Source organism: Muntiacus reevesi, chromosome 3 (assembly GCF_963930625.1).
Source record: "Muntiacus reevesi chromosome 3, mMunRee1.1, whole genome shotgun sequence".
In the NCBI taxonomy this organism is placed as follows: domain Eukaryota; kingdom Metazoa; phylum Chordata; class Mammalia; order Artiodactyla; family Cervidae; genus Muntiacus; species Muntiacus reevesi.
The window spans coordinates 112,153,642-112,225,730 of record NC_089251.1 but is presented as its reverse complement, the minus strand read 5'-3'; the positions used below and the strand labels follow the sequence as shown (position 1 = coordinate 112,225,730).

At 41.1% G+C, this 72,089-nt stretch overlaps 2 protein-coding genes across 3 annotated transcripts in view; both read right to left on the bottom strand.

The window, feature by feature from the left end:
- The window catches only part of STX12 (syntaxin 12), a 31,301-nt gene extending 5,363 nt beyond the window's left edge, over positions 1-25,938 (bottom strand). Inside the window, exons 1-6 of the mRNA XM_065930180.1 lie at positions 25,707-25,938; positions 14,209-14,278; positions 12,432-12,531; positions 6,589-6,726; positions 4,372-4,415; positions 2,660-2,765 (exon numbers count right to left, since the gene is read on the bottom strand). Coding sequence (XP_065786252.1) covers positions 2,660-2,765; positions 4,372-4,415; positions 6,589-6,726; positions 12,432-12,531; positions 14,209-14,278; positions 25,707-25,824 — 576 coding nt within the window. The 5' untranslated portion in view covers positions 25,825-25,938. The remainder of the gene's footprint in view (positions 1-2,659; positions 2,766-4,371; positions 4,416-6,588; positions 6,727-12,431; positions 12,532-14,208; positions 14,279-25,706) is intronic.
- Positions 25,939-40,405: 14,467 nt separating this feature from the next.
- FAM76A (family with sequence similarity 76 member A) lies at positions 40,406-68,741 on the bottom strand. Of its 2 annotated transcripts, XM_065930178.1 has the most exons (9): positions 68,583-68,741; positions 67,232-67,296; positions 64,708-64,762; positions 64,025-64,177; positions 59,496-59,653; positions 53,391-53,477; positions 46,139-46,274; positions 43,183-43,284; positions 40,406-42,651 (listed from the first exon to the last, which is right to left on the bottom strand). In XM_065930178.1, exons 1-9 carry the CDS (start codon positions 68,661-68,663, stop codon positions 42,565-42,567), a joined length of 924 nt encoding a protein of 307 aa, XP_065786250.1. In that variant the 5' UTR covers positions 68,664-68,741; the 3' UTR covers positions 40,406-42,564. The 2 variants fall into 2 exon arrangements, with proteins under 2 accessions (XP_065786250.1, XP_065786251.1); XM_065930179.1 differs by lacking the exon at positions 53,391-53,477.
- Positions 68,742-72,089: the final 3,348 nt, after the last annotated feature.

Here is a 72,089-nt window from a genome sequence, read left to right as displayed (position 1 = left end):
CTAGTTGCCAGGGGAACCAACCTGTTTAGTTGGTTGGAACCTTCAGCCCCAGTTCTGACCTCTGGGGAGGGGAAGAGGGCTCAAGGTTAGATCAATCACCAAAGGCCAATTATAATCAATCATGCTCATGTAACCAGAAGATCAGAGAGTTTCTTGGTTAGTGAACACATGGAAATATGGGGAGTGAAGTGGGCCTGGAAGCCATGCATGAGTGCAAGCTCAGTCACTTCAGTCGTGCCTGACTCTTTGTGACCCTATGGACTGTAGCCCACCAGGCTCCTCTGTGCATGGGATTCTCCAGGCAAGAATACTAGAGTGGGTTGCCATGTCCTCCTCCAGGGGATCTTCCCGACCCAGGGATTGAACCCGTGTCTCCTGAATCTCCTACACTGCAGGCAGATTCTTTGCCGCTGAGCCACTGGGGAAGCCCCATGGAAGCCATGTACCCTGGCCATATACTTTGCCCTATGCATCTCTTCCGTCTGGCTCTTCCTGAGCTGTATCCTTTTATAATAAACCAGTAAATGAGTAAACAGTTTTCTTGAGTTCTGTGAGCTGCTCCAGCTAATTAATCAAACCCAAGGAGGGGGTCGTGAGAACTTCCATTTCCAACCTGTTGGTCAGAAGCACAGGTGATAACCTGGATTTGTGACTGGCACCTGAAGTTGCTGAAAGGGGGTCAGTCTTGTGGGATTGAACCGTCAATCTGTGGGATCTGAGGCTAACTCCAGGAAGACAGTATTAGAACTAAGTTGCACTGGAGCACATCCTGATAATGTGGCAGAATTGCTTGATGTGGGGGAAAAAACACATATTTGGTGACCACAGTGTGAGAAGTATAGAGTGGGAGTAGAAGAGAAACACAGGAGTGTGTTGCTGCACTGTTAGAACAGGGTTTGCATGCTAGATGCAGGAAATGACTGGATACGAAAAAGCAACGGCTAAGGAATTAGACCTTGATTCTGTTGAATGTGATGTGCGCATTACACTCCTCTCCTCAGCTCCACACATCTCTAACTCTCAGTTAGACAGGATTTCTCATGTTAAAGAATCAATTAGATGATTAGTAGCAATAGATGAAAAAGAAAACACACGACATCTCTGAAGTCAAACTTCGGGCTTTCCCCAATGGCTCAGCTGGTAAAGAATCCACCTGTAATGCAGGAAACACAGGAGATATGTGTTCGATCCCTGGGTTGGGAAGATCCCCTGGAGTAGGAAATGACAGCCCACTCCAGTATTCTTGCTTGGAGAATCCCTGACAGAGGCGTCTGGCACGTCCATGGCATTGCAAAGAGTCAGACATGACTAAGTACGAGCACAAGGATGAACTGTTTCATCAAAAAAGAGAGGGCAACAACAAAATTCTGTAAAGCAATTATCCTCCAATTAAAAAAATAAATTAAAAAAAGAAGTATCAAGGAAAAAAAAACAGAGGACTCTAGGGCAGTGTGTCTCAACCTTGACTGTACTTTGTAATCACCTGGGAAGTTTATAAGATAAAAAATGGCCCCACCCAGGGCTTCCTGTGGATGTTTGTCCATTTTTAACCTATAAAAATTTAAGAAAATCACACACAATTCAAACTAGTAATTGATGGGTGGATGAGAAGAGCTGGGGCATTAAAAAAAAAATCTCCAAGTGATTCTAAAAGTACAGTCAAGGTTCACAACCACTGCCATAGATGAAGGTCAAGGAGGAGGTCAAAGTTTCTCCTCTCTACAACCTCCTCCCCTCACTGCCCCCAAGATGGCAGTCTTCCATCTCCATGGAGAAAAGTACTCAGGTTTAAGGATATTTTACTGGTCATTATGCAAAAAATTAAAGTTGGAAACTCAGGTAAGAAAGGCCTTGAGACCTCTCTCTCAACACTCACCTCAAAAATTGTTCCTGTTTCTCTGACTCACTGATGAGATACCCACAATTTGGGATCGGACTTTCGGATGCACAAAAATGGAGCAAACCTTTTGGCCTGTCTTTATTCTGGGTTATTCAGACTAAGCAAAGGACTCTCCATAGAGCCCCACCGAACCTAGAGACTGGCACTGAGGTTTGGGACAATGTCTTAATAAAATATTTGCTGGCCTTGCTCTGTTCTCTGTGGGTATTCTCATGCAGACCATGTAAAATATGGTGACTGAGGAGGGGGTCCAGATATCCTCATGCACCATGACCAATACCATCCTAGTGAAGTGTGAAAGTTGCTCAGTCTTGTCCGACTCTTTGTGACCCTGAATTCTCTTTGTGGTCTGAATTCTCCAGGCCAGAATACTAGAATGGGTAGCCGTTCCCTTCTTCTTCAGGGGATCTTCCCAACCCAGGGATTGAACCCAGGTCTCCCACATTGCAGACGGATTCTTTACCAGCTGAGCCACCAGTGAAGCCCAAGAATACTGGAATGGGTAGCCTATCCCTTCTCCAGGGGATCTTCCCAACCCAGGCATCAAACCAGGGTCTCCTGGATTGCAGGTGGATTCTTTACCAGCTGAGGTCCCAGGGAATCCTGATACGATCATAAAAGTAGTTCATATTCACCATGATTACACTGAGACAGAATATGCAAACCATACAACTCATTTCATCCTTTCTCATAATTACTGAGAGAAAAACCAGATTGCAGATACACTGAGTCAAACAAAAAACATGACCTGGCCCTCACCTCCAGCTGCCGAATTGCCGTCTCCCTCTCCTTAATAAGCTCCAGGTCCTGTTCGGTGATGGCCACCTCATCCTCCTGTCTCTGCATCTGGTTCCACTCCTCATGGCTGCAGAGAGACAAGCACATGGGCTGATTCCTCCCCGCAAAGGTGGTCATAAGACATATCATCTCTGCTGTCAGCAGAGCCTGTCCAAAGACAGTACCAGGCCTCCAACTCCTCTGGTAATAGTACAAGTTTCCTGGGGATCACATTTTTCACATCCAGAGGCAAAGAATGGGTAACACCAAGAAAACCAGGTCTCAGCTTTCATGGGCAAAACCAAGAGGAGGCAGAATCACAAGGGATGGGGCTCCTTGCTGATTCCATTCAGGAGTACACTCTATAATCTTGCTAGACAAGAAGTGGGCAGAGATGTTAAATCTCTGGCCCATTCTCTCCCACGGCACTCTCATAGTGCAAGTTGTGCTGGTATCTCAGGTACTAAATGGGTAGAGAAGAGCAGGTTAAGTGATCTGTCAATGCTTCACCAATTAGTCTGACAGAATCACATCTCCCAGTTTTCAAGACTCTCTTCGAGGCTGTTAAATGTCTCTTAATAGAAAACCAAAGTAAAAAAGCTAATGAAATGTTACAACTCTTCTTTTCTGGTACCATATTTAGAAGAAAGGCGTATGACATACGAGACATGCACTTTGAAAATTCAGTATGAAGTGCCTTTCCAGTAGTACACATAAATCACATGTCATCTCCACAATACTTAGAGAATTTTCTCCATGTTCTGGAGATACAAAGCTGAGAGAGAGAGCACTCCAGGCCTCTGAGGTGCTCATAGTATAGTGGTGGCAAGACAGATGCATACCTGTGACAAAAAGTACTTTATGTTCTGAACTAATACCATCAATACATTTCTATGGAATTAGTTAATATGGTTTGGAGGAGAAAGATGTTTTGTAGATACAAATCGTTTGCTTTTTCTAGGGTTGCCTCCATTTTAGGGATGAGTAAACAGAAACCCAGGAACTTTGAAGAACTTAAATCTGAATTACAGGTAAAATTTCAACCCTCCTAATTTGTAGGTTTTGGGGTTTCTATTTATTCCTCTTGAGCCAAACCCTCTCCTCAACACACAGACATCAGAGATTTCTTGAAAGTTTTTTATTCACTTTGAAATTATCCCTTTCATAATTCAAAGATCATGGAAAAGCCCACTGTTTTGACTTTTTTAATTTGATGGATTATAAATTACCTACCCCAGGGCTCTTGAGAGTCCCTTGGACTGCAAGGAGATCAAACCAGTCAATCTTAAAGGAAATCAGTCCTGAATATTCATTGGAAGGACTGATGTTGAAGCTGAAGCTCTAATACTTTGGCCATCTGATGCGAAGAACTGATTCACTGGAAAAGACCCTGATGCTGGGAAAGACTGAAGGCAGGAGAAGGGGACGACAGAGGATGAGATGGTTGGATGGCATCATCAACTCGATGGACATGAGTTTGAGCAAGCTCCTCGAGTTGGTGATGGACAGGGAAGCCAGGTGTGCTACAGTCCATCGGGTTGCAAAGAGTCAGACACGACTGAGTAACTGAACTGAACTGATCCCAGGGGTTCCTTTATTTTTCCTCCTTTTTTTCTCACTGATTTTTAAAATTAAAAGTAAGTATAAAGTATAAAATCCCATCTCAACTATCTACCTTAGAATAATTCCTTTACCTGTCAAAGGAGACGAGCTGTTCCTCTCTCTGCCTCTCCTCCGCCTAGAAGGTAGATGGCATTATTGCTGTTGTTATTCACAAACATGTCACAGACACAGACACAGACACACACAGACACACACACACACACACACACACACACACACACAATGGCCTCCTTTAGCCACAGTATAAAGAAGCAACATGCTTTGGCTCTGATAGGATCTATAAGATGACACAGGGCTCTGGCAATCTGTCTTGACTAGGAAATGGGTGTAAAGTGGTCAAAAGCCAATCTGCATTCCACTTTGGATTCAGAATCAAAACCATACTAAGTAGGATGGAGAGAACATGGTAGGAGAAAGGAATAAAAATTAATAACAATGACAACTTATTTTAAAATTTGGAGAGAGGTGGATTAAGGGAAAGAATTGAAAAAGTGCAAGCAAACAAATTTTCAGAACTTGTAAAGATTTTTTTTTTTTAATAGACCTTTAAAGCATATCAGGTTCTAAAGTGACAAACTGACTTCAAAAATCAGTCTAACGATACATTACTTTTGTAATTTAACAACTAAGAAAAAAAGTTAAAAGAGCAATCTATTAAAAAAAAAAACCTTCCGTTTTTTGTGATCACAGTAATCAAAAAGTTAAGCAAAATAAAGAAAATTTCAAAATTCTACCCACCTAGAGGAATACAGTGGGTTTTTTAAAATTATTATTAGTTTTCACTCTTTCCCCTGATCAAGAAACGAAACACGGCTAGTGTCCTAGAGCCTACCTCTGTGCCCTTCTCCAATAACAACCACCTCCCTCTCCTCCATAGTAACCATTATCCTGACTTTTTGGCCACCATTTTCTTGTATTTTTAAAATATTTATACATATCAATATTTAATATTTTATCTGATTTTGAATTTTACATGAATGGAATTCTACTGTTTGTATTCTTTCATGCTTTGACTGGATCACGTTAGATTATGCCAGATCCATCCCTCATGCTAAATATAACTATGGTTCATTTTCTCTGTTGTAATATATTATAGTACCACCACGTATTTATCTCTTCTACTGTTAACTGACATTGGAATGTTTCTGATTTTTGACTATTACAAATAATGTTGCTATGAACACTCCTGTACATATATCCTGGTACAAACACACAAGAGTTCTCTGGGGTAGAACAGCTGGGTCATAAGGTGTGAGTGTGTTCTGAAGTTACAGCCAAAATGTTTTCCAGTGGTTGTTCCAACTCATACCACCACTGGTCAGGTAGGAAAGTTCCTGCTGCATTACATCCTTTGCGTACCCTGGGCTGTTCATTACACTGCAAAAATTATTTGCCAGTATTCTTTGGGGGCTAGGATAAAGGTGTCTGAACAGAGACAATTTGTATTTGCTTTTGTCTGGCACGAAGGTACTCGACCAGACCAGGACTACTGGAAGCTTCAGGCTTTTGGGCCATTCGGGTAGTATGAATTTGGGCAGCAAGTCTGCCTGAAGGTTACTTTGTGGTACAATTTACTGTCGGGATTTCCCCTTCCTCCTGCCACCCTCAGTGCTAATGCAATTTTTCAGCAGTCTGCTAGGGGAGAAGAGGGCTTACTTTTCTTTTTTTTTAGGGCCCAGCTTAATTTGAGCAGCATCTTCTTTTACAACATTCACCTTGCATGGACACATTACTTTGACTTCATGCCATAAAGACATCAAAACTGAATTCACGTTTGCTCTCAGTAAATGTACTCAGTGGAAAAGCAGTTTTTTTCGGCGCTCTGCTTATCTCTATGGGTTCACACTTTCTCTTAGGCTTTGATCTTAATATTTTGATGGCTCTTCGATATTTTTGAGACATTGGGTTGTTAAAATCTAGTATTTTAATTCTTTTCAAAGAGAAGGCTAGTCCAAATAACCTAGCCTGCTACATTCTAGGAAATGGATTTATCCTTTCTTTTTAAAAAGTTTTTAACATAAGATCAATATGACAATGAGAAAGAAAAAAGAAAATTACACGTAATTCTACCTGTCATTTTTGTAAATCATTGTGCATATTCCTTCCCAGTCTTTGACCACATGTACACTTTTTTAACAAAGGTCATACCAATCTGACATTTTCACAGCAGCTAATGTCCATGTTTGTTATTTGGAGGAATAGTAAGCAAAGACAAATGGTCAAAAAAAAATTTAAACTTAGGAAAGAACACCCTGAAATGTGCAGAGGTCTTTTGGAAACAAACTCACAGAAAGACGAGACCCAGCTCTTGCTCGGGCAATGGTCTCCTTCTCCTTTTCAGACACCCTTCTCTGCACGGCCTGGAAGCTGTTCAAGGCTGCAGAGAAGTCATTCATGAGACGTTCCTTCTGAAGTTTCTGCTGGCGCTGGGAAATTAAACAAGAACTTAAAATTTCATATTAACCCAGAATCATTTCGTTTTAATTCCCTTTAAAAGCGAAAGTATACCCCCTAAAAATTCCCAACTAGGAAAAGAACTGTGAAATAGGCTCTTCCTTAAATGAACGAACTTGCTCTTTTCTAACTCAAATCTCTGGTTAATACTATAGGCCAAGTCAGAGTTTTCCTTCTTTCATTCTGACAAACCTGTGAACTGGGTGTCTTTTACCTTGTAAGGGAATCTCAGAGGGAACCACAGTTCAGAATTTTGGTTTCCAGGAGAATCTAAAAGCAGAATAAACACCTATGGATTTAGACTGGACTCAAACAGAGACTGTTTCCTTGCTAACATGTTAAAAACTGTATTCATCTATAGTTAGTTCACAGCTTACCTGAACACCATAGAATCATTTGCCTTCACACTGTACTGAGATTCAAAATCTTTGAGAACCTAAAAGCTTATTCTGCAGAGTTACAGGCCATGTTTACTTGGCTTACTGATACTATGTCTCAAAAAGCACATACTGAGAGCACTTGCTATCATCAATCAATCGGTACTACAGGTTATACAGAGGCAAGTATAATCAGTAAGAATCCAAGTGGTCAAGGCCTCAAGAGGTGGTGGACACTAAGGGAAGAGTAAGGCATGAATAGCAGCGAGAAGGGGAAAGGCAAAGCCATGCAAGGTAACTGTGAGCAAAGGCACGGTGGCAGAAATTTGCAGAGGATTTACAAAAAGGTAGTTTGGCTGGAACCAAAGGTTTTTTTCATGAGAATAGCTAAAAGATAAAGTTGAAAAAATAGGGAAGGAGCTGGCCACTGCAGGGTTTATTTTTCTTTTTTAAAGATTTGCTTACTTGGCCACACCAGGTCTTAGTGGCACACACAGGATTTTTGATCTTCATTGCGTCATGTAGGGCTTCCCAGGTGGCGCTAGTGATAAAGAACTTGCTTGCCAATGCAGGAGACTAAGAGACGTGGGTTCCACTCCTAGCCTGGAAGATCCCCTGGAGTAGGGCACGGCAATCCACTCCAGTATTCTTGCCTGGAGAATCCCATGAACAGAGAAGCCTGCCAGACTAGTTCATAGGGTTGCAAAGAGTCAGATATGATGGGAGCGACTTAGCACGGATGCACTCAGGCATGCAGGTTCTTTAGTTGTGGCCTGGGGGGTTTTAGTTGTAGAGTGTGAACTTGGGCCCCCTGCATTGGGAGGGCGGAGTCTTGGCCACTGGACCACTAGGGAAGTCCCCACAGCAGGTTTTATTTTATTTTTTAAATTTATTTTTGGCTGTCTAAGTCTTTGTTGCTTCACGCCGGCCTTCTCTAGAGCAGGGGTTACACTTTGTTGCAGTGCAAAGGCTTCTCAATGCAGTGACTTCTCTTATTGCGGACCACCAGCTTTAGAGCTCAGGCTTAGTAGTTGTGGCTCACAGACTTAGTTGCTCTGTGGCATGCAGGATCTTCCCAGGTGAGGGACTGAACCCATGTCCTCTGCCTTGGCAGGCGGATTCTTAAACACTGGACCACCAAGGAAGTCCACCCACTGCAGGTTTTAAATGCCAAGCTAATGAGTTTGGGATTCAACCTCTAAATAACCAACAGCAATGAAGATTTCTATGAAGGGAACATGATGTATACAAAATGATAACTTAGAAAAATGAGTCCATGATGGTGAACACAATGGAATGGAAAAATGAAATAAGTCAAAAAGATGACCACAATAATCAAGATTTAAGGTTAGGAAGACATGGTATCAGTAATGAGAACATAAAGAAATAAGTCTAAAAAACATTATGCGACTGGCTGTGGGGAAAGGAGGATAATTTCAAAGGATGACTCACATTTCACACCTGGGAGAGAGATGGTAACACTGAAAGCAAATTTAGATGAGGGACTTTTTATCCTGAAATTTTAATTTTTACATAAAAATTAAATAATAGAGGGGGGAAAAAAACATCATTCCCCAATCTCACTACCCAAAAATATTATCTTTGAAGTATATTGTTAGGTAGCTAGAATAGGGAAAAAGAGTCCAAAATGGCGGTGGCTAAAAGACCTGGAAGGGAAAGCCCGCGAAAATAGAACAAAGGAAGGTCTGAGGACCGGAGTGAGAACCTCAGGTAAAACAAACAACGCTCCTGCCTAAGCCCAATTTACATAAGGCAGGCCAAGGGACAGAGAAACGTATAAAAAGAGGAGCCAAAGCCCTCTTCTCCCTTTTTGCTCCCTCTCTCTCCCGCGCGATGGGGGCGCTCTTCTCTTCGCGTCTTTGGACCGATGTGCCCTCACACTTCGAAAATGGATTTTCCTGCTATTATCTAAATAAACAGAGCTGTAACACTGATTTATTTAAGAGCTATAACACGGTCTGTCCTCCGAGAGCTGTGACCCGCCAGGGGGCTTTAATGTCCGTCACTCCAAATTTTTGTGACGAGACAAAGAACCGAGGAGCATACACTCGCATGACAATATTATAAACATTTTCCATGTTAACATACTCGTCACAATTTGGTCTTTGCTACATAATACTCCACTAAGTTGATCTAGTAAATTTTACATAAGCATCCCTTTTAGATTGTTCTATTTTTAACTATTATAAATAAACAAAGCTAAAGTAAGCCCTATTGTAACAGCTAATATTTACAGAGTTCTTATCACATATCATATTGTTATAACTACTTTATATAATAACTCATTTAATCCATATATCTACCTATACTATTGAAGTACCTATTTGACAGATCTGGAAAATGAGGCACAGAGAGGTTAAGCAGTTCGCCTGGGATCACATAATAAATGGCAGGGGCAGAATTTAAATCCAGGAAACCTGGCTCCAGAGTGCACAGCTGGCTTTTTTTTCCTTAGAACTTAGAAACATTTGCATGAGTGGAAATATTAGGTCAAAAGGCACAAACATTTTTTTATGACAATAAGTACTGTCAGTCAGCTTAGTGAGGGTTTTGGGTGAAACAGGAGGGGTTCATTAGCATATCAAAGAGGAGATGTCAGAGCAGGAATTAGCAATATGGGCCAAGTACTTAGAGGTGCAGGGCAAGGGACTGAAAAAGATTTGGGGACCACGGTCATAAAAGTCACAGGAAGCTCATAAAAGTAGAAAAAGACTCCTGGGGGAGAAAGCATAAAATAACAAAATTACAGGATCACTGGTAGCGCCTTGGGGCACACCCACTTCTAAGAAGACACACAGTCAGAGAAAGACGCTGAGACTCAACCTGGGGTAAGAGACAAAAGGCCAGAAAGGGGTCACCAGAGTTGGGAAACGTGAAAACTATTTTGTCATCTTTACTATGGAAATCATGGGAAGAAAAAGGAAGTTTCAGTAAAGACAGGATGAACAGGAGGATCAAATAAAACAAAGAGAAATGAATAAAAACTCAAAAAAAGCCCACTGGATTTGGCAATTAGAAGATCACTGATAATAGTGCATAAGTATGAAAGAAACGTGAAAATAGGATGTATGGTTTGATAGTCCAGTAGCAAAAAGATGAGTGACAGGGCTAAGATTAATTAGATAAAGAAACAGTTGAAAAGGAAAAGAATATTCAGCACAATAGGAGGAAGGGAATCCAGGATTTATATTTCACCAGAGATAATACCTCTGTGGATTTATTTCATGTTCTTAATGATCCAAACTTTGCCAACAAACGTCCATCTAGTCAAGGCTATGGTTTTTCCACTAGTCATGTATGGATGTGAAGTTGGACTATAAAGAAAGCTGAGTGCAGAAGAATTGATGCTTTTGAACTATGGTGTTGGAGAAGACTCTTGAGAGTCCTGTGGACTGCAAGGAGATCCAACCAGTCAATCCTAAAGGAAATCAGTCCTGAATATTCATTAGAAGGACTAATGTTGAAGCTGAAACTCCAATACTTTGGCCACCTGATGCAAAGAGCTGACTCATTTGAAAAGACCCTGAAACTGGAAAAGATAGAAGGCGGGAGAAGGGGACGACAGAGGATGAGACGGTTGGATGGCATCACTGACTCAATGAACATGAGTTTGAGTAAACTCCAGGAGTTGGTGACAGACAGGGAGGCCAGGCATGCTGCAGTCCATGGGGTCGCAAAGAGTTGGATATGACTGAGCAACTGAACTGAACTGAATGATTCAAGATAATGGAAGGAAACAAGAAGATACATAATCCAAAAATAATTTCTATTTGATTTTGAAATACATTAGATTTTTTAAGTAGATTGAACTTTCTATTTTGCTTAGGCTACTATTTAACACTTTGCTGTTGCTCAGTCGCTCAGTTATGTCCAACTCTTTGAGACCCCCGTGGACTGCAGCACATTCTGTTGACATATCAGACTAAGAGATTCCCTTTTTTTACTGCTAAAACTATCTACAAGTGTGTATTCCCCATGTGCACAGCTGGGAGGAGGAAAGGGGTGATTTGGGAACAATTTGAAAGAATGAATGGCAAGGGGAACTTGTCCAGTATGAGAAACAGCCAACACAAATAGCACACAGAGGCAGAATCAAAGGATGATTATGTTAAGGTTACTACTTTGTAGCAGGATGACAAAGTACCTAGTTTTGGTTCTTTTCTTTTGGGAAAGAGGATGCCAAAAATCCAAAGATTGAACACATACTTCATTAAACGCCTTGCCAGGAATGAGTTAAACTGATGATTTTCAAACTTTTTGATGGAGATCCAGAATAAGAATGTGACATCTTGACCTAGCATCATATACACACATATGTGTGAAACAAAAGTTTCATGTAACTGTATTTCCCTCAATTACATGGTTACACACTCTGATATTTCTATTCTGTTTCATTTCTTTTAAATGGTGATCACATCACACTAAAATTATTTTATGTTCCAACAGTTACAATTCATAGACAATCCAGGAAGGGGAGTGGTAGGCTTCATCTTTAGAGCCATCAGAGACAAAATATCATCATTTAAAAATTCACTAATAAAAAACAACGTAAGTTAAGTGCCCCCATGAATGGTATAGAAACTAAAGCAAAATAAAAATCTCAATAGTCTAAGATAGAGAAGATTTTTGTCCTGGAAGAGACAGGATGTAAGGCAGACCATGAACAGTAGGTTAAAAAGCCAAGTTACTATGGAGGGGACACATCTGACTTTAAGAACAAGTGAAGTAAAGGCATGGCATATCAAGGGAACAATGAATTCCAGCAGAAACTGTGTCTTTAAAGGATTTAAATGGTCACTGAAGAAAATGACTTGAGTAGAGAAATCTATTTCTCAGAGCATTTCCTTAACTGGAAACCTACAAATGACTTGATATGACATGAAAGTGACTGCAAAGTGAAAAAGACGTTTGCTTGAAATTTCTAGATACTGGATACAAGCCAACCAGAATCAAGCCAGAAAGCATAAAGCTGCTAGTCAAATCCCAACAAGATGCAAACACTGAGATTCTTCTTCAGTTAAAGCCATTTTACTAATATATTAATATATTACTGCTAATTATCACAGCAGCTACCCATATTGAGTACCTGCTAATACCTTGCAAGATCTGGTACATGCATTCTTTCTGTTGTCACAATAGACACTTATCCATTTTATGGATAAGGAAACTGAGGTTCAGTGTGAAGGTCAAGTTTGTTTCACATACCGCCTCTTCAAAAAAAAAAACCCAGCATTTTTCTTATTCAAAATAAACAAATCAAAACCCCAGAAAATACCAACCTGTTCTGAAGTAGATAAAGGAAGGGGCAAGGACCCCAGTTCCTTCAGTAATTCATTTGTTTCCTTGGCAAGCTGATTTGTAGAGTGTTGTAACTGTTGCCTAAGAGAGAAAAGATATGTTTTAGGATATTCTCATTTCTTGAGAGCTGTTAACATCAGTCTGTTCTCAGAGTGTCTCATGATGCAGGGAATGAAAGGGCACCTGAAGGAATGGGTTCCCAGATGCTCAGGTTCACAACAAAATTCCCAAAGTACCACCCAGTCAAACTCACTTCAAGTTGTCTTCACGCTAATGAGTAGAAAGAACCTACCTCAATGAAAACTGCTGATTAGGTATTTTAATTCTTTGGGGAGAAAAGAAAAGCATTCTCAGCAGTTCTGATAGAAATACAAGAACAGCTGCCCCCACACCTCAATCTAATAGTTTTAACATGTTGAACTCTCCAAAAATTCTCACAGTGATTTGCCCAAGAGTTCTGCATGGTTACTGTCTGTCACAGTCCACCGACTAGTGACAGAATCCACGCACTGGGGGTTGGATGAAAGGTGCATTAGAAGCACAGATTCCACCCGAGGGAACAACCTCCAAAGATCAACTCCCACGTTTGTGCTTAAAGCTGGTGCTTTTTCAGCTTTATCTTTGGCTCCCTACCTATGCTTTATGCTAGACTTTCTGGCTCTTTCCTCCAAAACAAAGAAGCCTTATATTGTGTAAAAAAAAAAAAAAAAAATGGAAGGAGCAGAGGGGGAAGGAAATTAAAGAGGGGAAAATGTGTGGGATTGAAAGGTACTAGAAATATAAAAAAGATTCCTTTCAGTCATGGTTTCTTCTACCATCTGGCCATTTCTGCAAAGGTTTTAAGGGAGGACAGAGAAACCACACTACTAATTACTAATATTTTTTCACTGCAAAGGGATCTCCAAGATAGAAGGGGAAAAAAAAAGCAAAAACAAACAACAACAACAAAAAATGAGAGTCAAAACCAAGAGGGAGTAAAAAAAACAAAAAACAAAAATGGGATTTCCTGGTGGTTCAGTGGTTCCCCTTCCACCGAAGAGGAAACTGGATCAATACCTGCTTGGTGAACTAAGATCCAACTAGCCATAAGGTACAGCAAAAAAAATAACAAAACAAAACAAAAAAGCCCCCCAAAAGAGTCAATCTGAAGCCTGAGCATCACAGACAGTACTAACATACCCACAGTTACCTCACGTCTCCCTCAAAAAAGCTCTCAAAGTACTAACAATAAGTCATTCTCTCACTTCCCAATGTCTAGGACAGGAAACAAAAATATTGTTAAAGATGAAAACTAGAACTTCTAACAGCAGAGGCGGAGTCAAGAAGGACGTAATAAAAAGAATCTATTCCACTATTCTCTCCTCAGGTCATTCCAATACACTTTTCTAATATTATATACAGTTGGAAATCCAACAGATTAGATGAGCACTGTAGATCATCAGGAGGCCTGTGCCAACAACGAAACTCATGTAGGCAGAATGCAGAGTGGCAGGGATTCCTCCTCTACTTCCCTAAATTGTTCTGCTAAGCTGTCCAAGGGAGGAAGAAAAGCAGAGTCCAAGGACTCTGAGAGGCAGGGGAGATCACAACCCATTAATGTATTTTGTTGCTCCTCTTCTAGATCCATCTATGACCTCATGTCCCACTGCCTCTCATGCTGAATCACAGGCCTGAAACCTAAGCCGCCAAGCAGCAAGAGCATTAAGTGTGTCCCCAAAAGGCCCTCACAAATCCCAACCTTGTTAGGAAGCTACTCACAGATTTTCCTGTAGCTTGCTTGAATCCTGCTTAGTTCCTAGTTGGCTCATCAAGTTCTTTATCTGAGCGGCTGGGGAGAGGAGAAAAACAAATTTATTAAAAAGAAAAATACATTCATCACAAGCACCCTGGGGAGGGGGGAAGGGATAAATTGGGAGACTGAGATTGATGTATACATACTACTATATATAAAGTAGATACCTAATAAGGACCTATTGTATAGCACAGGGAACTCTACTCAATACTCTGCAATGGTCTATAAGGGAAAAGAAACTAAAAAAGATACTGTGTGTGTGTGTGTGTGTATATATATATATATATATGATTCACTGTGCTGTACACCTAAAACTAACACAACATTGTAAATCAATTATACTTCAATAAAAATTTTTTTAAAAAACAAGCACCCTAATTCTCAGATCACTGGTCTCTCCCCATATCCTGAATAAGTATGTACAACTAATAGAAAGCATGCTATGATCAAGACCCTGGTCTTGATCTTCTATTCTCTTCTAAATCTACCTGTGAGATCTACCTTTCTCCTAGAGAGTAAATATGCCACTAAGCAGAAGATGGTGGTTCTGTTCTTCACTCCCGAAGAACTTTCACATTCTGCCAGATTTCCAGTGGCACTGGTTAAAATGTTTCTCTCTTTTGGAATGGCCTTGATACCAAGTGTCAATTCACAACAATAAAAATTTAAATTCATGAATACAAAATAATTTTCTACAGCAAACATTTCTGGAAAGACAATGTACATTTATTATTGATAGTAAGTTACCACTAATTGAGCACTTCTATGTGCCAAGTACTATATTAGGAGCTTTGTATACACAATCTTATTCATTTTCAGAGCAACAGTCTGAAGTGAATGTATCTTCATTTTGCAGATGAGGAAATAGATTTAGAGAAGTTAAATATCTTATGTAAGTGCACACACAAAAAGAAGTAGGGCAAAACATTCAACTCCAGGGACATCATACTCCAATGCCTATGTTCCTTTAATTATGCTGTCTGTAGAAAAATAGTACATTGCTTTGTTCAGATTACTCTACCAAGACACTGTACTAAGATTAGGAATGGTCATATTTGAATCCTAGATGTTTAAGCCCCAAGCCCTGGACTAGGAAAGCAGAGTTCTGGAGGAACTGATAGTCTATCAATAAGCAGAAACAGACTGCCTGGGAATCTGAACACCCTTGTCACTCACTGACTTCTACAACAGGAATAGAGCCCCTGATTTCCTATGTCCTACTTTCTATTCTCTTTATCTGTTGGCAGAGAAGATAGGGGAGATTCATTCATTCATTCACTTATAGAGCTTGAAATTTTATTGTATGACTTTTTTGTTTGTTTGCATGCTTGCATTTTAAAAGCATTCACTGTCTTCTATAGGGCTTCCCAGATCACTGTGCCATCATGGATGTTGCAAAGCAAAAGTTTCCACAGTCTAGAATATACATGTATGTAACACTTCAAATCATGATTTTATCTTATTTTAAGACCATCTTTTAAGCAAAAATATAACTCCAATTTTATAACAGAAATATAAATGATTAAAGTGCTTAAATGATTAAAAATGATTAAAATTTACATGATTAAAAAGTTGCCTTTTGACAAACTTTCCTAAAATATAACTATTCTATTAAATGAGGGTTTTTTAGCTTAATGGTTCCATAGGAAAATGTAAAGCACTATAAAAGATTGCATTCTGCTAAAAAAGCATTATGTAAGATATAAATAACCATTTTTCATCACTAAGATGTATAATGTCCTTCTTACCTAAGTCTAATGGGAATTAGAATCAAAGCTATCAACTGACTGGCCAAACAAATAATTTAAGAAAGAGGACAGACATTAGCATCTACAGAGTGTTCACCATGTGCCAGACACTGGGCTATGTACTTGATGTGGTGTAATAAAAAGTATATTTGGTCTTTGTCCTCAGTTCCTGGCAAAGAGTTCCTAAAAGCCTTGGAATTTCCTGAGTGATAGGAGTGTCTTTCGTTATTCATAAAGGGTTCCTTTGGAGCATACAGAGCTTACCTATTGAGGTGACCTAAGCCCTGATAGCCTCAGGGTGGGTAGGGTTTGTCACCAGAAAGACCAAGTAATTAGTAGGTTGGAAATTTCAGTTCCACCCACCAACCTCTGAGAAGGGAAACTAGGGGTAGGGAGAGGAAGTACAGATTAAACTCTATAAATTCTTGAACTAGATTTGATGAGCTTCCAGATTGGTGGGCTCCCCAGGTAGTTCAGTGGTAAAGAACCCACCTGCCAATGCAGGAGACTCGGGAGACACGGGTCGGATCCCTGGGTCAAGAAGATCCCCTGGAGGAGGGCATGCCAACCCACTCCAGTATTCTTGCCTGGGAAATCCCATGGACAGAGGAGCCTGGCACAGTCCATGGGGTCGCAAAGAATCAGACACGACTGAGTGACCACACACACACACAAGCACAGACTGGTGACCACATGCAGATGCAGGGAGGGTGTCAGTGCCCAGAGAGAGCATGGAAATTCTGAGCTCTTCCTACATACCTTATTCTAGGAATCTCTTCTATCTGGCTGCTCCTGAATTATATCCTTTCATAATAAACCAGCAAGTGAATGTTTTCCTGAGCTACATGAGCTGGACTAGCAAACTAGCTGAACCTGAAGAGGGGCTCATGGGAACACCTCGAATACAGCTCACCGAGCAGAAGAACAGGTAAGAACCCAGACTTACAATTGGCATCTGAAGGGGGTGGGGTTGGGGGAGCCTTGTGGGACTAAGCCCCTAATTTGTGGAATCTGATGCTAACTCCAGGTAGTGTCAGAATTGAATTATATTGTAGGACACCCAACTTAAGTCCAGAGAAACTGACCACTGGCGTGCGGTAAACCCACACATCTGGTGTCAAAGTATTGAGAGTGGAGGAAATATCAGAAAAGTGCTTTTCCTTCGCTCCTGATAAGCATTATCTCACTGTTGTTGCTGTGCTAGTTGCTCAGTCGTGTCCAACTCTTTGTGACCCCACGGACCGTAGCCCCCTAGGTTCCTCTGTCCATGGGATTCTCCAGGTAAGAATACTGGAGTGGGTTACCATTCCCCTCTCCAGGGGATCTTCCCAACCCAGGGACTGAATCCCGGTCTCTCATATTGCAGGCAGATTCTTTACCGGCTGTCCCACCAGGGAAGCCCCTTATCTTATTAGGTAAGCATTATTACAGGTGGGGACACAGCTCACGCTGTTACAAAACTCACTCCTTCACTCGGAATACCTATTCTCCAGTTATGTGCTCCGGAAGATATTGCTCTCAAGAAGCTTTCATTTTTAGGAGAAGAGATAATAAGCATGTATCAGGTAGTGATAAGTGCTATAAAGAAAAATAAAATCAGGTATGGGCTGGAATAACAGGGTAGGGAGAGGGGACTAGTTTATACAGGGTAGTCAGAGATGACCTGATAAGGTGACACAGAGCAGAGACCTAAAGGAAGTGAAAGATCAAATCCTGAAGAATATCTGGGGGAAAAGCTTTCTAGCAGAGAACATGAAGCACAAAGTGCCCAAGGCGAGCGCACTTGTGATGGAGAAACAGGGGGCCAGTGTGACTAGAGAGAGATGACAGAGAGGGGAGCCAGGACACACAGGACCCTGTAAACTAGAGCAAGGCCTTCGCATTTTAATGAAACGGGACGCCACCAGTGGTTTTAAGCAGTGTCATAAAAACCAGAATTCAAATCCAGGGCTAATTCCAATAACTATATTTTTTTATGTCACATTAGATTCTCTCACAGGCAGGCAGACCTTTAAAGGAAATACACAGAATATAGTGACTTAGGGCAGGCTTCCATTTGCCAGTGTTGCACTTTGCCCCACCCTGCTTATCTGACAGCTCCCTAACTTAACAGCTCTCTCTCCTCCAGATAGGCTGATGCCCTTGCTCTAACCTGCTCCCTTCCCTAAGGCCCTGCCACCTTTGGGAACGTTCCTTTGTACTTACTGGAGCCCAGCAGAGTGCCAGCACCCAGGGAGCAGTCAGCAATTGCTGATTAATTGAGTTAGCCTCAGTTTTATGTCATACCACTTTCAAGGCAGAAGATATGAACGAACATGAGCTAGGAATAATGAGATCTAAACTCTAAGCCAAACAGGACCACTAACTACACGTACGGCACAGATAAGTCATTTCATGTTGCTGGGTCTCTTTCATCAATTGTATATGATATTCAGGTTTAACTAACACATATTGAGTACCTATTGTCTGTCACAGTACTTACTATTTGTGTGGGTGGGGCTTTTTTCCTCATTCAATTATTACGACTACATAAGGACTAAATGACCTCTAAGTACTCCCACCACTGCTCAATGATAAAAGTCAACAATAATGAAGAAGCTCTAGTCCCAGAATGATGCTGTGTAACCAAGCAGTTTTTTTGCAAGCCACAGTTTGGCTGAGAGAGACTCTGCCTCTCTGTACAAATGGGACTGGACTGACTATACGCCTCTGGAGAGGAGGGACCACATTCTAACTCATTTTTGTGTTTGCATAACCACACATGCATACACACTCCTCCAGAAAATAACTGGTTACAGGGTGACACATAAAGGTAAATGTTACTAGTATGTAGCATGAATGTTACAGTTCAAGGAAACAGATCTCATCTTATTGACTCTCTTTACATATAGCATTCTCTTTAGAAACTCTAGAGATTTCAAAATTTCAAGCTGTTAATCACTAATCAAAATGTATTAAATGCCCTAGACAGCAAAGGGGATTTTACAGACTATGGGGGAAAAGTCAATTTAAAATCAGCTGTTCTTGGTTTATCCTCAGCCGAGAACGTTTTTTACCTAGTCTTTTCTGACTTCTTTTGTTTGCTGAGATATGTAAATTGGGATGGGGGGATTGGGGTGGGGGGATGGAGGAGGACTTTATAGCGTCGCTTGTTAGCTAAGCACCAGAATGAATCCAAGCTTTCATCAATTCTATTCAAATTCCTGAATATTGATATTTTCCTAAAAGTTTCCATCAAGATGTCCCAAAACTCAAATGATAAGGACAGTAGCCTCTTTGTTTACTGGAAGTAGAATTCTCTGTATACTGCCCTCCATAACCAACATCAGGGTTTATTTGAAAATAGTGACTCAATGACCCATCTGTTTCACAACCAAGAACTGTATCACTTGAGACTTCCCTGATGGTCAGGTGGTTAAGAAACCACCTGCCAATGCAGGGGACATGGGTTTGATCCCTGGTCCGGGAAGATCCCACACAGTGGGGAACAACTCAGCCTGTGAGCCACAACTATTGAGCCTGAGAGCCTGGAACCTGTGCTCTACAACAAGAGAAGCCACCGCAACGAGAAGCCCACACACCACAGCTAGGTAATAGCCCCGGCTTGCTACAGCTAGAGAAAGTTCACACACAGCAACAAAGACCCAGCCCAGCTATAAAAATAAACAAATAATTCTTTTTTAAAAAAGAAAAGAACTGTATCCCTTAAACCTAAATCACAAAAAGAAATAGTTACATACGCACTTATTTTCCCTTGAATGCACTTAAGATGTTAAAAAGTAAAGTGATACTTTTTGGAATAATTTTTATCAAAATGGGTTAAATCTGAAAGAGTTTTCTGGTCAGCTTGGTTAGCCTTTTCTAAGCATTCTAGTAAATAAAAGTTTTACTTTTAGATTGATTTGTTACATTTTGGATGAAAATCACTGGGTATCTATTCTCTATGAAATGCTACATAATCTGGAAACCAGATGACTAGGCCAAATGTAAACAAAAGTTCTTCAGTTCTGTGTAAGCAATTTTGTTATTTTTAAAGCTAGGCCTCAATTTCTCCTATCACTGACCTCTCATGTTTAAAAGCATGTCCTGGCTAAAACTTTTATAAGACTACGAAGCAAACCAATTTATTGCACATTACAGCTAACATCCACACTAGGACCTACTCTAAACTGAACACTCTTCATGGACTTCTGGCTGATACCAGCTTTTAGCAGAATCTGAATCTCCAAATGAACCTTAGTCCATATCAAAGTCTAGACACATTGAAGGCAACCACCATAAAGGTAAGCAAGCAAACATATATTCTAAGAAAGAATCGTGTTTACATAAAATGAGAACATGATAGCTTATGTTATGACATAAATCATATGACAATGAAGTCATCTCAGTGTCTCACTCTGAAAATTAGGTTTGCAATGTTTTTGCAAAGCTACAATGAAAATGACCTGACTTTTTAGCTACTATAATAGGAAAGCTCTAAACGAAACTGAACATGAACACTGAATATCAAAGGTGTAATCTTCTATTTACCATACCCATGACAGAACACACAGTGGGTTAAGAACACAGACTCTGAATTAAGACTGCCTGTGTGTTATTCCCAGTTCCACACTTCCTAGTAAAAGGCTCCACTCCTTTGTGCCTCAGTTTCCTCACCTAAAAAATAGGAATAACAAGAGACTCCTCATGTGGTTGTTGTGAGGCTGACATTAAGATAATATGAAGCTAAATTCAGAACAGTGTCTGGCACTTAAAAGAACTCAATCAAGCATAGCTATTATTATCAAACTCGAGACCAAGAAAAATGTACTTAGCGATGATAAAAATCAATTAAGTACATACTGAATGCCAACTATTAATACATATCCACTTCGGTGCCAGGCCCTGTAGCTAAAGAGAGCTGTACAAAGCATGGTCGCTAGCCTCACAAAACTAACAGTGATCTCTCATATGGAATAACAAGGTCAAAAAGCATGAATTAATTACAGAATACAGAATAAAGTAAGTGCTAAGCTTGCGAATTCAAAAAGGAAAACAAAATGACAGTTAATATTTCTTAAACAATGTTGCAGGCCTGCTTCAAGCACTTTACATAAATTTCCTCATTTAATTCTCAGGATCCTATGAAGTAAAGACTGTTATTAACTCCATCTTATAGATGAGGAAACTGAAACAGAGAAGTACAGCAATATGCTTACATAGCTAGTTAGAAGCAGAACTAAGATTCAAACCCAGACAGTCTGACTCCTGAGTCCGCTCACTTAACTACTAAACTATAGTGGAGCAGGGGACTCAACCATTAATATTACCATTTATGGAATGTCTACCATGTGCCGGGCACTATACTAGGCACTTTCAAATATCCCATTTTACCAATAGCATTCATTTTACTGATGGGGTAACAGACAGAAAGGGGAACTGCTCCAGGCTAATGGTACAACACAGAGGAGCAAGAACTCTGTCACAGATCTGCTGAGCCTAACTCCCAGGCTCCTGTTGACTTCATTCTTTGAAAAGCAAGGGAAAGCTTAGTTACAAGGGGGCAGGATTTAAGCACAACTCAAAGGATTTGTATAATTTAGGTGGCTTGCAAGGTAGGAAACAATTGAAGAAAGGAGGAATAGAAAGAGCAAAAACTTGCTGCAAAAACAAGTGTTTAGGGATGTTAAGAAGAATAGCCTGCCTGGAGCAAAGGGTGATGAGTAGGAGAAAACATGGCTAATTTGGATTAAGATGACAAAGACACTGGAAGCAAAGTGGAATGCTAAGACCTGATGCAGCAGACAACAGCCAGCTACTGTAGGCTCTTGAGGAGGTAAGAGGGATTTTAGACACACTGCTGACAGCATTACTGAATGAACTAGAAAGGGAACAGAAACACTAGACTGTGCAGCTGGATACAGATGTTGAGATCATGAAGACTTCACAAAGAGGGCAATGAAATAAACAGCAAAGGGACAATAGGGAAACAATTTTGAAAGAACAGCCCACAGGATTTCACACAACAGTCAATTTCAAAAGTTTAGCTGCTTTTAATTTTTTAGTAAACAAAATCATATCAAAATTAGCAACATTAAAGAACAGACATGCTGTTCTTTCATCTCTTCAGAGATAACTTGGAGCCTGTTAGGTTATTTCCCTCTATCTGCCTAGACCCTTCGTTTCACAACAGGCGGAGTCAAGCATTTTTCTTCTGTTGCCCACACATACTGATAACAACCGTTTGTGCCAGGCAGTCAACCTTAGCTGTACCTATAACAACCCACACAGTGGCCTGCCGTATTTCAGCCTCACAGGCTCAGCAATTCCAAACCCACAAATGCAGCTAAAAAGTTGAGAAAAAAGAATAAGCTGTTCTCTCATATTTTCAATAAGTACAGGTCCTTGCAAGACTATATGGATGTGGGCATATATCTGGGGCGGGGTGGAGGGGGGAGTGTCACATCTAGACTGTATACTTAGGTATACTGGTCAAGTTTGGGGGATGGGTACCAGTCTGATAACTGGGTAGAAGCAATGTCACCCTACCAATTTCCATTTCCCAGAGCCTCACTAAACAATCCCAAAGGGAAAATTCCAACTCACACTGCCAAGGGTCGTAAGATGCAGTAGGAACCACACAGCACACGGTAAATGAGGCAGGAAGAGTTCCAAAATGGTGGAAAAATCTCATTCATTCAAATCTACTAAATACAATTTACTGAGCACCAAAACCCTAAATAATGTGAGCCCTGGCTATCTCCACGGCCTCTTTTCCTACTACGCTTCCTTCTCTAACTGCAGTCCAGACACATTAGTCTCCCTGCCATTTTTGAAGCCACTGAGGTCTTTGCTCTTGCAATTTCCTCTGCCTAGAATGCCTTCCCTCAGTTACTCACATGGCTCTCTCCCTCACTTCATTCAGATGTCTACTCAGAGAGGCCCTCCTTGACCATCTGGTGTAAGATAAATAGCGCTTTTTCCTCTAGTTACTTTGTGTCTCCTTATCCTGCTTTATTTTTTCTCAGTAGCACTTATTATTTCTCCATATTAGTTATATATGTGTATGTATGCATATGTATGTATATACACACATTCATACACGTATACATATATACACACACGCACTATCAGGGCAGGGTTTTGTCTATCTTGCTCATCACTCCATCCCCAGTTAATAGCAGGTCCTCAAAGAATATTTATTTAACAGCGAATGAGTGAATCTATCATATGGATAGATCTGAGGTAAGTACTAGAAATATAAAGATAAATAAGTCAGGTCTCATTTCTTTAAAGGAACTAACAATTTAGCAGGAGAGGTAGACAAACCACAAGAGGAGAAAGGTCCACAGCTCAGGTATTCCCCATAGCATCTTATGAAGAGTAAAAAAAAAAGTCACTTCTAACTTGCTGAAGTGTTAACTGCTACAAAACTGTAATATTAGTTAAAAACTATAAAAAGGCTAAATGTTGGTCATAAGAGACAGATATGGTTTCAAATTTCTTAGCCTGTTTCCTAACCCATAAAAAGAAATAATACTGGTCATTACTTCACAGGGTTGTTACAAAATCAAGTTAGATGATGCCTGTAAAGCACTTACATCGCCTCGAACACAGTATGCACCAAAAATGTTAGCTATTAATGTTATTAATGGCTGAATCCAACTATTACTTGAGCCTGATGCTTAACCAAGAGTTAAATCTTATGAATTCTATTGCCAAAGACACCTCTCCTATCCTTTCTTTCTTTTCATTTTCAGTTCCTAACTGGCTGATTCCAGCCTCTCCCTTTCAACTAGATTTACACATTTCTACAGAATTAAATTCAAACCCATTAGGTTAGCACTTAAGGCCCTTCATATCTGGGTCCCAACTTAACCTTTCCAAGCCTACTTTGCACTACATTCTAGAATCCACCACGTTAGTCAAATTAAACCACTCTACTTTTCTATACACAGCAGATGCTTTCCCCCTACCATGCCTTGCTCATTTAATTCCATCTTTAAAATGCCCATCTCTTATTTATTGTAAAAAGTTCAAATCCGTTCCACCATCTTTCCAGCCAGACCTAACTCAAATGCCATAATGCCTTCCCTGGTCCCTCCCAAATGAAAAAGATGTCTCTCCTGAATACCTATAATTTTATTTTATCTCTTCTATAGCACCAAACTCTTTCAGTTGCCATGTACGCCACGGCTCCCTGCCGGTTCTTACACACAGTACATGCATGATACTCAAATAAATGCATACAGAATGAACATTTCACAAATAGACATTAAAATTAGATTTGGTCTCAACAATAAATCTTTGGCTTTGAATCAGAATTTTCTGATCTAGCCTGTATTACAGTTACCTCACAAAAGGAAACTGGAACACAAAGTACTATACTTCCTAACTAGTGGTCATATATTTTTAAAATATTTTTATTTTTTGGCTGCATCATGCAGCATATGGGATCTTAGTTCCCCAACCAGGATTGAACCCGTGCTCCATGCAGTGGAAGCATGGAGTCTTAACTTCCCTGGACCACCAGGAAAGTCCCACCAGTGGTCATATAAATTTTTGTTTCAAATTTCTGGATTTCACAGATCACATAGTCTTCTTTCCACTTCCAAGGTGCCAAGACTCAAATGATTTCCATCAGAAATTTTCCCTCTCTCAAATTCTACGTTACATATTAAATTTAAAAGTTAAGTGGTATTTTTTTCTTTAAAATATAGAACATAATTGTGATTCAGGACCAATTAGTTCTACCTATTAACAGGGTACAGCCAAGCTCACAAAAACACAATAATAAACAACACGGATGATGATACCATTCCTTCCAAGTATTTGCTGCTGCTGGTGACCTCCTGTTTATAAGGCTCTGAGCTGATTTTCAGGCACAAGATTTAACACATTCATCTACAGTCTCATTTAGACCCTAACAGTGGGGAGGCAGTTTTAAGACAAGCAAAGACATTCCGAAATCCACCACCAGCTCTACCATGTCTTACTTGCTATGTGACTGTGGCCATGTCCCTGAGCTTCTGTGTATCATGCTTGTTGAAAAGAGTAACTAGACGGGGAAGGAAAACAAAAGACTCATCAGCTTGAAATCCAAAAACACGCAAATCTTCTGCTACAAAAGACAAAATACTGTAAACTGAAGTGTCTTTGGTGAATTCTCTTTATTAAAGCAGAAGTCATCAGACCCCTTGAATACAAGTCATTGTAACTGACTTCCAAACATTACAGGAAGAACTGCATTAAAGTCACCAAAACACATGCATTCTCCAGTCTGCTTAATTGAAAGCAGCTGACTTTCAAGAAGCTGAACAGAATGTAAAGTCTAAACCGGTAAACAACTCCCGATCCAAACTGGTCAAAGAGAAGTGGGTGGAGGGAAGCAGATGACAGGAAAAACTCGGCTGACCGCTGCATCAGGTCGACTCACTCACTGCTCTGGAGCAGACAAACACACCCTCCCACCCTGGGGCTGTCAGGACGGCTGTCTTAGCCCCAAAACACCTTAAGGGCAGAACTCCTGAGAAGAAACTCGAGCTTCAGTTGAGGCTCCGGACCCTCAGAGTGCCTGGGCCTGGCAGATTCGCGGATGGCAGCCCACCGTATCCAGAGCGGAGCGCCCGAGACGGCCTCAGGTGTGGCTTTGGCCGTAGCCCCGGCTGGACTCCGCGGTCCCGGCAGCCTCGTCAGGACGGCCCCCGCCCCCCAGGCGCCGCGGTACCCCGGCTCACTGGCTTGGCTGATCCGCTGGATGTTGCCGCTGCACGTCTGGATGATGCTGTTGAAGTCCCGAAGCGGGGGCCCCGAGGCCCCCGGGTTCCGGTACATGTCTAAGGGACCGTAGGACATGACGAGGAGCAGACACCGACTCGCCCTGCACCGCGCTCCTACCGGAAACAGCCGCCAGACCCGACCCGCAGGCTGACAGGGAAACCGGGAAGAGAAAGGGCGGGGACGGGATGAAGCTGCGTGCGCACCAGCCCCGCCCCCTCGCGGCGCGCTCGCGTCCGCCCCGGTTCGACCCGCCCCGCATTTGCGCAGGCGCCGGTGGACCTGGTGGCTGAAAGGTAGCTTAGAGACGCGACGCCCTGGAGCTTGCGAGGCGGAGCGATGACGTCATGCCGTTGGGACTTGGATGGGAGAATGTGGGGTGGCGGAGTTGTTTATTGTCAGGGCGCGGCGACAGAAGGCAAGAATTTTTCGATTAGCATAAAATTGTACCAGATGATCTCAGCTCTAACATCCTATCCTGTTCTATTCTGAGAACCCAGGCCCAAATATGGAGAATTCGACAACCTTGAAACCCAGATCCGTAACCGAACTCCTGAGATGCCTCACTCTGTTTTCATCCCCTAGGGCTTTGGGAGGATTTTTGAAGCACTTTTATGGTTTACAAATCACTTTCATTTCTCCCTCCACCCCTTTTCTAGTCTGAGTGCTTAGTCGCTCAATCGTGTCCGACTCTTTGCGACCCTATGGACTGTAGCCCGCCAGGTTCCTCTGTCTATTGAAGTTTCCGGCAGAAATATTGGAGTGGGTTGCCATTTCCTTCTCCAGGGGATCTTTCCCCACACAGGGATCGAACCAGCGTCTCTTGTGTTTCCTGCATTGGCAGGCGGATACTTGATCAGTGCGCCACCTGGGAAGCCTAACAATAAAATAATAATGAAAAGATTTTTTAAGCACGTATTAGGTGTGACACCCCACCCCCCCCCCACACACACACACACACTGCAGTTCAGTTGTTCATAAGCTGTTTCACGCCAAGGGACGATGTCCTAACTATTCTTACCTTCAGACTAGATAACGGACAATCGATTTTTAAATGTTGAAGTAAAGTAACAATAATACTTTTGGCCACCTCATGCGAAGAGTTGACTCATTGGAAAAGACCCTGATGCTGGGAGGGATTGGAGGCAGGAGGAGAAGGGGACGACAGAGGATGAGATGGCTGGATGGCATCACCGACTTGATGGGCATGAGTTTGAGTAAACTCCGGGAGTTGGTGATGGACAGGGAGGCCTGGCGTGCTGCGATTCATGGGGTCGCAAAGAATCGGACACGACTGAGCGACTGAACTGAACTGAGCTGAAAGTAACAACAGAACAAGCATCATCATCTTCCCTATTTCAGGTGAGAAAGTTAATGCCACAGAGGTTAATTTGCTTTTCTGAGATTTGATTGCAAAACCCAAGCACTAAGCTAATCGTATTGTCAGCTTGCTATGTCCTTAAAATGCATTCTCATATTACCAAATTCATTCTCCATCTAAATCCCCTCCAAATAGCTTCTTCATCTATATCCCAAACTAGAATTTCTTGGAGAACTAGATTCTCAAATTTTTAAATCATTCCCTTAAGTAACTTGTAACGTATGACCTCAGTGTTTCCATAGAAGACTGCATTTTGTGAGCTTATGGTAAATGGAAAGACAAGGGTAGATTTTGCTTTGGGAGGAGATCAAGATAGATAGAAGTGAGGGGAAACTGGCAGTGTTTGTTTTCCATTTTCTCCACCCCACTTCACCCCAGTCTGCTTTGCGATCTCTGGGGAATGACCAAGAGAGGAAGCTGCTTGCCTGTGTGGGAGTGGGCCCTTAATGGGTGAATGAGCCTGCATTCAGCCTTAGAGCTTTTATAAGCAAATCTGTCTCTATTTTTTGTTGAAGCATTTATAAGAGCATTTTTTTTTCTCTTTAGAGAAGGACAGATGACATTTGGGGGCTCTCATTCTGGTTTTTAAAACCATTTTTTTGTTTGTTTGTTTTAGAATCCTTAGTTTCATATATTTGCCGGCTAAGTCGCTTCAGTTTTGTCTGATTCTTTGCAACCCTGTGTCTCTTCTGTCTCCTGCATTGGCAGATGGGTTCTTTACCACTAGCACCAACTGGGAAGTCCATAATTTTATATATCTTGCTGACAAAGGTCCATATAGTCAAAGCTATGGTTTTTCCAGTAGTCAGATGTGGATGTGAAAGTTAGACCACAAAGAAGGCTGAGCTAAAGAACTGATGGTTTTGAGTTGTGGTGCTGGAGAAGACTCTTTAAAGTCCCATGGACAGCAAGGAGATCAAACCAGGCACTCCTAAAGGAAATCAACCCTGAATATTCATTGGAAGGACTGATGCTGAAGCTGAGGCTCCAATACTTTGGCCACCTGACATGAAGAGCCAACTCATTGGAAAAGACCCTGATGCTGGGAAAGACTGAGGGCAAGAGAAGGGGATGACAGAGGATGAGATGGTTGGATGGCATCACCTACTCAATGAACATGAGTTTGAGCAAACTCCAGGAGATAGTGAAGGACAGGGAAGCCTAGTGTGCTGCAGTCCGTGGGATCACAGAGTTGGACATGACTTAGCACCTAAACGACAACGGTAGTATTGTATGGGCTCCCCAGGTGGCACTAGTGGTAAAGAACCCTCCTGCCAATGCAGGAGACCTAAGAGATGCCGGTTCGATCCCTGGGTGGGGAAGATCCCCTGGAGGATGGCATGGCAACCCACTCCAGTATTCTTGCCTGGAGAATCCCATGGACAGAGGAGCCTGGCGAGCTACAGCCCATAGGGTCACAAAAAGTTGGACATGACTGAAGCGACTTAGCACACAGCACACATAGCAGAGTAAATCAGTATTCTTGCCTGGGAGATTCCGTAGACGGAGGAGCCTGGCTGGCTACAGTCCATGACAAGAGTTGTACATGACTTAGCAACTGAAACACCACCATAGTGAATCATGTACATTGTACTTTTTACCTAGAAAGTAGTCTTGGGAATGTTTTCATTTACATTTGACTGTTTAATGAAGTGAAGTTCAGTAAAGATTTTCATCCTGGTTTGAAGTGGTGGTTGTTATTGTTGGTTTTTCTCCAACTAAAATAAAAAGTGGTTTTCCATCTGTGCCGTGGCTATCTTGTACTGTCATTTGTAGAAATATATTTGTGCCTTGCAAATACTAGATGTCAAATGAGTATATATTGAACTTATACATGAATAATAAATAATAATTTCTTAAATGCCTATTAAGGCAGTGTGAACACATTTTACAAAGTTATTGGTAATTCCTAAGATGAAACCCATCTGACAGAGACCACCTATGGTCTGACAGATTTATTAACTTAATGCTACAAAAGGGACTACAAACTAGAGGAATTGTGGGGCGTCTCACCAAGCACAGGGAGAGAGAATTATTCTAGAATTTTGAAGGATGGACTGTAGGTAAAATTTAAAAGAAGCAGCGTTTTTGATAGCCTCAAAACATACCAGGCTATGTGTAAAGGGATTATCATCGGGCCTGAGCTAACAAGAGGACTCAGAATCCTGTTTCCTTGGAAACTAACAACGTGAAGATAAATGTGGAATGCTGTATCTAGAAACCCCTTATCTGAAGCTCTGCACCTGGATTGGAAATTGAGGCTGCTTCTCCGTGTCAAAGTCACTCAGATGCTCCAGGCAAGGGTGGAATATTCCGGTCTTACTGATATTTCAAATAGCAAATTTTCTGAAAAAGCACTGCTTTTAGAAAATGAGATTTCTCAGCATTATGTCTTTTTTGCTAATTGACAAAAACAGTTTTTCTTGGTTTGAACCCATCAAGGTGAGATTAGCTCCTTGGTAACAGATGAAGAAACTGGTGTTCTCTAGAGGTCTGGATGCTTGCCCACCGTCATGCAGCTATTAAATTACAGAGCCATGATTCATGCATATTCTATGACCCAGTAATTCTACTAACTATATACTCAACAGGTGTGCATCCATATGTGTTCCAAAAACCAAGTATAAGGAAGTTCATACCAGCATTTTTTTATGACTAAGCAGAATTCATCTGTATTAATTTTTATTGTGTTATTATTAACATACAATAGAATGCACAGATATGTTCATTTCAATGAATTTTGACATTTGTATATACCCACATACTGTGTTAGTTGCTCAGTCATGTCCAACTTTTTGTGACCCCGTGGGCTGTAACCTGCCAGGCTCCTCTGTTCATGGAAATTTCCAGGCAAGAATAATGAGTGGGTTGCCATTTCCTTCTCCAGGGAATCTTCCCAACCCAGGGATCAAACCGGTGTCTCCTGCATTGCAGGCAGATTCTTTTCCATCTGAGCCACCAGCCACCAGGGAAGCCCATACACCCACATAACCACCACCCAAACTGAGAAATGCAACATTTTCATTGTTATCAAAGAAAGTTTCTTCAAACTGTGGTCTTTTTTTTTCGGAGGTGGAGGGGCTACACTGTTGCTGCACTTGGGCTTTCTCTAGCTGTGGTGATCAGGAGCTGTTCTCTAGTTGAGATGCTTGGGCTTCTCAATGTGGTGTTTTCTCTTGTTGCAGAGCATGGGCTCTAGGGCACATGCACTTCAGTCATTAGTTAGGGTTGGGGACTCAGTAGTTGTGGTACATGGGTTTGCCCCTGGGCATGTGGGATTTTAGCTCCTGGACCAGGAGACCAGGGACTGAACCTGTGTCCCTCGTATTGGCAGGTGGATTCTTAAACACTGGGCCACCGGGGAAGTCCCATCTGTGTTCCATTCTAATCAATTTCCCTCATTCCCAGAAATCACTTTCTGATTATTATCATTGCAGATTGGTTTTGTCTATTCTCAGGCTTCATCAAGAAGGGGTCATACTTTATGTTTTTGTTTTTTGATCATACTTTATGTATTCTTTAGTGTTGGCTTATTTCAATTAATATGCTTCTGAGATATTTCCATGATGTTGCATATGTCAGTGGGTTAATCTTTTTTATTGCTAGTAGTATTTTATCACATGATTTTACTACAATTTGATTATCCATTCCCTTATTGATGAACACTGGAGTTGTTTCCAGTTCAAAGCTATTATGAAGAAGGCCAGAGAAGCATTTATTTTTTTTAGATCTATTTCTTTTTTATTTTTTAAATTGTGAAAATATGATAACACATTTACAGGAGAGTTGGAAAATACATAACAAGGTTACATATAGTTCTATTTATATTACAGTTATTTTTTAAGTAGATAAATTAAATTTTTGGTTGGAGCTTCAATATCAAATTCTCAAAAATTAATAGAATGAATATACAGAGAAGTCGAAGGATATAGTAGACCTGAAAAGTACTATGAACCAATTCAACATAATTAAGATTTATACGATTTTCATGCAATGATAGGATACAAATTTTATTCAAGTTCTCATACATTATAAACTAGGAGACACTGGAACATATCTAGGGACATAAAACAAGGTGCAAAAATTTCATGGTCAAAAAGCATTGAAATCATATGGAATCTGTTCTCTTATCACTGTGGAATTATGTTAGAAATCAATATCAAAAGACACTTGAAAATAATTTTCAAGTGCGATGTGACATTTATCAAGAGAGATCTTTGACTTAGCCTTGGAAAGCCTCACTAAAGTTAGAAGACTGAAAAAATGCAGAGGGTGATTGCAGAGAAGAGAGCATTTTAAAGGAGATATTAATATCAAAATGAGAAATTAATATCAAAGATACTTTTAAAATCTCATGTATTTGGAAATTAAATGTCCATTTTTAAATGATGGCTGTATCTAAGTCATAACAAGGAAAATTAGAAAATATTTGCAAAGAATAAAAATGAAGAAAGAATTTACCAGTTTGTTGCACACAGCTGAAGCTGCTCAATACAATTAAATACAATGTGGAGTCTTGAATAAGATATGAAAACAAATAATGCACACTAGCATAAAATTTTGTGAAATTTGAACAAAATCAATACTGTAGTTAATAATACTATTCAGTTCAGTCGCTCAGTCGTCTCTCACTCTGAAACCCCATGAACCGCAGCACTCCAGGCCTCCCTGTCCATCACCAACTCCCGGAGTCCACCCAAACCTATGTCTATTGTGTCGGTGATGCCATCCAACCTTCTTATCCTCTGTCTTCTCCTCCTGCCTTCAATCTTTCCCAGCATCAGGGTCTTTTCCAATGAGTCAACTCTTCACATCAGGTGGCCAAAGTATTGGAGCTTCAGCTTCAGCATCAGTCCTTCCAATGAACACCCAGCACTGATCTCCTTTAGGATGGACTGACTGGTTGGATCTCCTTGCAGTCCAAGGGATTCTCAAGGGTCTTCTCCAACACCACAGTTCAAAAGCATCAATTCTTCCATGCTCAGCTTTCTTTATAGTCCAACTCTCACATTCATACATGACCACTGGAAAAACCATAGCCTTGACTAGACGGACCTTTGTTGGCAAAGTAATGTCTCTGCTTTTTAATATGCTGTCTAGGTTGGTCATAACTTTCCTTCCAAGGAGTAAGCATCTTTTAATTTCATGACTGTAATCACCATATGCAGTGATTTTGGAGCCCAGAAAAATAAAGTCAGCCACTGTTTCCACTGTTTCCGCATCTATTTTCCATGAAGTGATGGGACCTGATGCCATGATCTTAGTTTTCTGAATGTTGAGCTTTAAGCCAACTTTTTCACTCTCCTCTTTCAATTTCATCAAGAGGCTCTTTAGTTCTTCTTCACTTTCTGCCATATCATCTGCATATGTCATCTGCATATCTGGGGTTATTGCTATTTCTCCCAGGAATCTTGATTCCAGCTTGTGCTTCCTCCAGCCTAGCGTTTCTCATGATGTACTCTGCACATAAGTTAAATAAGTAGGGTGGCAATATACAACCTTGATGTACTCCTTTTCCTATTTGGAACCAGTCTGTTGTTCCATGTCTAGTTCTAACTGTTGCTTCCTGACCTGCAAATAATACTGTATCACATGTTAATTTCCTTTTTTTTTTTTTTTTAACAACATAGTATTTCTTTATATTCTCAGAACTGGATTAGAAGTTTCAAGTTTAAATCCTCATTCAAAAAATTTTTTTAAAAAATCACTAAGATACCCCCCGGCTCGGGATGCCTTCCTTCCCCATGGCGGGACACCTCGCTTCTGACTTCGCCTTCTCGCCCCCACCGGGCAGTGGAGGTGATGGGCTGGGAGGGTCAGAGCCGGTAAGTTAAAAAAAAAAAATCACTAAGATAATAAATTTTCTAGACTTTAAGCAGTAATACTAGATGCCAAAATACATGAAACTATATCAAAGTTTTAAGTGAGTATAAATTAGAAATCTGATATTTCTATTCGTAGTATGTCAAACAAGTGGAATCAAATGGCAAAAATTCATGTTTTCTAGAATATATATATTATACATGACTATATATGTATACATATTATACATACTAGTTATGTGTATATTATATACATGCATACAAAAGTTTTTCTACTACACTTAGTAAAATCTTGGGAAAGAACAACAGTGACAAAAAAAGAGGCGCAGAAATTGGAAAACATAAACTAAATGAAATGGGAGCACTGAATATGAAATAGGAAAAGTGAAACAACCAGATAAAAACAAAAGACCATTATACAGTCCAGTTGTTTTTAAACGTGGTTGTTCACTAGAAACACGTCTGGAGCTTTGGAGGAAAAAAGCAATACCTGAGCATTTGTATTTCTCAAATAATTCCAAGATAATTCTGATATGCATCTGGATTTTTAAAAGTAATTACAGGTTTTCCTATTAAATGGTAGTGTTAATGATATAGAATTCTATTATTTTCTGTTGCAGAGCAGCATTTATGTCTACAAGTTCCATACTGGAAACAACCTAAATGTCCATCAGCAATAGGGTGGATAAATTGTAGTATCACAGAGCATGAAAATTACTGGCCTATTACTATGTGAACAACATGCATGATTTCGTCCAAACATAATGTCTGGCAAAAGAAGCAGACCAAAATGAGTACATTCTGTATTATCATCCTCTGCTGTTCCCAACTTGTTTTGCCTTCAATCTTTCCCAGCATCAAGGTCTTTTCCAATGAGTTGGCTCTTTGCATTATATGGCCAAAGTATTGGAGCTTCAGCTTCAGCATCAGTCCTTCCAATGAATATCCAGGGTTGATTTCCTTTAGGATTGACTGATTTGATCTCCTTGCAATCCAAGGGACTGTCAAGAGTCTTCTCCAGCACCACAGTTCAAAAACACCTATTCTTTGGGGCTCAGCCTTCTTTTATTGGACCATAAGGAACAATGAAGGACAGGAAAACCTGGCATGCTCCAATTCATGGGGTCACAAAGAGTTGTATACAACTTAGCGATTGAACAACAACAGCTTTCTTTATGGTCCAACTCTCACATCCATAATGAATACTGGAAAAACCATAACTTTGACTATTGAACATTTGTCAGCAAAGTAATGTCTCTGCTTTCTAATATGCTCTCTAGGTTTGTCATAGTTTTCCTCCCAAGGAGCAAGTGTCTTTTAATTTTGTGACTGCAGGCACCATCTGCAGTGATTTTGGAGCCCAAGAAAATAATATCTGTCATTGTTTCCACTTTTTCCCTTTCTATTTGCCTTGAAGTGATGGGACCACATATCGATGCACTCAATATGCCAGCAAATTTGGAAAACTCAGCAGTGACCACAGGACTGGAAAAGGTCAGTTTTCATTCCAATCCCAAAGAAAGGCAATGCCAAAGAATGCTCAAACTACCACACAATTGCACTCATCTCACATGCTAGTAAAGTAATGCTCAAAATTCTCCAAGCCAGGCTTCAGCAATATTGGAGCTGTGAACTTCCAGATGTTCAAGCTGCTTTTAGAAAAGGCAGAGGAACCAGAGATCAAATTGCCAACATCCGCTGGATCATCGAAAAAGCAAGAGAGTTCCAGAAAATTATCTATTTCTGCTTTATTGACTAGGCCAAAGCCTTTGTCTGTGTGGATCACAATAAACTGTGGAAAATTTTGAAAGAGATGGGAATACCAGACCACCTGACCTGCCTCTTGAGAAATCTGTATGCAGGTCAGGAAGTCACAGTTAGAACTGAATATGGAACAACAGACTGGTTCCAAATAGGAAAAGGAGCACGTCAAGGCTGTATATTGTCACCCTACTTATTTAACTTATGTGCAGAGTACATCATGGGAAATGCTAGGCTGGAGGAAGTTCAAGCTGGAATCAAGATTCCTGGGAGAAATAGCAATAACCCCAGATATGCAGATGACACCACCCGTATGGCAGAAAGTGAAGAAGAACTAAAGAGCCTCTTGATGAAATTGAAAGAGGAGAGTGAAAAAGTTGGCTTAAAGCTCAACATTCAGAAAACTAAGATCATGGCATCAGGTCCCATCACTTCATGGAAAATAGATGCGGAAACAGTGGAAACAGTGGCTGACTTTATTTTTCTGGGCTCCAAAATCACTGCATATGGTGATTACAGTCATGAAATTAAAAGATGCTTACTCCTTGGAAGGAAAGTTATGACCAACCTAGACAGCATATTAAAAAGCAGAGACATTACTTTGCCAACAAAGGTCCGTCTAGTCAAGGCTATGGTTTTTCCAGTGGTCATGTATGAATGTGAGAGTTGGACTATAAAGAAAGCTGAGCATGGAAGAATTGATGCTTTTGAACTGTGGTGTTGGAGAAGACCCTTGAGAATCCCTTGGACTGCAAGGAGATCCAACCAGTCAGTCCATCCTAAAGGAGATCAGTGCTGGGTGTTCATTGGAAGGACTGATGCTGAAGCTGAAGCTCCAATACTTTGGCCACCTGATGTGAAGAGTTGACTCATTGGAAAAGACCCTGATGCTGGGAAAGATTGAAGGCAGGAGGAGAAGACAGAGGATAAGAAGGTTGGATGGCATCACCGACTCAATGGACATGGCTTTGGGTGGACTTCGGGAGTTGGTGATGGACAGGGAGGCCTGGAGTGCTGCGGTTCATGGGGTCGCAAAGAGTCAGAGACGACTGAGCAACTGAACTGAACTGAACTGATGGAACCAGACTCCATGATCTTAGTTTTTTGTTGAGTTTCAAGCCAGCTTTTTCACTCTCCTCTTTCACCCTCATCAAGAGGCTCTTTAGTTCCTGCTGTTAGAGTCATATCCTCTGCATAACTGATGTTGATGATATTTCTCCCAGCAATCTTGATTCCAGTTTGTGATTCTTCCAGTGCAGCATTTTGCATGATGTACTCTGCATATAAGTTAAATAAGCAGGATGACAATATACAGCCTTGTCGTACTCCTTTCCCAATTTGAACCAGTCAGTTGTTCCATGTCCTATTCTAACTGTTGCTTCTTGACCTGCCTACAGGTTTTTCAAGAGACGCAAGGTGATCTGTTACTCCCATCTCTAATAATTTTCCACCATTTGTTGTGATCCACACAGTCAAAAGCTTTAACACAGTCAATAAACCAGATGGTTTTCTGAAACTCCTTTGCTTTCTACATGATCCAACAAATGTTAGCAGTTTGATCACACAACTTCAGGCGTGTATGTACTAAGTCGTTTCAGTCATGTTCAACTCTTCATGACCCTATGGACTGTAACCCACCAGGCTCCTCTCTCCATGGGATTCTCCAGGCAAGAATACTGGAGTGGGTTGCCATGTCCTCCTCCAGGGGATCTTCCCGACCCAGAGATTGAACCTGGATCTCCTGCATTGTAGGTGAATTCCTTACCCACTGAGTCACCTGGGAAGCCCTCACAGCTCGTACATCCATCAAAATCCTTTGATCTTTACATTAAGAAGGGTAAATTTTACTATATGTAAATTATATCTTATTAAAGTTAAAAATGGCACTCTAAACATCAATGAAACGAAGTTGCACACATGAGGTGGGTAATATGGAGTTGGGAAAAAAAGACATATTAATTTTAGTTTTCGTGAACGTTCTGGTGACCTAAAAGTGATCTTGGAACCAAGTAACTTTGGAAACAAAGAACAAGTGAACATACGTGTTCATTCTATTTTGTCACTGTTGTTTTCCCTCTCAAGAAACAGAAAATATAGATTCTGTGGGAGTCTTGCATAATAATAACTTACCAAATCTAGTGCATACTATGTGTCAAGCACTGTTCTAGAGACTTCTCAGTTAAGTTCAGTCACTCAGTTGTGTCTGACTCTGCAACCCCATGGACTGCAGCCCACCAGGCTTCCCTGTCCATCTCCAACTCCCAGAGCTTGCTCAAACTCATGTCCATTGAGTTGATGTTGCAATCCAACTATCTCATCCTCTGGTGTCCCCTTCTCCTCCTGCCTTTAATCTTTCCCAGTATGGGGGTCTTTTCCAATGAGTCAGTTCTTCACATCAGGTAGCCAAAGTATTGGAGCTTCAGCTTCAGCATCAGTCCTTCCAATGAATATTCAGGACTCATTTCCTTTAAGATTGACTGGTTGGATCTCCTTGCAGTGCAAGGGACTCTGAAGAGTCTTCTCCAACACCACAGTTCAAAAGTATCAGTTCTTCGGCACTCAGCTTTCTTTATGGTTCTACATAGATTATTTAATGTATGTAGGATCATGCATACATTGTGTAGGAGACTTCCATATTCATTATTTAATCCTCATAGCAACCCTAAGTAGAGACAGAACTCAAACACAGGCAGCCCAACTTCAGAGCCAACCACAGCCTGACACAGTCTCACTCTTCGAGCAGAGTTGATAATCGGCTTCAGTGCCAGTCTGACAAGCACTAGCAGGCTGAGTAGTTATTGGTTCCAGTCATAGTAAGAAATATGAACTCCTTCCCCCCAAAAGCCAATTTTCATTCCTGCCTTCAAAACCCAGAGATTCACATAGTTGTTAGTCTTATAGATCAAAGGTCAGTGTAGTAGCCAGCCTCCCAGATGGACCCCAGTGTTCTGCCTGCTGATTTGAACGCACCTGGGTAGTCTCATTCCACATTGAACAGTGTCAGTAATTTGTCCTCTGTAACCAGTAGGGTATTGTAGAAATGTTGAGGTGTGACAGTCAAAGATAGGCCATGAGAGACATTGCAGCTTCTGCCTTGCTGTCTTGAATTTGGTTTGGTTCTAAAATCCATTCCCCGTGTGGCAGTTTATATTTTTAAAAATTGCCACCACAGTATTTTCCATCCTACATGCTCTTCTACTTTGTCACCCTCTCATCAGGAGAAGGGATCTATGTCTCCTCCCCTTGAGTCTGGGTGGACTTCTGCTTTGACTAATAAAATGCTCCAGAAGTGAGGCACTGTGACCTTAGAGGACAGGTCAGAAGATGAAACACAGCTTCAAATTTGTTCATTGGATCGCTTGTGCGATGGAATCTTGAGCCACCATGGAAGAAGTCTGATTACCTAAAGGCCACCATGCTGGGGAAGGCCAAGCTACATATGGAGGGGCCCGTTACATAGGTGCTTCAGTCAGCATTACTAGACTTTATCATCTCAGTCCAGGCACTAGATACACAAATAAACAGAGTCTTCAGAGAGATGATTCCAGCTCCAATAAGTGTCTTTCAGCTTTTCAATCTGCCCAGCTGAGGACCCAGAAATTATACAACAAAGACTAGTCATCCCCACTGTGCCCTGTCCAAATTCTTGATCAGCTGGGTCTGTGGGCATATTAAAATGGGTGTTTTAAAAAACTAAATTTTGGGAAGTTCTCTGGTGGTCCAGTGGTTAGGACTCACTGCTCTCATTGCCATGGCCCAGGTTCAATCCCTGGTCAGAAAAAAAAGACCCACTAAATTTTGGGGTAATTTGTTGTGTAGGAATAATAACCGCAACACTACATACAGCTCCTGACAGTTTGGGCTTTCCCAAAAATGGCCCCTCCTCCAAGAATCTAGATGACAGTTATCTGAGGATCGTTACACTGCAGGTAACATATGGTCTTAAACTGCAAAGGATGGGACCAAAAGTCTGCTAAGTTACTTTAAGGTCTTTTGTTGAAGAGCTTCACTTTGACTTCACTTTCACTTTCCTGAAGAACTAGATGATGTCTTTCTGTTTATATTCTTCCCCTCTAGTGGTTTTTAAGGTTGAGTAAATAAGTAAATTAAAAAGCAGAGACACCACTTTGCCGACAAAGGCACGACAAAGGCACGTATAGTCAAAGCTGTGGTTTTTCCAGTAGTCATGTATGGATGTGAGAGTTAGACCATGAAGAAGGCTGAGTGCCAAAGAATTGATGCTTTCAAACTGTGGTGCTGGAGAAGACTCTTGAGAGTCCCTTGGACAGCAAGGAGATCCAACCAGTCCATTCTAAAGGAAATCAACCCTGAATATTCATTGGAAGGACTGATGTAAAGCTGAGGCTCCAATACTTTGGCCACCATGAGATGATTGGTTGGCATCACCAATTCAGTGAACATGAGTTTGAGCAAACTCCAGGAGACAGTGAAGGACAGGGAAGCCTAGTGTGCTGCAGTCCGTGGGGTCGCAGCGTCAGACACAACTTAGCATTTAAACAACAAATGCGTAAATTAAGAGAATTCACACAATAAAGATGATCATAAACATAGTCTACTGTCTTAGTCTGTTTGGACTTCTAGAACAAAATATCACAGACTGGGTAGCTTATTAAACAACAGAAATTTATTTTTTACATTTTTAGTGGCTAGGACGTCCCAGATCAAGAGGCCAGCTTGGTTGCACTCTAGTGAGGACCCTCTTCTGGATTCATTACAGGCACCTTCTGGTTCTCTCCTCGTATGGTAAAAGGGGCAAGGGATATCTTTGATGCCTCCATTATAAGGACACTAAGCCCATTCACGAGGGCAGAACCAAAGTATCTCTCAAAGGCCCCACCTTCTAATACTACCGTCTCTAGGCTCAAATTCAACATATGAATTTGGCAGGGTGCATGTGTCAGTCACTCAGTCCTGAGCCTTTGCGACACCAAAGACTGTAGTCTGCCAGGTTCATCTGTTCATGGGATTGTTCAGGCAAGATTACTGGAGTGGGTAGCCATTCCCTTCCCCAGAGGATCTTACCCACTCAGGGATCAAACCTGGGTCTCTGCATTGCAAGCAGATTCTTTACCATCTGAGCCACTGCGGAAGCCCCTGGCAAGGAGGGAGAGCAGTAATAAATGTTCAGAGCACCTATAAAATATGCTGTCACTGAGCCTACAGAAGAGAATGACCAGGATGTGACCATGATGTCTGAAAGGCACTTACTAATTTAGAAACCTACTAGTGCCAGGGTTTCAAACCAACACATTCCTGTCCTTGAGATGGCATATCAAAAACCTTTCATTCATAACTGTATGAAGCTTCATCCCATATTAACTGTGAATAATACTGGTAAATACCAAATCAAGGAATAATGGCATTGTCCAATATTCTATTAAATGGGGGCCTCATGAGGAGAGTAAGTTCGTCAATTGTCTTCCTGGCTGTATCCTCACTGCCCACCAGTGCTTATAAAGCAAGCAATTGAACTGAATAAATACAATCACAGAAGAAAGAAATTAGCTTATTATCTGATGGACATAAAAACTCCCTATTAGCGCTGTTAGGATTTTAATTGTTTAAAGTCTACAAGCAAGACAAATTGACTCTTTTCTAGGTTGAAGGGGATTATGGGATATGTCTATTGGTGAACCAGCAAGAAATAAATGAAAAAAAACAAACAAACCAATAATTATACTTGAGTCAATATGAATTTTTATTAACACACATTTTTCAAAGTCTGTACAAACCAAAACATTCCTGTTTTAAAATGTCCATTATTACAAACATACAAATAAACAAAAGGTGTTACCAAAAGTTAGCTACTCAATTTTATGGTAAAACAGTATCATGATTTTTAAAAACCAAAATTTCAAGACTGAGGTTTCTTCCTTCTCTTTTTGGAACTCGTGGAAAGTTAGAAAATGTATGGATTTGCTTTATATTAAATGCCAAGACCTTAAAAAAAGATTTAGTATAAAACTAAGTATGTTTTTACATTGTCACTTCAGGTAACAGAATTTCTCAAGTCTTTAAAATTAAAAAAAAAAAAACCATGACTGCAACTTTTTTCACAATCTTTTCCCCATAGTCAATGTAAATGCATCTGAAAAATATTATCTGACAGTTTGTCTTTACCTAAAATTTCCTCATTCAAAAAGTTACAAAACTATTTAGCACTGCCATTTCCCTTGCTTAGAAGAGAAAATTACATCCTCTACCAGAGTGATAAGCAACATGGTCCACTCATTTCCGTGTCTCTGTCCAACTAAGTGCATGGCTCCACTCGTGAGAATGTTCACCAGTTAGAAGCATCTGCTCCTGGGAAATGCCAGGTAAGTTAAACTTACTGCTACACTTCTGGTAGTTTGAGGTACAAATGTCATCTGCCCTTGTGGTTACCTCTAACTCCAGCATCGCCCCCTGCGTTAAAGGACCCCAAAGTGGCTGGTTTCGCTGTTCCCTGGCACACCTCTCTCACCAACGTCACGGAGGACCGAGAGGGTGGCTAGAACGCAAACGCGTCCTCTCGCGTGAAAACTAACTCCCTGTGCCTGCTGGGTCAGGGGGGGAACATGGGGCACAGTTCAGGTTGGGGCCACGCTGCTTTGGAGAAGCACCTGTTTTCAACACGTTTCCATTAAAAGCAGGGAGTGTACAGGCAGCAGTGGGTGAGGAAGAGTGGGGAGACAGTACATACAGGGATATCATTCCCCCAGTCACACTCAGAGTCCATACTTGAGCAGCTCATACTAACTTTCAAAATGCTCTGTAGTCCAAATCTTAGCCCATTTTGAATCATCTAAAAACAAGTTACCTGACAATGGCCTAGTATGACAACTGATATAAGAGCATTTTCTTTTTTAAAAAAGAGGTGGCAGTGTGGGAATTTAAAATCAGTCACATAAAACAATCAAGAAAGGGGAGGGAGAGGGACGTGTCCAGTATAACCTGGACAACCTTTCTTTCTGCCCTTACTCAGAAAGACAGACTCTCCAAATCTTTGCTACCTCCCTTAAGTATCTTCTTACATGCTGTTCCAAGAAACCCTCCAAAAGGCACTTAACTCCATGCTTATATATTGAATTGTTTCACCTTAGCAATCAGTTTTTAAGACTCCAAGGTAACAAGAAAGAAAAGATCTGATTCTTTCACTAAAAGCTAGAGAGTAGTACTTTTTTTTTAAAAGAAGCATCACTTTTACAAGAAGAACAAGCTAGGCTACCATTATTCCTTTATCAAGAAAAAGTTTCCTTTTTTAAAAAATAAATAAAACTCTGGCTATACATAGTACAAAGTTCATACATAATATACCTGGAAAAAAACCCAAGAGTATACCCTGAAGCAAAAGGTTTATTGGAGAGAAAAAGTCTCTTCCATTGTACCAAGTCTTAAGGTGGCAGTTTTCAAAGTTCAGAGGGTGGCAGTGATATGTAATTAATGCCAAATTGCTTGCTCATGGGTATGGCAGGATGCAATAATGGATCAAAAAAAAAAACCATTCTGCACATAACACTGAGCAGTGACCACCACAAAAAGGAAAAAAAAAAAGTAGCAAAAGAGAGACAGTAGTACTGAGAGAAGGGCTGGCAGGTAGAGAGAGGGGAGTTGAGGGTGTGAGAGAGTCAGAGAGAGAAAGAGAGGGGAGCGTAAAACCCCAACATTCAAGCATGCAGTCATAACACAGCACAAACCAGGCGTCTCCATTCAGCCCAACGCAGTCACACAGAGGAGGAGAACTCTAATAATACAGAGATTTCTTAAGGAAGCTTGCAACTCCCAGAGAACAGCCAGGTTGCCACCCTAACCAAGGAATCCATTTGCTGTTGCCGGGAGCGTTCTTGTGGTCTCTCATGGAGAGGTTATAGCTCCTGACTTCTCTGACTTCTTGCTCTTGGACAAGGCAGCTGCCTGCTTCAGGAGCTCTCGGTTTTTGGCCTAAAAAAAAAAAAAAAAAAAAAAAATCAGTGCTCAAAGGAAGTTTTATCAGTGTTTTTCATGCAGATGCTAAGGGAGACAATGTAGAGGTCAGGAAGAGGTGAACAAATTCTAGAGGTAGAAAACAACAGAAAGTTCTAGGGTATGGTTGAGAGGGAAGAAAGTATTTGCTGGAAGTTAATCAGTGTACTTGCATCTCCTGGGATCCACTAATACAAACGGACGCTCTATGCAACACAAACAAACCATGGAGTGCTTAGTGTGTCGGATAAACAGAATTTACAATCTAGACATCTGGAATGACATCTGGTTTATCACAAAATCAAAGAACACATTTATTAATCCCACTGTTTTTTGAGGTAAAAAGATTAGAACACATCTAAGAGAAAATAATAAAAGTCATCTATAAGGTGATTTAATATGTCAACTGACATGTCAATTCTCTGAGAAAAAAAGAAATCTAAGAGAAGATCACTTAAAATACCATCAGCTAAATACACCAGAGTTATCATATTAAATAAGCAGAGTTACCTGCAATTGTTCTGTGACTTCTTTGTGGGTTTTCTCCATCTGGTTCATTTTGGCTCTCATCTGAGATTCTTGGTATTGAAAATCAGCCTTCAACTCTGTGATCTGTTGGGGAAAAAAAGGCAGAGTGACCAGAAGAAATTTCTGTGCAATGAAAAATGTTTTGATACCAGAGAGCTAAACAGTCCCCTAAATTAATGAAACCCAGGGCTCTCCTAAACAGCCATACCTAAATCAAAGCCAGGGAACTGTGTATCCTATTTTTTTTCTAGTGACTTCCTGAAAATTACACAAAATTCTGCATTAATTAGCATGTCTGCCACTGACCACTTGCTAGAAGATTTTAGATATTTCATATAGGCATACTCAATATAGGCAATAATCTTTCAAATTCTCACCTCCAAGTAAATCAATGATTATAACAAATATGACTGACAGTTTGAGAGAAGCCATGAAAATAACAGCTGCTGTCATTTACTGAATTTTTGCCCTGTTCCAGGCCAACTGTTTGATTATTTTATCTAATCCTATGATAACCCTGTGGGATAGTAACATTATTCTTCCTACTTTATAGATGGGAACATCAAGGCTTAGAAAGGATTAAGTAAAGTGGTTAGCAAGTAGCAGAGTCAGAATTCAAACTCCAGGCCTTCTTCTATTGACTATGCTATTCAAGGAGCACAGAGAAGAGGTATAAAATTAGAGAAATGAGCTGTGAGCTGAGTTGTGAGATACATGTAGCAACTGGCACATGAGGTACAGAAAAGGGCATCCAAGCAAAGGGAACAGTATGGGCACAAGCAGAGTGCAAGATAATTGAGAACTTATTCAGATGACTGATAAGTGTGTCAGGAGATGAGGTCACAGATAGGAAGGCATGATGTGGAAGAGCCTGTGTTCTAGCCAAGGAATGTGATCTTGATCCTGAAAGTTATGGGAAACAATCTACTATTTGTTTTTGCTCCTTTTAAAATCCTAACTTTGTGGGAATTCCCTGGAGTGCTTTCACTGCTGTAGGTAAGGGAATTAAGATTTTGTGACCGCAAAGCACTAGAGACGAGTATTCATTTTGTCTCTATTTTGCAAAAATCCTTTCTTTAACATGCCATTCTGATCTAGTTCATAAAGAAAATGTACTTGGGTCTGCTTTCATCTGACAGTCATGTAGTAAACTGAAAAGAATACTGGTCTCTTCCCACGAACCTCCACCTTACTGGCAGAGTAGAAACAGCACAGCAGAAAGAACAGGAGGGTCTGAAAGATCTGGGTTCATCCCTTGTTCTGCCTTTCCCCAGTTGTGTGATTTAGGCGGATTGTTTAATCTCTTTCAAGCCATTTCCTCATCTATAAGATGAGGGAGGAATCAGATACAAAGAATGCACATAAGGATTTTAACATTACAGGACTTCTTTGGTGGCCCAGTAGATGGGACTCTGCCTGCCAATGCAGGGGACACCGGTTCAATCCCTGGTCTGGGAAGATTACACGTGTCGTGAAGCAACTAAGCCCTTCCACCACAGCTTCTGAGCCCATGCTCCAGAGCCCACGAGCCGTTAACTACTGAGCTTGCGTGCAGCAACTACTGAAGCCCAGAACCTACAGACGTACTCTGCAACGAGAAGCCACCAGAATGACAAAAAGTCCGCGCACCACGACAAAGACCCAGTGCAACCAAAAATAAATTAAGTTAAAAAAGTGTTTTAACATAAATGTCTTTGTTAGCACTCATCATAGCATTCCGAACACAGTGCGAAACAACATACAGCCTCAGGGAAAAAACAGAGCTAGTGGAAGGAACCCTAAGTGGAAGGCACTGTTGTCTATGAAACGAGGGTAATAATTCCTACCTCAAAGTGATATGGGGATAAATGAGTTAACACATATAAAGCACTTAGAATAGGGTTAGGCAGATAGAAGGGTGTTAATTGTTCAGTCGTGTCCGACTCTTTATGACCCTATGGACTGTAGCCCGCTGGACTCTTCTGTCCATGGGATTCTCCAGGCAAGAATACTGAAGTGGGTTGCCACTCCCTTCTCCAGGGGATCTTCCCGACACAGAAACTGAACCCCGGTTTCTTGCATAGCAGACAGATTCTTTACCATCTGAGCCAAAGCATTCAATAAAAGTTAACTATTATTATTAGTTATTAGAATAATAAGGCAAAAACGAGACATTCTCTAAGAATCTGAAAATAAGAAATAACAGACACAAACCAGAAAAAGGACATAAAATAGTTCCCCTGAAGAGGGGACTATGACTCAGACCAGAATAAAACATCACTAAAGATAATGATGAGCTTAGAGAGCAGGTCACTCGGGAAAGGAGTTGTCACCAATGGAAACAAAGTGATGTTGTGACTACAGGAAGGCGTACCGGAATATTGTCTGGGGATGAGGCAGACTTAGTCTACATATTTTGAGCACTCCTGTCCCTTGGACACAGCCATTCCAGTAATAGAGATGGAGGCATCAGGTTCCCCTAGCCTGAGAGCATTAAAAATTCCAATTATATATACTTCCTCTTGTCTCAACTCCATGCTCACTCAGCACCCTCTGATTACAAGCTCCCTGAACAGCTTATGCTGAGAAGAGTGGTACTCTGCTATAGGCCCCACTGTGAAATAAGAGGTGGACACTGTGGTTTTACACATCATCTCTGTAAGCTCAGTCAACTTCAGTCCTCCCTTAGAAGTGGAAGCTTCCTTCAAATGAAAGAAAGAAAAATCAACCCTCTAAACCACTTGACGGAAGGGGACTGACAATGGTAATGTCATGCCACGATCCTGGCAGACAGCAAGCTGCTCCCTAAGACATCCCAACCTTGCCACTGGGTATCTCTCTCAGAGCACCAATGGTATGTATCCAACAAACATCCGTTAAACAGCGAGCATCGTGCCCTGTACCACATATGTTACCTGCCTGCCTCACTCGGCCCTGAGAAGCACTAACTGAGCAGTACCTTCTTCTCTTTCTCTAAAATCATTTGATCCTTCTGATGCAGCATCTTCTTCAGAGTGGCTACTTCCTCCTTCAGTTGGGCAATGATGACAAAGTGGTCAGTGCCTGGTGAGTCCAGAGCCAGATCTGGGGAAAAGCTGAGGGGAAAAATGGAGGGGGAAAATATCAGTTGGATGCATAAACTTTTTTCTACCTGAGGTCACATTATAGGCCACTTGACTGCAACTTCAAGAGCAGGAGCAACTAGTTGAATCTCAGCCATCAAGCACAATACACATCGGACTTGGGAGTATTTGCTAAACTGCACAGGCAAGGTGGCCATCAGGTAACTATATCAACCAAAGCCACAACCTGCAGCTTTCCTGCAGCATCTTTGCTCACGGGCATGCTGTGCATGCGTGCTAAGTCACTTCAGTCGTGTCCGACTCTGTGACCCTATGGACTGTAGACTGTCAAGTTCACATCCATGGGGATTCTCCAGGCAAGGATATCAGAGCATGTGGCCATGCCCTCCTCCAGGAGATCTTCCCAACCCAGGGATCGAACCCGTGTGTCTCCTATGTCTCCTGCGCTGGCAGGTGGGCTCTTTACCACCACCGCCACCTGCAAAGCCCATCTTTGCTCACATTCAGGACTAAAACAAATGCCACCTCATAAGAGCCAAAGATATTCTGTTTCAGGTTCATTGAAGATCCCTAGTTATTGTGGGTGAGAGTCATAATTTTTGTAATTAGATAATTTCTCCAGAATCTGGATAAATTGTAATTTCATGCATTTTTCTTTAAAGATCCCATAGAGATTTTGACTCTGCTTTCTGCTCCAAAGCCCATGATGTGGTACAGCTGCTGAGAAGCTGCTGTTTTCCATCTCAGTTACAATCTTTTTAAAAAATGATTAAAAAAAAAAGATGACGAAGTTAACAGGAAAGAAGCCAACTTCCCCTACTACAATTGGCCTGTGCACTGTCACTTCCAGTATCAAGAATTCTGTGATATTTAGTTAGGAAAGGAACAAAAAGGTGGCAAACTGCAAAGTTATATCACAGCCTGGGTCGTCAACAGAGCCCTCCCTGTGACGGCCTCTGAGCACTACATTTCGTCAAAGTGCCAGGTGAACTCTATTCCTTTTAGTCGAGTGTCTTAACCAGGAAAGTTTCAGGCAATCTGTAAGCCCCCAAGATTGTATATGCAATTCTATGCATACATACAACGGGGTGGTTTCTAGGATGGGGATCCGAGGCTCTCCTTAGTCTGGTCAGAGGTGTCTTAGACCCACACAAGTTAAGAAATCACTGCCAAGAGAGTTAAATCCTACCCTTCTCTAGAGACCTACCCAAAGGAAACTCTTTACTTCTCACAGGGCAACCTGTAAAGTAAAACACAAACCGGTTTTTCCTAGAAAACTGCAGTACTGATTCCCAACACCCTGTATCAATATAGCAACTATTCCACATCCCCCTTGCTGTTAGATCTTTCCTACACTTTGAACATCTAACAACCATCAATTTTCTACACAGGTAGAAACTCCAAATAACATGGTGAACTGCTGGACAAACCTCCTCATAGTTACCAAGTTAAGCATTTCTATGGCTAGAATGGGAAGACAGTCCATTGATAAAAATATTCTGCCCTCAGTCTACACGAAGCATATGAGAAGGATGCCAGAGGAACAATGGATCACTGCTTTGCTAACTGATAAATAAGCAGAATTACTGGGTAACAAAAACAACATGTAAAATAATAAGACAAGGCATGCAGGAGAAAATATTGAAAGGATCCATCACAGTCTCCACCAGTTTCCAAACTTGCTAAGGGACTGTCTTCCCTCAACCCAACAGAATCTATTTAAACCCATAACCCGAGTGACAAATGAAACGGAGTAATGGGCTAATATGCTCTATCCGCTTCTTTAACTGACATATAATTGACATACAATATTATGTTAGTTTCATACATAATTTGACATTTGCATATATCACAATCATTCTAAGTCTAGTAAACATCTGCCCCATAAAAAATTATTACTGACTACATTCTTTATGTTGTATGTTACATCCCCATGACTTATTGATTATATAACTGGAGGTCTATAGCTCTTAATCTCCTTCACCTGTTTTGCCTATCCCCCCACCCCACAACCTTCTGGCAACTACCTGTTTGTTCTCTGCACCTATGAGTAAGTTTCATCTTGCTTTGCATTTTAGACACATATATGTGAGATCACACAGTACTGGTCTTTCTCCAACTTATTTCACTTAGCATAATATCCTCTAGGTTCATCCAGGTTGTTGCAAATAACAAGATTTTGTTTTTTATGACTGAGTAGTATTTCATTGTTTGTGTACACACGCACACCCCCACACACACCCCATAGCTTTTGGGCCATTTGTCTATCAACAGTCATTTAGGTTGCTTTCATTATCTTGGCTATTGTAACTAATGCTACAGTGAACACTGGGATGTATACATCTTTTTAAAATAGTGTTTCTGTTTTCTTTGGATAAATTACTAGAAGTGAAATTGCTGGATTATACGGCAATTCTAATTTTTTAAGGTAACTCCATACTAGTTGCTTCACCAATTTACAATCCTACCAAGAGAGCTGCTGCTGCTGCTGCTAAGTCACTTCAGTCGTGTCCGACTCTGTGCGACCCCATAGACGGCAGCCCACCAGGCTCCCCCGTCCCTGGGATTCTCCAGGCAAGAACACTGGAGTGGGTTGCCATTTCCTTCTCCAATGCAGGAAAGTGAAAAGTGAAAGTGAAGTCGCTCAGTCGTGTCTGACTCTTAGCGGACTCCTCCACCCTTGGGATTTTCCAGGCAAGAGTACTGGAGTGGGGTGCCACTGCCTTCTCCGACCAAGACAGCACAAGGGTGCTACTGTCTCTACATCCTTGCCAACACTTATCCGACAGTTGTTCTGATACGTGTGAGGCAGTAGCTCATTGCCATTTTGATTTGCATTTCCCTGATAATTAGCAATACTGAGCATCTTTTCAGGTGACTATAGGCCATCTGTATGTTTTCTTTGGAAAAATGTCTATTCAGGTCCTCTGCCCATTTTTAAATAGAACTGTTTTCTTTTTTTCTTTTTTTAATGTTAAAATATATGAGTTTTTTATATATTTTGGATATTAACCATTATTGGATATATTATTTGCAAATATCTTCCCCCATTCAGTGGGTTGCCTTTTCATCTTGTTTCCTTCATCGTGCAGAGGCTTTTGAGTTTGATGTAGTCCTCTGTAAAAGCAAAAGTAAACAAACAGGACTACATAGCCTGAGGATACATACCCAAAAAAACTGCTAAGACCAATGTCAAAGAGCCCATGTTTTCTTCTAGGAATTTAATGCTTCAGGTCTTACATTTACGTCTTTAGTCTACTTGGAGTTACTTTTGTAAGCAGTGTGAGAAAGTAGTCCAGTTTGATTCTTTTGCATGTAGCTGTCTAGTTTTCCAATACCATTCAGTGAAGGGGCTATCTTTTCCCCACTGTATACTCTTGCCTCCTCTGTTGTAGAGTAATTGCCCATATAAATGTGGGTTTGCTTCTGGGCTGCTTATTCTGTTCCATCAGTCTCTGCGTCTGTTTCTGTGCCAATACCATACTGGTCTTCTTGTTTTGGTTTTGGCTGAGTCAGGTCTTAGCTGCGGCACATGGGATCTTTCACTGTGGCATGCAGGCTCCTCGTTGTGGCACGCAGGAGTCTCTAGTTGTAGTGCATGGGCTCAGTAGCCCAGCAGCAATGTGGGATTTTAATTCCTCAACCAGGGATTGAATTCATGTCCCTGCATTGGAAGGCAGATTTTTAAACACTGTTCCACCAGGGAAGTCCCCAACACCATACTGTTTTGATTACTGCAGCTTTGTAGTACAGTTTGCAATCAGAAAGCATGATGCTTTCAGCTTTGTTCTTCATTCTCAAGATAGATTTGACTCTACCTGCTTCTTGAGGGAAGATTCTTCCCATATCAATAAATTGCTGACAAATCTCAATGCGTCTTTCCTGTGTTAGGGACTGTACTGTCTAATTCTGTAACTCCTGATGAATAACAATTGCTGGGAATCAAAATGAAAAGAGATGGCTAGGTTACTAAGGCAGAAAATCAGATCTAGTCTCTTTCTAAACACTGCCAAAGACAGGGAACCTGCTATTTATCCAGGAAGCTTGTCTTTTCCAAAAACATCTTTTCTCAGGCTGAGCCAAAATCTGCCCGTCAGTCCCATCCGTTGGTCCTGGATCTGTCCTCAAAGGCCATACAGAGTTAAGTCTAATCTTTCAGGTGTATTTTAGAGGGAGAACACAATAAAATGATAAGGAAAGGAAAAGAATGTCTTTTAGAAACAATAAACCACAAGATGTGCCTAGAGGTCACTCATTGTTCATTGCCCATCAAACAATAAACAAATATGATCAAAAAGTGCATTTCTCAGGGAAGGAAAGCTAGAGATGAACTTGAATTTTCTTCAAAATAATTTTGAAGAAACTATATAATTTTGACAAACCATAAAATATTGAGATGGAAGCTGTGAATTTCATAGGATACTAAAAAAGATTAAAGCATTTTCTAAGTATAAAACTATGAGAAAAATGTGTTTTTAAAAAAAAAATTCTATAAAGTAATAGGTTCTCTCCATATGATATGAAAGGCTAATGAATAAAGAAAAAGAGAAAAATCAAATATGCCTCAATATTGAAAATATAAATAAGAGGACTTCCCTGGAAGTCCAGAGGTTAACATTCTGCACTTCCACTGCAGGGCTCTCAGGTTTGATCCCTGAATAGGGAACTAAGATCCCACATGTCATGTGTGAGGCCAAAAAAAAAAACCCAAAGAAATATGGTAGTATATGGTCAATGGAAAACTGTTAGAGAACAATCTTCTGAAGACATGACAGGATAAAAATGAAAGAATAAAAACATAAATTTAAAAGTGGATTGTGATTAAAAACTGAGAGGGAGTCACAACAGATAGTAAAGAAACAAAACTGGTAACATTTACTATGGAACTGAATTCAAAATAGATATTCAGTAAAAAAAAATTTTTTTGGTTTCCATGACATTAAAAAAAGGACTGTTCATGGAGAAGGAAATGGCAACCTACTCCAGTATTCTTGCCTGGAAAAGTTCATGGACAGAGGAGCTTGGCGGGCTGCAGTCCATGGTGTTACACGACTGAGCACACGTGCATGAGGGTGGAGGGAGATGGGCTGGTAGCAATAAACTGGTAGAACCAAAAAACATGAAGGACAGTTCAAAAAACGTCTTGGACCTCCTCAGTGGTCCAGTGGTTACGATTCCACACTTCCATTGCAGGGGGTATGGATTCAATCCCTGGTCAGCCAAAAGAGAAAAAAAATTTTTTTTAATGTCTTTAAAGTCTTGTCAGAATGTTTCCCAAGAGAAGGAAAAGCATGGGAAAAAAGTAGAAAGGGAAGAAAAAACGTAATTTACCTTGTATATAAACTTTTAAAAGAAATGCAAATAAGTGGAATAGATTAAGATTGCTAATGCAGGAACAGTGAAATGGAACTTGCATATGTATGTAAATAATTTTCATGGCTGCAGAAAATTTTTTTCCAAATTTTCAAGTTATTAGGCTGCTACTTTTTAAATTATCATGTATATTTAAAGAAAAAATTATTTTTAAATATCTTTCCCAGAGGACATTATGAAAGACCATGCACCTAAGTTAAGGATCAGCATCCTACTTGAAGAAAACAATCATTGCTGGTAACCCTGATGCAATAAAACACTCTGAACAGAAAGTTTAAAGTCTGTGGCTTGGTGAAGTCATAGCAATAGTCAGCAAGAACAGTGGCAGTATCTCAAGAACAAAATGACCTAACAGAAGGCAAACTTTAAGGCCTCTTGGTTAAACTAAAGGCTATGAAAGAGCTTTTTCTGGGTCATTCAAACACAGCCCACATCATAAACAGCACAAAACAGAAATGATGAATCTAAAGTCTGTGGGTCTTGGTTTAGGCTTTCATAAAGCAGGGCATTCAGAATGGTTCATTCCCTGAAGTAGTTTTTATAGGATCATGCATCCTGGCAGACGTGATAGGACAATCAGTGCCACATCCATTTTCTTCAGAATGGTCAAACTAGCTGCTCAGAGAACAAACAGTAACAGTAAAGCTAACCAGAAAGATGATCTTTATGGTTCCTTCCCCTATGTAATCAGAATATCTAAATCAAGCATTTCTAGAAGGATCAATTCAAGAAGTTTAAAGTCAGTGATGCCAGAAATACAAAGAGAGTCTGCAGAGTCTCAAATCAAGTTAATGAAAAAGCCAACATCATAGATGTTATGTGTACGCCCCTAAATAAACAAAATTCAGCCCCAGTAAGCCTATATGCTGGTCTGCTCCCATATCCACCACTGTCTGGGAGAGAGAACGGAGAATGGGAGTTTTCAGAATGGAGATGATTCCAAGGATTTTAAGGATGAGTGTGCCAGGTGGTCTCACTTCAGAATGCTCAGCCTGGAGGAACAGGCCCCAAGACTCTGTTGAGAAGCAGCCCACTACACCAACATAGATGGGGCGTCCTGGATATGAGGAGAAAATAGCTCATAAGCGGAAGCATCACTAAGAAGGAAGGGGGAAGTGAGGAATAAAAATGCATTTAGAAAGGCTTAAAATGAAACAAAAATATTTAAATGCATCTCCTTCCCTCCTGATTCAGCATTTGCATTGGGTTCTCTCTCTTAAGGCTAAAGAAGCATGGATTATCCCTCACAGACTGAGAATACTGCTTTAATTCTAAAGTGTCAGGAATTCCCTGGTGGTCCAGTGGTTAAGACTGAGCACTTTCACTGCCACAGCCAGGGTTCAATCCCTGGTCGCAGAACTAACATTCTGAAAGCTGTGTGATGTGGCCAAAAAAGAAAAATTTCCAATTTGTCTGCTTTGCCTCTGCAGACCACCTCCTGCCCTGCCTGGAGAAGGCTACAGGCACAGATCACAATAAAAACTATGTCTTTGAATTCTTGTGAGGAAATTATTTGTGGACTCCAGAAAATTCAACTGCTATTAAATCCAGTTATATGTTCTAGACAAGATCATATTTATAAACTAATATCAGTATTGTTTATTTATAAGATATCAAGAGGTTAGTGTAGTATCCCTGAGAAGTTCACTGACAATCATAAACTAGCTCCATGACACACCCTAAAATGTATTCCTGTTTCAGGAACTGTGTATGCATTTCAAACAGAAACATGCACACACACTTGAACTGGCTTACCTATCTCCATTGGTTGTGATCGACTCAAACTTGGATTTTTTCTTTGGGATTTCATTTTGAATTGAAGACGTAGAAAGGGTTTTCTGACTTTTAATGGCAAAAAAGAAAAGAGAGAGAGAAAGAGAGATACACATACTTTAGAAATCAAAGATTAATAAAACATCACAATGAAAGTCTTGTCAAATGGGACCAACATATTGTACCTATTCTATGTAAGAGTTAATTACTTTTGATCATCAAAATCCACCCCTCTTAATTCCATAGGTGCATGGGTAGTTCATTTCTATAGTCCTTCCCCAAATTTTTAGCTGTGATTAAATATTATCTGCTTTATACTATGAGAATAAGTCAATAAAACCTCAATCAGAAGCATGATCCATCTTACAATTTAAAAAGTACTTTCACATTCATTGTTCCCCATGCATCTTATAATACTGTGAGGCATATACAAGGGATTATTTCTCTTTTGCAGAAACTGAGGCTCATCAAGGTTAACTGACTTACCCAGGGATATACAGCTAGTTAGTAGTGAAGCTGGGCCTAGACAGCTTTACATATTTGAACACCAAGTCCAGTTCTTCTTCACTGTTTCTGTAAATCTTCTAGTATCTAAGAGTCTGATGACAACCCTAAAGATCAGTTTTAGTCCCTAAAACTAGTCTGCAATCCTTTTACTTTGATGGATGTAAAATTGCCAAGTCCAAAGGATTTTTCAGACCTTTTCTTATTGGCCTCTTTTCAATATCTGATACACTGATCATGCCTTCTCCCCATCACGTCCAACTTTCTAACTGACAAATATAACTGTACATTAACTAAAATGTACGAGGTGACAATTTTATATATATTATAGAATGATTACTACCAAGATCAAGATAATTGACACACCCATCACCTTGCATACTTGATTTTATTTTTTGGCTGTGCCACGTGGCTCGTGGGATCTTAGTTACCCAGCCAGGGATTGAACCTGTCCCCACTGCAATGGAAGTGCAGTGTCCTAACCACTGGACTGCCGAGGGAATTCCATTTTATTTTTTTTTAATGGTGAGCATGCCTGAGATAGCATCACCGACTCAATGGACATAAACTCAGGCAAACTCCGGCAGACAGTGAGAGACAGGGAGGCCTGGCGTGCTGCAGTTCATGGGATCGCAAGAAGTCAGATATGACTTAGGGACTGAACAATATGCTTAAGACCTACTCTCAGCAACTTTAAAGCATACAGTCAGTGAGCTGTATATCAGAACTCAGAACTACTTCTAATAAAGTGTGCACCCTCTAACCTACACCTCCCCATTTCCCTCTCCTGTTGCACCTGGCAACCACCATTCTATTCTCTATTTCTATGAAATCAGTTTTTAAGATTCCACATAAAAGTGAAACCACATGGTGTGTGTCTTTCTCTCTCTGGCTCATTTCACTTACCACATGCCTTCCAGGCTTATCTATGTTGTAGCAAATAGCAGTATTCCCTTCTTTTTTTATGGCTGGATATTCCATTGAATGTATATACCATATTTTCTTCAAACAGTCATCCCTCCAAGGACATTCAGGTTGCTACCATATATTAGGTATTGTGAATAAATGAATAGAAATGCTGATTTCAGTTCCTTCAGATATATACTAAGAGTGATTGCTGGGATCACATGATAGTTTTATTTTTAATTTTTTGAGCAAACACCATACTGTTGAGTTCTTTATTTATTTTGGATATTAACCCTGATTAGAGATTTAGTTTTCAAATACTCACTCCATCCTTTCTTGAATGCTTCTATAAACTGTTTTCAGTCTCCAGCCTAAGTTGTATCAGTCAAGAGTATGGTTTTAACAACTATTATAGTGGGTGGAAATGATGTTCCCCTGATCATCTGCATGAGAATCATCTGAGAGGTTTATAAAACAAAGCAGATTCCTGGATTCCATCCTAGATCCTACCGAATTAAACTCAGGTAGGGCTACAGAAATCCACATTTTAAAATTAGCTCTGCTACCACCGACTCTTATATGCTACCAATGGCTCATGTTCAAACCTCTTCTGAATTATAACCTAACCTCCTACTAAATAATAATCTTTTTAAATATCAGATCTTAGTTTCTTGCTACTTCCAGAACATCTTATTTTTGACTGGGCACAGACACAGAGGTCGAAGCTCTCTGAGCATAGCTTCTGTTTCTTGACAATCTGTTCCTTGCATTTTTCTTTGGCCTCCTTCGTTCTCTTGGCCAAAAGTTTAGCATATTCTGCAGCCTCTTCCTTATTTTCTTATTCTCTTCCTTGTTTTCTTCTTTATCTTCTGTTTCTTCAGAGCAATATGCTGACATTTGTGCTGCAGAACACGTGGAGTAAAAAGACGCTGAATTTTGGGTGCTTTGGTCCTCATTTTCTCATCATCTCAGGTTCAAGGCTTTCTCACAATATACTGGTGCACATTATCTGTACTTCAGTCAGTTCAGGGGCTCAGTCATGTTTGATTCTTTGTGACCCCATGGACTGCAGCACAACAGGCTTCCCTGTCCATCACCAACTCCTGGAGCCTGCTCAAACTCATGTCCATTGAGTTGGTGATGCCATCCAACCATCTCATCCTCTGTCGTCCCCTTCTCCTCCTGTCTTCAATCTTGCTGAGCATCAGGGTCTTTTCCAGTGAGTCAGTTCTTCACATCAGGGGGCCACAGTATTGGAGTTTCAGCTTCAGCATCAGTCCTTCCAATGAATATTCAGGACTGATTTCCTTTAGGATTGACTGGTTTGATCTCCTTGCAGTCCAACGGACTCTCAAGAGTCTCCTCCAACACCACAGTTCAGAAGCATCAATTCTTTGGCACTCAGCTTTCTTTATGGTCCAACTCTCACATCTATACATGACTACTAGAAAATCCATAGCTTTGACTAGACAGACCTTTGTTGTCAAAGTAATGCCTCTGTTTTTAACATGCTGTCTAGGATGGTCATAGCTTTTCTTCCAAGGAGCAAGCATCTTTTAATTTCATGGCTTCAGTCACCATCTGCAGTGATTCTGGAGCCCAAGAAAATAAAGTCTGTCACTGTTTCCATTGTTTCCCCACTTCATTTGCCATGAAGTGATGGGACCGGATGCCATGATCTTCATTTTTTGAATGTTGAGTTTTAAGCCAGCTTTTCCACTCTCCTCTTTCACTTTTATCAAGAGGCTCCTCAGTTCCTCTTCGGTTTCTGCCATAAGGTGGTGTCATCTGCATATCTGAGGTTGTCGATATTTCTTCCGGCAATCTAGATTCCAGCTTATGCTTCATCCAGCCTGGCATTATGCATGATGTACACTGCACATAAGATAAATAAGCAGGGTGACAATATACAGCCTTGATGTACTCCTTTCCCAATTTGGAACCAGTCTGTTGTTCCATGTCCATCCAGTTTTAACTGTTGCTTCTTGATCTGCATACAGATTTCTCAGGAGGCAGATAAGGTGGTCTGGTATTCCCATCTCCCTAAGAATTTTCCACAGTTTGTTGTGATCCACACAGTCAAATGTTTTGGCATAATTAATGAAGCAGAAGTAGATGTTTTTCTGGAACTCTCTTGCTTTTTTGATGATCCAACAGATGTTGGCAATTTGATCCCTGGTTCCTCTGCCTTTTCTAAATCCAGCTTGAACATCTGGAAGTTCTCGGTTCATGTACTGTTGAAGCCTCGCTTGGAGAATTCTGAGCATTACTTTGCTAGTGTGAATGCACTGGTCATAGCAAACACCCTCTTCCAACAACACAAGAGACGACTCTACACATAGATGTCACCAGACGGTCAATACTGAAATCAGATTGATTATATTCTTTGCAGCCAAAGATGGAAAAACTCTATACAGTCAGCAAAAATAAGATCAGGAGCTGACTGTGGCTCAGATCATGAACTCCTTACTGCAAAATTCAGACTGAAATTGAAGAAAGTAGGGAAAAACACTAGACCATTCAGGTATGACCTAAATCAAATCCCTTACGATTATACATTAGAAGTGACAAATAGATTCAAGGGATTAGATCTGATAGACAGAGTGCCTGAAGAACTGTGGGCAGAGGTTTGTGACATTGTACAGGAGGCAGTGATCAAGATCTTTACTTCAGAGATTATAAAGTGTGCAGACTCTAGCTCTTGGGCCCCAGGTGGAGTCCCAGTAGTACCAGTAAATCTAGGAATATCCTCCTCTCCCTTTTTGACAATGACCAAATTGAGGACACTCAGATTGGCATTCACGATGCAACCGCATACAGATTTGCTCTTTCCTTCTCGTCTTCCTTGGCCTGTAACAGGAATACTCTTCAACTCAGTAGCAGGTGGACACTGCTGTGGGTGGACACCTGCTTCACAGTCCTTTGCTTGTCATTCCCACCACTGATTCAAACCGCATAATCCCTTCAATTCTCTACCTGGAGCATCAGGAGCAACTTCCACAGCCACGAACTTCTCGCAGACAGTACAAAGTCTGTGTTCACTGTCCACTGCAGTGAGTTTCTGGCAGCCAGTGGCTGCCAAAGAGATGTTCTGCTTCACCCTGAAGCAGCTGATAGCCTCAAAAGTGCCACGTAAAAGAACTAAATAGTTCTTGACACTTCAAACTCAACTTTCCAAAACTGAACTTCTTTTTTCCCCTTCTGATAGCCTCTCAGATAAGGATTCACTCATTCACCCCAGTGAGAAACCTGAGAATTATCCTTTATTCACCCAGATCCTCCCCATCTGTCTGTTCATCAGATTATCTAAATTACTTGTAATTCTCCTTCTGAAATGTCTTCCTGAATCTACCTCTTCGATCTTTAGTGCCACTGCCTGAGGTTCTCTACTAACATCTCTTTCTGGACTCTTACCAAAAAAGCTTCTTAACTAGCCCCCAGCCTTTTTCCTCCAGTGCATTCTTCACAATAGTTTGGGTTAATCTTTTTTTTTTTTAAGGTAGATTTGGTCCCTCCCCAACACAGGTCCTTTCAGTGGCTTCCTATTAAAATTACTAACATCAAGTTCATGTTACTTACCAGGTCTGCTGGATTCCTTTCCATCCCATTTTCCAGCTCCCAACCATAAGCTCCAGCAAAATAAAAGGATTTGCTGTTCCTAACTTCCATTTGGTCTTATGCCCTCCATGTCTTTGCAGTTGCTATTCCCTCAGCCTAGGATGTCTCTGCCCATTCCTTATCTGACTTATTCATTCTGACTTATCCTAAGATCTAGCTCCAATGTCAGCTCTTCTCTGATCTTTCATTGTTTGACCTCCCAAGGCAGTTAATTACCACAGCCTCTTATGCCTGTATCTTCACATGCTTTCACTGTGACACCCTTAGATTATCCTGCAATAATTTGATTACAGGTCTGTCTTGCCTATCAGGCTGCATACTCTTAGAAAACAGAGTGATTCTTTTTACTCATCTCTGCATTCCTTGCAGAGAATCTGGTCCACGAAAGTAACTAACAATGAACAAACAAAATCATAAAGGTAATGACAACAATGCATAACTATCATGTACTGAAGCTTCCTATATGCCAGTTATAAAACTTATCACTATGCACATACCATATAATTTATTTTCACAGCAACTCCATGAGTTAATATTATTTCCCTCATTTTACAGATGAAAAAACTTACCCAAGATCCTATACAGAGAACCTGGCAGACCCAGGATTCAATCCAAAGTCAGAACTCTTAACAACACAACAGATACTCTAAAAGGAAGCTTAAGACAATGAAGGGATATCATTTTGACTGGATCTCATAAGGACCAACCTAGAATATCTATCAATCTCCTAGCCAAATATGCATAAGAAAAGTTGCATTTCCTCAGACTGTGGAAATGTTCAGTCTTCTAGGGAGAAAACCCACTCTTAACGGTGGGGAGAACACAAACTTTTAAGACACAACACAAACCAAGTCAGAAAACCCTAATGCCTTATGGAAGTCTCTCTGGCCCTTGGATGATATATGAATTATAAAATACATCAAAGGAGATTCCCTCTATAGATTAGCAACTAGAGAAAAAATACGAAAATTTGGACAAAATGGTATCTTCCATGACTACATGTGTATTACATCTGACCTCCCAGAATCTCTCGTTCTATCTCAAGCATCTTGGGGTTACCTGTTGTAATGGCTACCGCCACTCAGTCGACTATACTGCTCCTTCTCCTGGTGGCTGGCACGGGAAGAGCTGCTCAGGTGCTTCCTCTGCTCTTTGGTCTTCTGAAGGACCCGTTTGTATGAAAGTGTGCATAGCCAGCAGAGCAATTTCCCATCTACCTGAAAGATGAGGAGACAAAGATAAAGAAGGAATGTGCCAGTGCGGAGGCTGAGAACATGGGTATTAAGAGCTAGAACTTCTGGTTAAGTCTGGATCTGCCACTCATGAACTGTGTGACCATATAAGTCACCCGGGCACTCCTGGTGTCAATTTCTTCATCTATAAAATGAAGGATAATAATATGTACCTCAGAGGGCTGGTGCAAGGATTCGGTAACATAATGGAGGTAAAGCATGGTGCAAGGTACATAAAAAGTGCCTAATAAAATATGACCTGGGGACTTCCCTGGTGCTCAAGTGGTGAAGGCTCTGTGCTCTGTGCTTCTGCTGCAGGGGGCACAAGCTCAATCCATGGTTGGGGAACAAACACCCCGCATGCCACAGGGTATAGCCAAATTTTTTTAATATGCCAATTATATGTATTTTTTTATTTTGTTTTTCTTCAACTTAACACACACCAGAGCAAAGTTCCCACAAGAATTTCAAAAGACACAAATATGTCCATAGTTCTCACCAAGGAAAATATAGCAGGGAGAAGATAAAACATAAAATTTGTACTTTAGCTTTCATACCTTATAGATGACTCATAAAGTGGTATGCTGGATATCTTTTCAGAGATGGAAAGAACTTTCCAGAAAAAGACTGATGGGCAAGTAGCTTCCAAGGCCCCAGTCCCTGGTGGTGACTACTATGGCACTTTGAATCAGAAAAAGTCGATCACTTTGGGCAGAAGCATCTCTACACCAAGGTGCAGAGCACAGGGCTAGGAAAGCAAAATGGGGCTTCCACAATCCTCTGAAGCTGGGGCACCTCTGTACCGCACTCAGATTGCAAAACTGAGTTTGTGAAGTGGCCTCATACAAGTGGCAGGGCAGCAGAGCTATTAGCTCACACTTGGGAGGGTATGTGCTGAAATTTTATGGAATTTTAGTTTGGGGAGTTTTAGATTTAGTTTTGGGGGTTTAGTTTTTAGTTTTGTCTTACCTCTAAATTAGACCTTCTGCCCTATTTTGAACACGGGTAGGTAAGCCACACCATCATTTATCTGAAGTATTTTTTTAATCTTGTAGCAAAAGCCTCTTTGCCCCTCACTCTCCTAACCTATTATATTAGCAAGTCATTGGTCTGATCTATTCACTTCTTTCCAACTCTACTGCTTCCACCCAGGCAAAATCATTCTTATCTCTCACAACTACAAGACTCACACAGGGACTTCACTGGTGGTTCCGTGGCTAAGACTCCACACTCCCAGTGTATGGGGCCCGGGTTTGATCCCTGGTCAGAGAACTAGATCCCACATGCCATGACTAACAGTTTGCACATCTCAATTAAAGATCCCACATACTGCAACTAAGACCTGGCGTAACCAAATAAATATTTGAAAAACTGACTCACCCAAATGATCTCTCTGTTCTTCTCCCTATCAAACATTTCTACATAGGTACCAGAGGACTTCTTAAATGTAAATCTAGATTATAACTCTCCTCACCTTAAAATCTTAAAGTATCTTATATAAAAATTTAAATTTTTTACCATGGTCTATGTTGACTTAAATGTAGCCCCTACTTGCCTTTATAATCTCATTCCCTTGCTCACGCTGCCTCCTTCTTTTATTTATTTGGCTGCTCTGGGTCTTCGTTGTGGCATGTGGGATCTCTGACCTTCACTGCTGCCGTGCAGGATCTTTGATTTTCTTTGCGGCATGTGTGATCTAGTTTCCTGACCAGGGATTGAGCCCTGACTCCGGCCCCAGCATCGGGAGCTCAGAGTCTTAGCCACTGGACCAGCAGGGAAAGCCCCCAGGCTCATCACTCTTGCCTCAGGGTTTTTTCACAGCTGGTCTCTCTTCCCAGGATCTTTGCCCTCCAGAGATTCCCACTGTGGCTTCCTTCTCGTCGAGTTCAGTTTCCAGTCAGATGTGACCTCCCTGCAGGTCCTCCTGAGTGCCCCATCTAAACTGGCCTCCCCAGTCACTCCCTACCAGAGACCCTGTTTCCTTATAGCACTTACATCTAAAACCTGTGTTCACTCAACTCCTTGTTTGTTCTCATCCGTCTCCTACATACGTAGATAAAACCTCTGAGAGAATAAAGTGTCTTCTGCTTAGTTCATTAGTATATTTTCAATACCCAGAACAGTGCCAGCATGTAATTATTTGTTAATGAATGCATAAATGAATTTTGAATCCAAACTTCAATGTGGTGCATTTCATGGTTATGGGATGTGGCCTAAAGGCCTGATTTTAAAATACTCTAGGAGATCTTGACCAGGAAAGAGCTTTCATTGAAGAAGGGTTTGAAAACAAAGCAAATGCATTGAAAGAGAGCATTAAACGTGAAAATCAAATACTGAACCACAGGACACCTTATTTCAATCTTCCCTTAACAAATAAACTTTAAAAATAGAAAATTACCCTCTGAGAATTAATCATAAAGAAATCATCATAGATAACACTGAGTACTTATCACATGCCAGATTCCTTTTGAAGGGGTTTACACCCAGTAACTCAACCTTCATAACAATGTTGACGTCTGATCAGTCTCATTTACAGATGAGGAAACTGAGGCACTGATAGATTAACTTGACCAAAGTCATACAACAAATAAGTGACAGAACAAAGATTTCAACCCAGGCACTCTGAGAACAGATTATGCATGCATGCATGGTCAGTCATTCAGATGTGTCTAACTCTTTGAGACCCTATGAACTGTAGCCTAACAGGTTCCTCTGTCCATGGGAGTCTCCAGGCAAAAAATACTAGAGTGGGTTGTCATTTCCTCCTCCAGGGGATCTTCCCAACCCAGGGAGCAAACCCACGTCTCCAGAATTGGCAGGTGGATCCTCTACCACTGAGTCACCTGGGAAGCCCACTGAGTCCAGATTATCCACACTTAATCCCTAAGATTAGTCTTCCTTAAGTTTGTAAATAAGTGATTGAAGATACCTATAATTATGCAAACTCTAATCATAGGATTGTAACTAGAAAGTAGAAAGTTAATGAATTCTAATGTAACCCAATTAATAATAATATAGGTACCATTTACTGAAGTACAGTGCTAGGCTCAAAATTAAGTGTTTTATATGACATATCTATATCAACTAAATCTCTTTATGCCCATGTGAAGTAGCTACTGTTATTCCCACTGTAAAGATGACAAAACTAATGCATAACAGGAGTAAGAACTTTGCCCATGATGATCCAGCTAAGCCAGGAGTGGGATGGAACCTACATTTGTGGGACTGAAAACCCTGTGCTCGCTCCAACTATTATGTTACCTTCTGATTACTAATTCAGCTTTTCCAGTATCTTGATTCAGGGAAGAGGTGCCCTGGTTGGCAGGCAGGGGAACTCTAGTCACTGGAAAGTTACTTCCTCCCATTGTAAACTAATGAATTGGGTTACAAGAATCAGCTTTTGAGAGACTACGCCAACTCTGAAAAGCACCTCTGGACACTGAGAATTTCCATACAACACTCTTTCACTCAAACAATATTTATCAAGTACCTATTATGTGTCAGACTGCTGGGAACACAGCATGAAAACAAGATGGACAAAGAGCTCATAGTCCAGTGGGGGTAGACAAACATGTACGCAAATAAACAAGATAATTTCTCATGTTACATGCTATTGAAGACAATAAACAGAGTATATGATAGAGTGAGAGTTAGTAAAGGTCTCTGTGAGAAGGCAGCAACTGAGCTGAGACCTGACATAGGGAACCAGTCATGACACTCTGGAGAAAGCTGTGTATCCAGCATACCAGCCAGCACAAATGAGACCAGCATGTCTGAAGGACTCAAAGCGGGACAGTGTGGCTGGACCAAGGGGAAAAGGGGGAGAGTAATGGATGATGAGACAGAGTCAGGTATGGGCCTTGCAGGCGATAGAAGGAGTCTGGGGTTTATCCTAAGTGCAAGCACTGGAGGGTTTTAAACAGACCAAATCTATACCATTTTAATTCCACCAAGATACCATCATTCCACATAGACCTCTATCTGTATCATCTTCTTGTGATCTTTAACTTCAGCAGAGAGAAACATTTGAAGAGCCAGATTGTGAAACTAGTAATACACTTATCTTGCTTAAGTCACAATCTCTACAGAGTTTTGTAGAATTTTGCCAATCACCATTTTACTTATAAGGGATGTTGATCACTGTAATTGGGATTCTCATGAAACACTAACCCATGAAATGTTAGAACATAATGGTCCACAGTTGATAAGTGAAGAAAACAAAAGTTGAAAAGTTTTTTCAAGGTGAATAACAATTGGGAGAGGAACTGAGAAATCAGTCTCTGTTACATGTCTTTTAAACGCAGTTGGCCCATCTTAATTTCTCTGAAAGAAAAAAAGAAAAACACAGAGACTTACCTTCTTTCTATCATCTTTCCTGTCAAATGCACACTGCTGCTTGCACTGTTCACAAGAATACGGTGGTCCGTACTTCTTCTCCGAATTTGTGCAACGCTGACACTTGTTGCCAATAAAAGCTGCGATTATGTTGCAATACTGACAAGGTTTGGGCTTTAAGAGAAAAAAAGGTATCAAGTAAGTATATATAAAATACCAGTGCGTTTTTTAATGCAATGATTTCCATTATACGCGTTCACTAATCATTGCAAAAATGCATTCCCAACTTTATAAATTTCCTTTTACATTGATCAAATAAAGCCCAATTCCTCATACCATGTAAAGTGTTTTTATGCACAGGACTATTGATTTTTAAACAAATAACAAAATCCCATTAGCATATACGCTAGGACTTCTCTAACAAATTCAACAGAACTAGCTCTTTGGCGAAACCAGCAAGCACTTTCAAATTTCTGAAAAGGCCTCTTTGCCATTATCAGTGTATAAACACGTTGGGAGAATGCCTGCAAGAACTAAATATTAGCTAACTTTGAAAACTAAAATACTAGATACATTTTTCTGAGAACATTTTTACATAACTAGGTCTTCTAATTAAAAAACTGTAATTATATTAACAGTTCGCAGAAGGTAAGGTCCCAAGAGACCAGACTACTCACTGTTAAGTATGGAGAAACCCTACTTACCGTTCCATACAACTGCACATTCTGAGCACATTTCTTGCATATGGTATTGGTTTTACTGTTAAGGAAGAAAGAGACACAAGGCTTTATGAGAAAAAAAAGTCATTTTACTTAGAACATCTCAAAAGTAATTCTTCCTTAACTCCAAGGAATTTTCTCATTACTAAGTGCCAAGGTAAAAAATGGTTTGGATATTAGATTAACTGAAGGTTGAGTTATCTGGCCATGAACTCTTTTAATTCTTTTGTAGTTTTAGCTCAAATAAAACGAGGCTTTGGTTTAAGTGGAGAGTGAGTTGTTTCTGATTATGAAATTTCCAAGTATCACCAAGTAAAATTATCAGATATGGAGAGGACCCTCAAAAGAAATATTACGTCAGACAAAAAATGTAGTGTTCGCTTCGGCAGCACATATACTAAAATCAGACAAAAAATGTACTCAGGAAAGAAATTAATCCTCCTTAATTTAGATGACCAGGTGAGAAATTTGAGATGAGGAATAAAGTATTGGTGTTTGGGGTATAAACTCAGAAATTCTATTCATGTCGACCTTACTCTGTCTACACTCTCCTCTGTAAGCAAAGTATATGAAAATCACAGATGTGGGGAAATAGATGCGAACATTAAATATTTTTTCAATATTTCAAGTACTCTAGGAGCTAAGCAGTGACAAAAATAAACACACCCTTTCCCTTATGAGAGGACTTTCCTTGTAGCTCAGTGAAGATCCAGGTCACAGTATTTCCAACTTGCCTAAACTGATAAACTGTCTTGGGGAAAAGAAATCATCTTCAAATAAAATCTTCACACAGGAAGGTACAAACAAATACCTGATGTTTAAGAACAGTTTAAACAATATTTGAGGGCTAAAAACAAAATCACATAAAAATCCAGTATATTCACTACTTTGATTTTTTCCCCCTACAATTCCTATCCTAAGTTAAAAGCCAGAAGAAATACCTCAATGTAGAAAACATTAAATTAAAATGAGATATTCAAGCAAAATATTTCCCAGGGCAATTTTCTGCCACTTAAAAAAGGCAGTTCAGGGACTGACTTCCCTGATGGTCCAGTGAATTAAAAAAAAAAAAAGGCAGTTCAGGAAGTGAAGTACATTGAAAAAGACCTCTAGAAAGAGAATTAGCATCAGTGATGCTGTGATGTTGAACATTTGGGTTTATCTTAGATTTATTACTCAAGGAGTGGGACATATATACCAATATATATAAATGTTCTTGACCCCTCAGAAAAAAAATGCAAAAAACCCCTCCTATTACTATAATCCATCTTGAATTAGTTTTTATGTATGGTATGAATTAAGGTTTAAACTTCACATCTCACCCTACACACAAAAACTAACTCAAAAGGGAATCACAGACCTAATGTAAGAGCTAAAATATAAAGCTTCTAGAGTATATTCTATATGTTTCCATTTATATGAAGTTCTAGAACAGGTAAAACTAATCTATGGTAGAAAGGAAAATCAGAACAGTAGTTGTTTGGAAAAAAGCAAGGAGGGTGGGGACTGACTGGGCTGAAGCTATAATCTCTGGGGTGACAGTAATGTTTTATGTTTTGATGGGGTTTGGGGTAAAACAGATTTATACTGTTTGTAAAACTCATCAAATGATGCAAATAAGATGTGAGCATTTCACTGTGTGCGAATTTTACCTCTAAAAAATTTAAAAATCATAAACAAATATTGAATTCTAGTTAATGATATGCATGCTGAAGTGTTTACGGTCAAGTACACTAATGTTCACAACTTTAAACTGCATCACAAATAAGATAGATCAATATACTGATGAACGTATGCAAATACAATAAACTAAACGTAAATTGTAGAATTTAAGTAGTGGGTAGATGAGTGTTTACAGTCTAGTGTTTTGGTTTGTTTTTTCTTTTTTTACTTTTTTTTTGTTGTTGTTTGAAAATACACATAACAAAAAGTTGGGGAAACAGTTCCGGAACTGAAATGATGCTGACTAAAATAAGGCTTCTAGGTCCGTGCATGAGCTAGCAAACAAGACCCCATCCTGCTTGAGGTAATATTACCTACAGCCACAGTTCCACAAAAAAGTTGAACTTGCTATACCACTAAACCACTCTGCTGCCATTAAAAAGTCCCCCGTAGATGTGTGCTTCATTCACACCCAGGTATTTTTCACACTTCTCAAAATGAGATTCACACAAGGTAAGTGTAAAGGCAAGTGAGTTTTTTCAAATGTGACTTGGGCTAACAAACCCTTTATCATGATTGTCACATTTCCAAAAGTATCTTCTTTCGGCTTATAATTTCTTCAAACTCTGTATATAAACGTACTAGAACACAAGACATGTTTTCTGTTGTGGGGTTGCTTTCTTAGTGTCAAAAATATCAAAACCACAATATAAAATATCAAGGATGTGAAAAATAAGTAACTAATAAGGTAAGCAATGAATGAATAACTAGAGAACAATATGTGTATTTTACACCCATTGTGTTACAACCGGAAATGGCAGGGCCTGTGTATAATGCAATCGATTACCTCTCTTGCTGGTATTCAGTCCTACAATAGGTGCACTTCACAACAGGGTGTGCAATCCGACATTCCTGAAATGAAATGAGGATATAACTTTAAGCAGTCAGAAATGGAAACAGTCTTCAGTAGGAGGCAGAAGACCGGAGTACTATTCCAAGCACAAGCACTGGGCTTGACTGAGTCACTTTAACTTTCTGGGACTAATTTTTTTTGTCTGTAATACTGGCATCACCATCCTACACTGATGTGGGAGTTAAGTAAGAATTTATATGGAACTAGTCATAAATTGTAAAACAAAGGTATGAATAAGCCTCAGACATAAGGAATAAAAAGCCCTGAATTCTAGTCGGTTCTGCCTCTGCCACTGTGTGATTTTTCAGCAGGTTCATTTGTGAAATCAAAGTACTGGATAAACATTATTATTGCTTACATACATAAAACTCCCTTAAAATCAAATACACACATACACACAAATATATATTTATATATTTAAGGCCAAAAAGGCACTCAACTATTTGATTTTTGAGATCGCTCATACCTAGTTAACAAAAAGTGTCAAAGTTATGGCCATTTGAGGCAATAATGATTGCCTCAACACAATTATGAGTTATCCATAATAGAGACACAAACTCTGGATTAATCTGGAGATATCTCGACATCACTCTCCAGTCGGCTTAGTGACTTTTAACTGTCACCTCACAGCACCTCTATTCATTTAAATAGGCAAAACAAGATGAAGCAACTTAAATGAAAAAGAGAACTTGGACCTTCAAGGGTAAAAACTGATCAGCAGCTGGTTAGGGGGAAGACCGAAGGTCACTAACTAGACGCTGAAAAAATAATCCTTTTGCTTTATGCGCTTGATTGCGGGGCTTTATTAAGAAGCCTGCCTACCTCTGACTCTGAAACTGACTGAAAAGTGCCCGTGAGGCGCCCGAGTTCGAGGCAATCCTCCCAGGCAGCACCCGACTCTGGAGTTTATCCCAGGTGGGGTAGGAGGTCCGTTAAGTCTGAGGCCCCGGCGGGGGTTGGGAGAAGCCAGCCCAAGAGGAATATCCGGCGCCGCTGGTCCAGGGCGAGCCAGGGACCAGGTGTCCCCTCCCCCGACCTCACGGGGTCCGAGAACAATCCCTCACGGTTGCTAAGCACCCGGACACGCCGGCCGCAGGGACCTGGACGGGGCCTGGGTCTCCCCCACGTGCCCCGCCGACTCTCGGCGGGGCGGGTGCGGCTCCTCAGATAGGCGGGCCTGCCACGCCCTGCCCAGGGGACCCCCGCCGGGCGTCCCCGCAGAACCGGGAGATCCGGGCCGCGCCTCGAGCGTCCCAGTTCCCGGCCGCCGCCCCAGCCCGCGCACCTTGCACAGCTGCTGCCCCTGAGACAGCGCCTCGAAGGGGAAGCGCTGGTGGCACTTGGTGCAGGCGTAGAGCGCCGCCATGTCCGGCCCGGGCCGTGCTCACCGCCCCGCCGGCCCGGCCCGCCGCTTTATCTGACAGTCTGAGGCACAACCTGGCGGCGGCAGGCTGCGGGCTGCGGCAGGCAGGCGGGCCCTCGGGTGCGAGCGGACCAGGGCGGGCGCGGCAGCGCTAGATGCCCGTTCACTGGTTCACTTCGACGTCTATCAAGGGGAAAGGGGCGGAACACGGAGCTTCGTAGGACTCTGATTCGGTCTGGACTGGAGTACGCCACTAATGACGCGCGCGGTCTCGATTATGTAAAGCGCAGTCACGCGGGGGCGCCGCTGGGAGGGACAGTCTCCCGCCCGGGATCTAGGAAGCGCCTAGGCTCCTCCCACTTCTCTCTCGGCTCCCGCCCTCGCTCCTCCTCTCTCCGCCGCAGGCGCAACCGCGCCTCTCGCGATACCTTCGCAGAGTTGTGATGTTTCATTTTTCATGGAGTTGCCCTTTGGTAGCGTGTTGTGCCCAGTGGGGTGCATTGTTGAACTAGAACACGGTCGCCACCGCGAGCCTGAAGAAGATTGGGAGCTGGGGGAGCGGGCGGGGGCGGCGCTCGTAAGATAATGACTCCAACCTCAGAGCCAGAGGGTCCTGCACAGCCCTCTTAACTCGAAAAAGTAGCGGAAACAGGAGAAACAACTTAGACGGATGCCCTCTGTCTGAGATTCCTAAAAAAGAGGGACCTAGTCTGGGGTCTCTGATCTCCAAAGAGAAAGAGAAGCCCAAAGAAAGCACTTCTTATTTTGTGGAAGAGAGGTGCTGGCCCCGCAGAAAGGAGAAGACAGATACTAAAGCGAGACTGTCCACTGCTGAGAGTTCTTGTAACCTCGAGGACCCCTCCAAGTGGGAAGCAATTGGCCTGAGACGTGCTCTCTACTGTGTCTTATCCAGTTGAACCCTCGGTTTATATCTCTCCAACAACCACCTGGCATTTCCTGGTTATATCTGGCCACCGGAAAGCAAGCCACATCCTCCCAGCTACTCTGCCTCTTTCCAGTTCCCACTTCCAGTTCCCAGCCTGGTGCGTCTAGGGGCTGTCCAAGGAACTACAAAGTTTTTATTCTTGAGACTTTGGCAAAGCTTCGTGCAGTGCTGACCTTTCCAAGTCTCTGCTTCATAGCTGCTCTGGGGCTGTTGCTTTTGACTCTGCCAACCACCTGAGCTATACTAATTGCAGTTTTACCTCAATGTGCGGTTTTGTTTTTTAGTTTTAAACAACCGAGGGCACATTTATAGCTTATAAATCCCGCCTCCACCAAATTTTCTCTCTTTGATACGCAAATCCAGCCCCCTACTTGTGGTTTTGCCTCAAGTTGTGTTTTTGAAAACTTATGTATTTATTTTTGGATGTGCTGGGACTTGGTTCCTCTGCGCAGGGTTTGTCTAGTTGCAGTGATGGAGCCTACTGTCGAGTTCTCATTGCGGTGGCTTCTGCTGTTGCAGAGCACGGGCTGTAGGGTACACAGGCTCAGTAGTTTCTGCACATGGGCTCAGTAGTTGCAACCGGTAAACTCTAGAGTATGGTTCAATAGTTGTGGTGTAGGGACTTTTAGTTGCTCCTCAGCATATGGACTCTTACTGGACCAGGGATCAAACCCATGTCCCCTGCATTGGCAGGTGAATTCTTAGGCATTGCACTATGAGGGAAGTCCCAAATATGTGTATTAATCAACGATTTAAACTCTGGAGACAGAAAATTAAGGTGCAAAATCAGTGCTCCATGTCTACTGGCTCCGTAACCTTAACCTTCTAAGCTTCTCACCATGGCTGAATTGCTCAGAGCCTCACTTTTCTCAGTTGTAGAATCAGGTCATTGTGGGGATCAAAAATTGTAGCTGGAGGGGAAGAGGGGAAACTGCTTCATGGGTAAGTGGTTTTCCTTTGGAATGAGGGGAATGCTTTGGAACTAGATATGACAGGGACAGAGCAGGTGATTAAATAGTTAATCCCATTAGGGGATATTAAGTAGAAAAAATATGGGAGACCCCTGTAAGTTAGTGATTACCTAAGAGAGCAGATTTGCTTAACAAGAAACCGATGCAACAGAAGCACAAGACCTGCCCTAAGCAATAAGACAGTCGTGGCATTAGACCATCATACTTCCCAGTAAGTGCTCAGTAAGTTAATGATCTCTAAGACATGCTCTTTGCACACATAAAAGCAAAGCAAAACAAGTTTTGTGGACCTAGCTTGACCATGTGGGGACAAGAAAACTCCCATGCTCAACCTGGAGGAGGAGCTGATGATGAAAATATGACATGTACTCAAGAAAAACAAAAAAGCTCTCCCCTCCCCATTTTTCCTTTGATTATAAAACTGTAACCCAATAAGTTCTCAGGGCCACAGTGTTGGTAAGGCTCCCCACTTGTAAACCTTGAAAGTTTCCTATTCTAATAAATCACTTCTTATCTATCACTTTGTTCTTGCTGAATTCTTCTCTGTACCAAGACATAAAGGACTATGGTTCCAGAGGGCCCCTGAAACACCACCAAATAGAGCTCACCAAACATTTTCAGATAGAGATGGAGGCTGCACCACCTTGTGAATGTATTTACCACTGAATTCTTCACTACTCACACACATACTTCACACTGGGGTGTGGGCCTCACTGTGTTTCTATTGCCTCCAGTTCTGATCTCCTCTGTATTATTTACAAGTTTTGTAACTACCTATTTACTTGTTATTCATCCATCAGACTATTGCATTTGGAACAGAAACACTATACCTGGGTCCTGTATCCTTTTCACCCAGTGCAAGGATATTCAATTCACTCAACAAATATTTAAGTATTTACTATATGCCAGGCTTTGGCTTAGGCACTGGAGATACACTGGTATATAAAACTGATGTGATTCCTGTGCTTGTGAAGCCAACAATCTAGAGGCAAAGACAGCTAAATGGCAAGGACTGTGAATGGAAAAAAAAAAAAACAAAAAAACACTGCAGGGATAAAGAACAAAATTGAGGGGGAAAGGAAGGGGGAAGGGGGAGTCACATGGGTAGAGAAGAGGTCAGGGAAATTTTTTCTGAAGAGATGCCAAGGTCTGAAGGTTGAGGACTTAGGCATATGACTTGGCCAAGAATGTTCTGGTCAGAGGGAAAGGTTATGATCTTGAAGTAGAATATTGCTTGGCATTTCCAAGAAATGGAGGAGAGGCTAGTATAGCTGGAGCTTAGTAGGACAGAAGGCAAGTAGAGAGGTCAGCAGGAGTCAGCAGGGGCCAGATGTGTAAAGCCTGTAGACCTTGATATAGGTATGATTTTTTTCTCAAAGTGCAGCATTTGAAGTATAATGGGAAAGAAGTCATAGGAAGTTTTTAAGCAGAAAAGTGACAGAATTCTCTTTTTTGAAGATTTGCCTGGCTTCTATGAGGAGGCTAGACTGTGGGGGCCAGTGTAAATGCAGA

Coding starts and splice junctions, on each gene's coding strand:
- FAM76A (XM_065930178.1), bottom strand. CDS start 68,663: ATGGCGGCGCTCTACGCCTGCACCAAGTGCCACCAGCGCTTCCCCTTC. Junction 64,178..64,707: donor ATGTGCAGTTGTATGGAACG/GTAAGTAGGGTT, acceptor TTTCTCTTAAAG/CCCAAACCTTGTCAGTATTG. Junction 42,652..43,182: donor AAGTCACAGAACAATTGCAG/GTAACTCTGCTT, acceptor TTTTTTTTTTAG/GCCAAAAACCGAGAGCTCCT.